Source organism: Talpa occidentalis, unplaced genomic scaffold (assembly GCF_014898055.3).
Source record: "Talpa occidentalis isolate TD23 unplaced genomic scaffold, MPIMG_talOcc4v2.1 talOcc4.11, whole genome shotgun sequence".
Classification (NCBI taxonomy): Eukaryota; Metazoa; Chordata; class Mammalia; order Eulipotyphla; family Talpidae; genus Talpa; species Talpa occidentalis.
The window spans coordinates 89,703,555-89,775,643 of NW_023601104.1; the positions used below are offsets into that span (position 1 = coordinate 89,703,555).

The 72,089-nt window shown below is 43.8% G+C and overlaps 1 pseudogene; it reads left to right on the forward strand.

Annotated features, from left to right (window-relative positions):
* The first annotated feature begins 38,209 nt into the window (after positions 1-38,209).
* Positions 38,210-38,553, forward strand: LOC119238130 (cyclin-dependent kinase 1-like; annotated as a pseudogene).
* Positions 38,554-72,089: the final 33,536 nt, after the last annotated feature.

Here is a 72,089-nt window from a genome sequence, read left to right on the forward strand (position 1 = left end):
GGGCATCTGAGTCTTTCCTGAGCACATGAGCACCTTGGAACTGTAAGGTCTTAGTTCTAGAGACATTCCCAGGAAAGAACTCTGACTCCACAGGAGCTTGAAGGGGGTGGGGGGGCTGCCTTTCATGGAACCTAAACCTTCTTGGCACGTGAAAGGACTTCAAAGGAGGCTGACTGAGAGTCTGAGGATGTAGGCAACAAAACCAAGGACTCCGATTGGCCTGGTGAGGTCATACAGACACTTTCTCTTTCACAAATCTCTTGCTATTTCTTACCTTGGAAGCTTTCCACACCAACAGAACTAGAGAAAGGGCACACAAACCCAGCTTCAGTCTCTACTTCTCAATTTGTACTGTCAAGGGGCTCACAGCTAGTACCGAGGACTGTCCCTCAGAGCTTCTAAGGACAAAAATTAAGCTACAGAAACTGTGTGTCCTCATGGCTTCCCAGGAACTCAAGAGTAACTCATACCAATAAAATAAACAGATGTACTACGTGCTTTATTTATAGAGCCCTCTGTTGTGAAAAACACCTTGTGACTTGAAGCTTTAACATCAGCAGGGCTATGCCTCTGGGACATGAGGTGGTGTGGGGGCAGGAGAGACAAGTAATCAAGACTCAACAAAATCATTTCAATATTTTTAAAATAAAATATTTCTAACATTCAAGTACAAAATACACTAATGAAATTGATTGAAACTTTTAGTCACTACTGTAGCCCAATGAGATTACAAATTAATAGGTGCATAAACTATTCATTTAGCAAATAACTATCTGGCTCCACTGGGGCTGGACAGACTTGGGATAACACTGGGGTAGGGCGGACAGGGAGTGGAAGTAGATGGTGAGACTCAAGTGGAAACGTTTGAGAAACAAAGGCACAGAGAAACCTCAGAGGACTTTTAATTTCCTGTCCATTCACCTTCAGCCAAGGGAATCCAAGCACCTCAGCCACCTAATTTGGAAGACTGAAAAGGTCTTCCACATGAGTTTGACTCTCTTGTTCAATAACTGAGGAAAGTGAGGGCAGGGAGATCAGGCAACTTACATACACTCGCAGCAAATCAGTGACTGTCTTTGAGCCCAAGTGTATGTAGAATTCCCCTCTCTAGTAGAGCTCTACAAGGTAGTCTTAATGGTCAGTCAACTCTTATCCAATAAACTCCATTGGTCTTATCTAGGGATATGATTAGGAGGGGGATAGGAGATGAGACAGGCAGGGAGAATTAGGTAAAAAGATCAGTTCAGCTTAATCAACATTTTGCCCAATGCTGATGAGTTTTACTACCTCCTAACCAGACACCAGCCCACATGAGCATCACAGCTGTTATCATCACAAATACAGCCCAAAATGGATGTGTCAATTCCCCTCCAAAGTCAAGTGTTTCTTGGGATACTAGACTGGTAAAACAAGGGAGCATATGTCCAGCATACAGGACAGTTGTCATTCCAACTTACTGCAGCTTCCTTGACTTTCTTCCCAAATTTCCCAACTTTCTAGCAATTTGAAAGTCATTTCAATTGACTCATTCCCTTACTTAAAATAGAAAACTAGGGACTTAAATCTACCAGTCAGTCATACCTGAGTATGAATTATTCTTACTTACCTGATCAAACTGCCTAATTTGTAGTTGAGAAAAGGAGAAAAGTGGAGATTTTAGAACAAAGGCACTTGGAGGAGGCCTTGGTGACCAATTCCAGCAACTCTTACATAGCTAAATGCTCCTAGCATTACACTAAGAATATCAAGCTTGAGTGGAAGATAAATTTTCTAAGTATGTTTGAAAATCCAGAAGGTATTTTTTAATTGATAAATGTAACTACAACATAAAAAAATTAAATAAAAATAAATTCTTGACAAACAAAAATTCTAGGGCCTCCCGGGTGGCGCAGCGGTTGAGCTCTGGGTTGCGAAGCTGCCCACAGCCTCTGCAGCGCCGGGTTCAATCCCCGGACACCGGGCAAGTTTCCCACATGGCGCGCAGACCTCTCCTGCTGTGCCTGCTACTCCCCTCAGCAGTGTATTTCATCAGTCTGCCTGTTCTGTTCCCTGCTTTGGCTCTGGTGAATCCTCTCACCCTCCCGCGCTTCTGACTGTACCCAGTGCTTGTATAAATAAATAAATAAATAAATAAATCTTAGGAAAAAAAAGAAAAAATTTCTAAGGGGAGTCAAAAGACAACAACAACAAAACAAAATTCCTCTCATGTCATAGACAGAGAATTTATCTTTCATATATATTGAGATATATATAGTAGCCATATGTATCAATGTATGTGCATACCCAGGCATGTATGTTTGTGTATATGTATATACACATATATTTATATATTTACATATGTGTGTATATATATATACATATATATATCAGAATCTGTAAGAAAAAGAACCACCAGAATGGTTAGAAATAAAGTTTACTGAAAAATGGACAAAGGAAATCATAGAGTTCCTAGGAAAGGAAATATAATGACTCTTAAACATATGAAAAGATACTCAATCTCCATTGTAATAAGAGAAATTTAAATTAAAATACAGTAGGATGCCATTTTTCACCCATCAGATTGGCAAAGCGCCAACAGTTTGATTATGTACTTTGTTGATGAAGCTGTAGAGAAACAGGTACTTTCTTACTTCCTGAAAGTAAGATAAACTCACACAACCCCAGGGGAGGACAACTAAAATCTATCAAAATTATAACTGAATGACCCTGACGATTCTGCAAATCCTTCTCTGGGGATTTATTCTGAAAATATGCTTCTAAACGTTAAGTGCAAAATGACATATGTACAAAGTTATACATTAACATAATATTGAAGCAAAGCAAAAGACTAGAAATGAGCCAAATCACCAGAGATAAGGGCTGGTTAAATAAATTGTGACACACTCCTACTACGGTATTCTATGAACTACCAAGGAATGACAAGTATCTCTAAGACAGATCTTAAGAAAAAAATAAGCAGATAACTAGGTGCTGTGTAATAACTTTGCTTATGAAGCAGGGTGAGAAGCAGGGCATTTGAATCTGTATTCGCATCTGTTTGTATGAAAAAATTCTAAAGGCTTTTATGTAAGAAGCTAATGAAACAGGGGTCCAGAGTGAAGTAGGAATTGGATGCCCAAGATTAGGGCAAGAGTAATAAGGTGAGTTTGAAACTATCCAAAAAAATGGTTACAAAAGATACTAAGTAAATAAAACATAGATCCTACCTCAAACAGTCCACAGTAAGCCTGTCAGTATTCCTACAGATCCATACACAAAAGGGCCTTCTGTAGATCTATTTAATGAGAACCCTTGTCTTTTTTTCTTTTTTTAAAGATTTATTCATTTATGTATACAAGAAATGGGGTACAGGCCAGAAGTGTGGAGGGTGAGAGGATTCACCAGAGACAAAGTGGAGAACAGAACAGGCAGATTAACTAACTGAAATACACTGCTGAGGGGAGCAGCGGGTAAGACAGGAGAGGTCTGCTGCGCCATGTGGGTAGTTCCCCTGCCGGGGATCGAACACATGCTGCAGTGGCTGCGGACAGCTTCATAGGTTGCATCTTAACCCCTTGCACCACCAGGAAGGCCCATGAGAACCCTTGTCTTAAGAAGAAAATGAAATAATTCCAGTGGCAGCCTCAGTCCTGCCACATATCTCCTTGCCTGTAGTTTCTGGTATTAGCACCTGTGTATCTGAACATACAAAGGCAACTTCAGGCCTCCTCCAACCTGCCCATCTTAGAAACACAGAGAGAATGTCAACATGGCTTCCACAGATATGGACCCGTGGCAACCAAGACCCTTCCCAACCAATCATTCTCTTGCCACCTATCTCACAACATACAGGTGTTTGTATTGGGGGATGGATTGGGGGCAGGACAGCATAGTGCATGTGCTGTGTTCTGAAAGTTTCCTTATCAGATTCACTTGCCTTAATTTGGATTTCCCTCCAAAGCAGAGCTGAGTATAGGAATTCAGGTATAAGTAGCTTATTGGAGAGATAAACCAGGAAGCACAGAGAGAGCATGAAGTAGAACAGTGACAGGAGGAATGTCAAGAAGAGGTGTGTCAATTAACAGGTCATCACTGTGGGAAAACTGGGGTGCAATGCCCCGGAGACCCCCTGTGGCACTGTAGAACACATAGCAAAAGTGATCCCCCAATAAGAGAGAAAACTGGAACAGTGACCCATCCCTCATTAGTTGAAGGACTTTCAAAGGTGTTATTTAGCCAGCATTTCCATCTCTCACAAGAGGGCAGTGTGCTTCTGAGGCGTGAGGATGCCTGCAGGCAGAAAACAGAAGACATCATGTCCAGAAACTACATTAAATTGACCTCAGGGTGGGCAAAGGGGGTTTGATATAAACCCTCAGCATCTACTCACTGCCCTACACAGAGTTCAAAGGTTTTAATTTAATGGATAAAAGACTCAGGGAAGGATCCAACAATATTTTCAAATATGCAGTGGTCTCACACAGGATTGGCAGAAGTATAAATTATTATGAATATGTCAAAAGGATTTAGAAATATATATTTAAATTAAAAGCTCTTAAATACATTAATTCACCCAGTAATAATTCTGTTTTTGCTGACCCTTCCTTTCTTCCTTCAATAAACACGCAAGTGTACCAGGCACAGGGATATAAATATTAAAATGTCATGCTGCTCTCTCCACTCAAGCAACCTATTGTCTAGCCTCTGCCACACCCACCATCACCAAAACCTATGTATTCTGTGTCCCATGTCTTTCAAGGGTTGTAAATTAAAATGTCTAAAGGGAACCAGCAAGTAACATAAATGAAAGAAGTGAGATAAAATAATGAAATGGGAAATGGCAACCTGCTCTAAAGATGTTCAAATGTATGTAAAGAACAATATTTATATATAATACAAATGATGTATGCATATGCATATGTATACACACACACACACACACACACACACTTTTTGCTTTTTTGGTTTCTCAGTCATTTCAGTCAAGAGGGAGAGAGAGAGAGAGAACACTTCAGAGATCTGCAAAAGGTCCTCTTCCAGTCTTCATGCAACTGAAGAAACAGAGCCTGGGGAAAGAGCCACTCAAAAGGATTAAAGGAAACAGTACCCAACATCCACTTAAGACTATGAATAATGGCTGTTCTCACAAGCCAGAGTGAAAAGACACAAAATTCAGTGGGAATTGAATAGAATATTCAAGAAGGTCTTGCCTCAGTTATGGGAATAACTTGCCCTACACTAAACACTGCTCAGATGTGTAATAATTCTTAAAAGCAAGACCTGAAGGAATGATACTACTTTCACATAACTTAGTTGAATTCCCAAACAACAATTCTATTAAATATAAATGGTCTAAATACCATTTATTAAAAATTCAGAGATTGTCAGATCAGATTTTAAAAAGACCCAAATATATGCTGCCTATATGAAATGAACTTTAAATATAAAGATGCAAATAGAATAAATACAAAAGAATTGGAAACAATATGCCAAGTTTATACTAACAAAAAGAAAGTTTGAATGACTTTATTAATATCAGACAAGACACAGCAATTTTTAGAGTAAACAATATCACCGGGAATAAGGAAGATTATCTCATAATGTTATAGGAGTCAATGTATCAGAAAGACATAATCCTAAATGTTTAAACACCTATTTCAAACCTTCAAAATTCATGAAGCAAAAAATGATAAAACTGCTAGAATATACAAAGATATATTTATTGTCAGAGATTTCAATATCCCTCTCTCAATAATTGATTGAAGAAGTAGACAGAAAATCAGTAGAAACATAGAAGATTTGAAAACATTGTCAAACAACTTGACTTTATTGGCATTTAGAGAACATTCTACCCAATAGCATATTGTACATTCTTTTCAAGTACATAAAGAGCTTTTATCAAGATAAAATATATCCTGTCCAATAAAAGAAGTTCCTCAATAAACATAAAAAGCTTCAAGTGAAACTATCTGGAAGGGCCACAAAAAGTTTGTTAAATATATTTTTAAAATTTATTTACTTTCTTACATTGTTCTTCATTTTTGTACAGTATTTGATTTCTCCCTTCAGGAGCAATTCCTGTAGATCTCCCGCAACCACAGTACCCATGATTTGTCATCATAGTTATGGTTTATGACTCTTAAGTAGGTCTCTCTTTTTCTACATCATTAATTTCTACTTTCATCTTGTTACTTTTTCTAAGCTTACATTAGAAGAACTGAATAAACATAAAATTTCAGATAGGTTTCACAAGGGAAATATTCTGGGGCAACTTTGAATCCTCAGTTGTTTTTCAGTTGTTTTTCAGTTCATGGGCTATTGAGAGACTCAGATTTCAGCTGCAGTGAAGTCTCTAGCCCACTAACAAGTTTCCTGTTATGTGAACTCGACCCTTTTATGTGAACTGCAGTGGTCATTCAGTGTGGAAGTATGCTAGGAATGCAGAGAAAGAAAATGAAGACAAGGACCATTGCCAGGTTCAAGTTTTACATTGTCTCTTGGCTGCCTAGTTGTCAAGTAGGAAAGTTCCTAAAGTCATGAAGAAAGGAGCTGAGGATAAAGGCAGAAGCTGTCCCCAGGAGTTCTAAGCCAACAAGTTGCCAGAGCAGAGTTCACTCAAAGAAACTGAGAGAATTCTAAGTAAAAAAACAAGTCTATTCATAGGAGAGGAATACAAACCTACCCCTATAAGGAGCCAGCATTAGTCTGCTTGGGGCTGTCCTAATGAAGCACTACAAATTGGGTGGCTTAAACATTTGTTTTCTTGAAATTCTGGAGAAAGTCTAAGATCAAGGTGTCAATAAGGTTGATTTTTTCTAGTCTCTCACTTACAGATAAATCATAGAGGCTATAGATGAGGTTATCAAAAACCATCTTCCCCCAGTTTTCTTAGTTTTCTCAGGAGATGTCTATGCCCCAATATTCTTTTCTTACAAGGACACCAGTCATATTGGTTTGGTGCCCAACCATGTGACTTCATTTTAACTGAATCACCTCTGTAAAAATCCCATCTCCAAATGCAATCACATTCTGAGGAGCTGGGGGTGCAGACTTCCACCTATGACTTTAGGAAGGACACAATTCAGCCCAAAACAACCCCTCACGCTCCTCTCCCTGCCACTACCCTCTCCCATGGATGTTCAGCCACTGAAAGATCCAGAATTTCTGTCTGTTCTGATCACACTCACAGATCAGGCTGGAGGGAAATAGGCTGCTCTGTCACGTACCTTTTCCTCTGGACCCAAAGCTCATGTCACCCATGGTTCACTTAGGGACTCTGAACCCTGACTCTAGAGGGTTCTGTACAAGTGGGCCCTATCCACGGGACCCTGAGCCCCAGTTTCACCTTTATTCTTCCTTCACATACCACTTAGTCACTGCTCTCATCCTCCCCTGCCCACTTCATTTCAGGATTACCATGTTTAGAGAAGAATATGACCTATTTAGACTCTGACCCACTTACAACAGAAACACCAATCATAAACACTGCCCAGAAGAAGAAGAAAAAAGATGGCTACAAATTTAACTGATTGTAAACAAAAAGGAATGATGGAGAGGAAGTCTTTATGGGTATGCCTCCTGCTGAGAGGCCGCAAGATATCCTGAAGGGAAGTGGTCATGGAAATTCACACAAAACCCAGGCAGCCCTCCCTGCCCCCCACCTTGCCATCAAAGATCTATGTAGAGTTAACCAGCCTTGTAAGCGGCCTGGAAACCACTGAAATAGGTCAGTTTACCTTGTTTTCCTCAGAGATAGTATGATTTCCTGCCAAGAGATGGGACAACTGGTAGTCAAGTGTGAAAATTGAGGAATCAAGAGGGACATCAGCTAAGTTTTCCCTATTCACTCTAGACCAAGAATGAGTGGAATTAGTCTAAAGTCTCTGGAGCAGTGATTTTTGTGTTAAGTACTAATTTTGGTGGCTGCCTATCTTCTCCCGTGGTTTATTTCCTTTTCTCTGGGAATGATCTATTTCAAACAGATATCTGTCTTCGCTATGTAACCCTTAACCTCCTCTCACAGTTTATCAGTCTCAAGAAAGACATCTGATCCATAGCTCAGCCAGAGTCTCTTGGGAATCTGAGATTTAAGGAGATATGAGGCAGGAGATTTGAGGCATCCCTCAAAATTTCCTAATAAGAAGACATCTGGGAACCCAGCCAGGCCTGGTTCCTGTTCTTCCAGAGGCCTTCCTAATCCACCCATCTGCAGATTCTGGTAGCTACCCCAATGTACTTCCTATCAACTTCCCATCTGGTTTACAGTTGCCAGGGTTGGTTTCTATTCACTGCAATCAAAAGAATCAGAAATGCTATAATTTCATTTTATTCATCTTTTAATCCCAGTACCTACCACAAGATTTAATGTGGTAGACATCAAATAACTTTGTCTTAAATTTGTGACAGCCCAATTTCCCCCTGCCAATCAACATGTGATAAGAGCAATGACAGTGTTCTATGGTGGACAGGAAAATCTTCTTTGGTGCCGACCTTCCACAACACAATAAATTGCACAAAGACTCTGCTCCTCTTTTCCCTGAAAGAGGAAGAAGTGCTAAAATTTTACAGCAGAAACAATTACCTAACACCAGATGCTCAGCAGGTCAGAGGTGGGGAGTCTTGGGTGCTAAACTCCGCTGACTGTTGCCAATACCCTCAGTGCCACCAAGAGCAGGCTGGAGGCCAAGGCACTTCTCCATCTTGATGGATCTGCTCTCCCCACATGGGGCTCCATGTGTATCTTCCCAGGGGCTCCTCACACTTACATAGTGTCTCCGTGTACTTCCACCCATTTGCACAGTCTGACCTAGGACTTGGGGTATCTACCCAGCCATTCACCCACGCGTGACTTCATCCATTCATCCATCCTCTAGCCACTCAAGCTCTACAATTCCCTGACCCCCAGCTATGCCTCTAATCTCTACATCTGGGTGACTGCTGATCTCCATGGCAGAGTGGGTAGGACAGCCCTTAGGGCCACCCCAGGCTCCTCACACAGTCCTCCTATAGCACTCTTCTAAATGATCCCTTCATCCCCAGCCTCCTTCTCCATTCACACCTCACAACACCAAGGTGCCTATTTAACCACATTACTTTTCTATTCAAAGACCTTCAATACAGCCCAAACTCTCAGTGTGGTATTCGAAACACCCACAGCCTAAACCAAATCTATTTTTTAAACTTTCATCTTTAGTCTTCCAAATTTATCTCCTGCATGAAACCTCTACTCTCACAGCACAGAAGCAGCCTGCTCGCCCGCCTCACTGCTGAACAGAAGGGTGCAAGCCTGCAGCTTCTAGAAGCCATGTTGCCAACGCAAGTCAACAAAAGCAGAACAGAGATGGAGAGAGACCCCTGATGATGTCACTACTCCTCAAGTTGAATCTATACTGGACTTCTTGGATGTGACTTTTTCTCCCTCACTACTGCAAGATAACTGATACAGCCACCTACTCCTCATGGCTACTAACCATTGTTAGGCCCTGACCCCAATTGAGAACCCTCCAGGATATGGTAAAGGCCCTCATCTCTAATGTCCTATAAGACTGGGCTTTATCACTCCTTGGAGTCTGTCCCTATAGTGAGTGATAGCTATTGCTTGGCCCTTTTACACAGGTGAGGGGCTCTCGTTATTATCTGCCCCTTCCATCCCAGTGGGCTCAAACAAACACCCAGTTCAGTGGTCAGAGGCACAGCCACAAGAACAGATCAGAGCAGACAGCTCAGTCATCCCGAGCTAATGACCCCAGCCCATTTCCAGAACCCACTTTGCTGAGCCTTGGATAGCCTTGGACAGCTTCCAGCAGCCAGTCTGATCAAGTTGTCTGCCCACAGGGCCCTGCTGGCAGAAAGAGGTGAAAGGAGGTTTCAGAGTAGGTGGGTGAAGAGAGAGAAGAGAGGTGAGGGAGGAAGAGAAAGCCACAGTCTCGCATAGGCTAGTATCTACCAGGGCAGAGCCCCCAGTGGAGGCCAAGGAAGAGGCAGACAAGGGGTGGGGGGGGTGAGCTGCAAGCCAGCTAGGAGCCAGCCCCTGAGGGTACCTGCTGCGCCCCTCTCTCCACTGAAGCCTGAACTGCTTCTGAGACAAACCTGCAAGAGAGCCCTTGGAAAACACACCTTGTAGGGAGAGAGGACAGGGAGGCAGGTTCATCTGGGGCAGCCACCAGTCACCCCTCAGCTGGCCCTTCTCCAGCAGAGTCTCACTGCCCTTAGAGACCAGGTGAGTTGATGCAGCCACCTCAGGACAGTCAAAGAGCCCAAAAAAGGACTCCTGGGAGGGAAGGAATTGCATTGCCCCATTCCCTCCCCCCACCAACCTCCCACCCCCAGCTGGGGGTTTCTCCACCACAGTTGCCACTCAGAGCCTATTCAAAGGCAGAAATGATTTTCCCTACAGGATGTGAGCTACTGGTAGCCAGGCTCCTTTACTCAGATGCTCGGCAAGGATTTACATGGTGGCTCACAAGAGCTCCAGGGCTGCAGGGAGCAGGGGGTGCGAAGGAGACAGGAGGCAGAGAGGCCACAGCTCTCCCCACCTCCACCTCAGAAGCTCCCCTGCCCAGTCTATCTTAATTTCTAAGCTTCGGGTTTATGTGTCTTGGTAGTTTTTTGAACAATTTTCGCCATTTTTTTTTGTTGTTTTTTTTAAAGATTTATTTATTTATTTATACAAGCACTGGGTACAGTCAGAAGCGCGGGAGGGTGAGAGAATTCACCAGAGCCAGAGCGGGGAGCAGAGCAGGCAGAAGGACTGAAGTACACTGCTGAGGGGAGCAGCGGGCGGCAGGAGAGGTCTGCGCGCCATGTGGGACCCTCCTCCGATGGCCGGGGAGCAGCCGGGGATCGAACCGGCACTGCAGAGGCTGCGGGCAGCTTCGCAACCCAGCGCTCAACCACTGCGCCACTGGGGAAGTCCAATTTTTGCCATGTTTTGAACCATTTTCACTCTGTTTAAGTGGATCATTCGTGGCATTAAGCACATTCACATTGTGGGGTGACCATCCCCACCTCCCACCTCAAGAATTTCTCATCCTATGACATTAAAATTCTGTCCCACTAAATAATGTCACCTTATGCTGCTTTTAATTTTTATTAAGGTAACGTGCATGATTTCAGGTGTATGTCACCACACCACGCCCACCACCCAAGCACCCATAGTCCTCCCCCACAGCCCACTGGGCCCTCTGGCTCCTCAGCCCCAGCCTCCCCCTCTGGTAGCCTCATTCCACATGCCGCCATCCCCCTACCCCCGGCAACCACCTTCTACTTTCCATCCTTCTTGGCACCTCACATACGTGCAGCCTGCGGTGTTTCTCTTTTGTGACTCACATCTCACTTAGCAAGACATCGTCAAGCTTCATCCATGTTACGGCATATTGCAAATTTCATCCCTTTTTAAGGATGAATCATCCCTTATATGCATATGCCACGTGTTGCTTACCCATTGGTCCATGGGTGGGCACTTGGGTTGCTTCTGCCTTGAGGCTACTGTGGAAACGCTGCTATGAACATGGGTATACAGATGTCCTTCTGTGGCCCTGCTTTTGGCTCTTTCTTGGCTCTACCCAGAAGTGGAGTCACTGGGTCACGGTAATTCTACTTCTAATTTTTTGAGGACTTCATTCTGTTTTCCACGGTGGCTGCAGCATTTCCTGTCAAGGGAAGGTGCACAGGATTCCAATTTCTGCAATGCTCTTATTTTCTGGTTTTTGTGATAATAGCCATCCTAATGCGTGTACTTTCAAAAGGGTGAGGTTTCGGAAACTGCTCTGCGGTGTACTCATTCTGTTATCCTCCCTAGCCCCCCAAGTTCCTGTCACCCTCCATCCGCTCTCGGACCTGGTGGAGTGAGTGAGCTATTCTTCCTCACGGCCCATCCTCCATGCCCGGGTATGCCCTGGCAGAGTCCCAGCTCCATGCCAACCTACTTGGGGTCCAGCCTGCCTATCTCATGCCCCTGAAGCCCAGCTAGCAGATCTATTAGGTACCAGACCCCAGGAGGTTCCAGAAGGTCCCAGACCTTCAAGGACATCTCCTCTTCATGGTCTGCTGCCTCCAGGCTAGTTATCCGGTCAAGAGACAATGCAGGGCCTCCCCGGTGACGCAGCGGTTGAGCGCTGGGTTGCGAAGCTGCCCGCAGCCTCTGCAGCGCCGGTTCAATTCCCGGCTGCTCCCCGGCCACCGGAGGAGGGTCCCACATGGCGCGCAGACCTCTCCTGCCGCCCGCTGCTCCCCTCAGCAGTGTACTTCGGTCCTTCTGCCTGCTCTGCTCCCCGCTCTGGCTCTGGTGAATTCTCTCACCCTCCCGCGCTTCTGACTGTACCCAGTGCATGTATAAACAAGAAAACAAACAAACAAATAAATAAATAAATAAAAACATGCCTCTATTAAAAAAAAAAAGAAAGAGACAATGCAGCAGCAATGGCACGACCAGAGAATTCAAGTCTTGCAAACGTATTCCTAGAATGCAGCTCTCGCTCAGGTGCCTCGTCTGCGCCTCTACTCTCTAGTCTTAAGTCCTTTGCTCTTTAAATGGAGTGAAATAAATTAACTACGTCGATGGGTTTCTCCCTCTCCTCTCAACCTCACCACCCCAGTCTTCAGTCGGCCACCATCAATCACCGGCAATTCAAAAAATGGTTTCTGAGAAAATGGACCCTCCCGGCTTGATGGATGTATAAATTTCCATCTCTTCCATCTATATCTTACTTTTTAGAGGGGGAAAAAAATCTTTATTGGTGTTAGCACATTTATGAGTTTAAATAAAAACAAATACATCTCTATTGACTATAGTTATTATGCTCAGTTTCATGCAACGTAAGTGCTGCAAATAAAAATAGATTGGCTGGAGTGAGCGTGCATCAGCTTCCAATAACGATGCGGACAGTTTCCCCGGCGTATGGGTGTCAGCTAATGCTCCCCAGGCGGGCAGGAGCGGCAGCACAGTGCGGCACGGAGCTTTCAGACTCCATTTTCTGTCTGAATGCTCCGAGTAGGTGTGAGTGTTTATTATTATCATGAGACGCACCTGGCAGGCAAATTCTGGACTTTCTGGAACAGACCAGAGTGTAACTGCCAAGGACGGGCCAGACTGGACAGCATGCATATCCCGCACCATCAAACACACATGTGGTGCCTTCCGCACAGCTGCTACCCGAGCAAGGGCTGCGCAGGACTGAACACTTAGACTGACATCGGCCCCTCTACCCAGTGGGTTTGTAGCTCACCAAGGAAAGCAGCGCCCTTCTCATCATCACTGAGTCTCTCAGTTCACTTAAACTCATGAGACTAAGCACCTATAAACTACCTGGATTCAGCTCCCTGCTCCATCATTTAAACAGTAAGCAAACATTTGTGGAGCACCGACTGTATACCAGAATACGTTCTCAGTGTTGAGGCTCCAGCCCGGAACCAGTCTCTGTTGCTATGAATTTTCTATTCTAGAGCAAGGGAGGTTTGACTCCAGGAGAGATTCACCTCTTGAACTCAGAGTCTTCAGTGGGAAGTTGGGGATAACAGCACCTGGTTTCTGGCATTGCTGTGAAAATGCAACGAGAAGGGCCATCGAACATATTTAACACCGGGTCTGACTCACAGTAAGTGTGTTTAAATGTCAGCCATTAGCATCATTGTTGCCAATCTGAACACCTTGAGCAGCTGAGTCAAAATCCAAGCTTTAACAAGATCTTGGGGTGATATCTGTACCCCTTAAAGTTGGAGCAGTGCTGGGCTGGACTCTTTCTTCAACTCTGTAACATGCCAACTCCAGCTAATCAGCAGAATCCCCTAGAGAACTTTTAAAAATGAAGATTACAAGGCCCTACTCCAGATGAGCTCACGTATGGTATTAAGCCCCTTGGAAGCTCTTGGGATGAGCGAGGCCTGGGACCTGCTGCCCTCTGGGGTGCAGTTCTTGTCCCTCAGCCACCCTCCTCCCAGCACTGCCACAGCATCAGGAGGCCAGAGCCAGATTCCTGGGACAAGATTCCTGGTCCCACCCCCAGAGATTCAGATGTCAGAAGTCTGGGCAGAGCCATCTTGAGACTTTTGGGAGCACCAGGTACCCCAACAATAGGGGCACCACCCCACCTTAGAAGGAACATGAGGAACCTCCTGACCCCACATTAAATCTAAATGACACATGACTCTGAAAATGTCGGTGGCTTTTAGTGGATGAGTTGAGATAGGTACCTATTTCCAGATTTTAAAAAAACGTTAATTTTGATTTTATGATTCTCTATATATTATGGCCGGTATTTTTAAATTCAGGAATCAAGGTTTTCCTGTAGGATCCTGACAAGTGAGAAGCTGCCCATCTGCACTGTACCTGGAGCACTGAACAGACTCAGTGGCGGTGAGCTGGGGTGGGCTCAGGGGTCTGCATTTCAACAAGAACCCAGGGTGAGCCTGGCGAGGTGGGCCTCGGCCTGCTGTCAGACCACTGGCCTTCAGAGACGTGAGGGTGGATCTCCAGTCGAGCCTGTGCTGGGTTAGCTGACCGGGAAAGAAAGCTGTCTGGCCTGGGGGAGGTGGGTGGGGGAGAGCTCTGCTGACTGTCAGCACCACACCATGATTCCAGAGCTGCCTCCCAACCAGGCCATCTCCCCAGTGAGGATCATCTTATCTAATGCAAAGAACATAGCATGTAGGAAAGGCTGTTGCTGCCCAGGCCACCCAGCATTGCCCAGACTGTGCCAGGAGCCACAGCTGGCAGTCCCCACACCAAGAAAAGCCAGCTGAACTTGAAAGGATAACAAGAGCACTACAAAGTGCATAAGCAGGTTAGCATGTGGACAGTGTAGGAAATGGGATTATTTCATTTGGAAAAGTAAAGGATGACCAGGACAGTCTGCAGGCAGAAGATGACTGGTCACCTGGGCTCAGGGCCGCCCTGCCTGAGCCTGGGCATCTGGGCCTGGTGGGGAGCCTAGCAGAGCAGATCTCTAGAGCCTGCTTGTGTGATCTGAGGACATTTCTGGGGAACCTCACAATCCACAGCAGCCAGGTAAGGAGGGAGCGGTGAATCTAGGCAGGCTCTCAGACCTATTTCCAGCCAGTCCTTGCAGGGACCAGGGCCAAAGTCTGGAGGATAAGGAGATGCTGGAAATAAAAAGTGAAAAGATATATTTTAAGAGGGAAATCTGATGAGAAACTGCTTTAGGAGAGTGCTGAATGGTTGCACCAGAGTACAAACTCAGAAGTACATGCAAAGGAATTCTCTGCCCTCTTCAGACTCCCACGCATCCATGCTCCAGCGCAGAGTCAGGGACAGCCTTGGTGGCTCAAGGGCCCCAGAGTGAGGATGTACAGGGCTAGAGAAAGATCATGGGAAGAGGGGTGTTAACACAGGCAAACTGGGGAGCTTGGATTGGGGAGGTGGGAGAGACCAGTGGGCTCACAGGAACCCAGAACAACAGATGCAGAGCCCCAAGGCTGCAGAACAGCTGACACAATCACCGAGACCTTGGCACCCCTGGACACTCCCAAATGTGCCAAGGATAGAGGGACTTTGCTGGAGTGAGGTCCCGGGTAAACAGGGAAATCCCAGCGCCCAGGAAACTTGCCGTGGTTGTCCACGTGGCCCATTAACACGCACTTCCCCATCAGCCTGGGAAATAGGTTGGTGGTGACAGCGGGAGTGGTGGTAACCAGATGGCCATCACAGGATCAACCAAGCAGCTTAAAGGCACTGACCTTGATCTTCCCTGACTAGCAGATGCCTTGGGTACCTCACACAGCACCATCACAGAGTCTACAAGTGTGAACACAACCGAGAGAGAAAGGAAGCAACCTCAGCATCAGACCCAGGCTGGGCGCTACTGTACATTAGTGCAAATAATCCTTTCCACACCTCCAGAGACAGGCATCAGTGACCTCATGTCCAGGTAAGGAAACAGACACAGAGAGGTTTCATCTCTTGCTCAGAGCTGCACAGTCAGTACACATAAGAGCTTATATTTGAAGCCCCTTTGGGCTGACTCTGGTGCACACGTTCTTAACCCCTGTGCCCAGGCAGCTCTGGTGGCAGAACTAACGAAAAGATGGACACAAGTCCTGCTGGGAATGCCTGGGCTCTGGGGCTATGAAGAATTGCAGCTGTAAGAGCCCCACAACAGGGTAGCAAGAGAAACTGTCCTCCCTACACTGCCAATGCCGAGCGGCACAGCAGCCAGAAGACAAGCATGTGCTATGCACGATTCCCCACCTACAACCTGCTGAGCCCCTGGGGAGACATTGCCCACCTCCTGCCAGACCCATCCCCAGAGATCCAGGAGAGCCAATGTCCAATAGTTTGGCTGTGCCAGCTGCCCAGAGAGGAATAGGCATTGCGTGCCACCCACCATGACCCAGACCCCTGCCTTCCACCAGACCCACTCGACTCGTCCCTCTCCAGGCTCCCCTAACATGCACGCACAACACCAGTGACCCCGTGTTTGGCTTTGTCAGTCACCGTGGCTCAGGACTGCAGGGCCCCCCATCCATGGAAGCAAATGTTCCCCTCACACACGGCTGGCCTTGGCTCTCGGCAGCGATGGACAAGCATCATTGACCAGGGTGGATGGGCAGCTGCAGAGGATGAGAAAGCACCAGTTCCACCCCCTCCTGTCTCCATTTGCAGAACAGTGGCTGCCTCCCTTCCAAGGCAAGGTTGGGGAAGGACACCTTAGACAGCTGTGCATAAGCACCCCGGGCTCATCACTACTCCAAGCCCCCAGGCCAGGACACCCAAAAATCCATGGAACTCTCCACCCAGCACCTTACACACCCTAGTAGTTTCACTCTCCCTCTCCCATCACCAAACATCTCTCAGTGATCACTCTGCGGTGACAGAATGAGCTTCTGTGACTGCATGGTCGTTGCTGTCAGATGGATTCATCATTCTGGTTCAAGAAGACACCAGGGATGTTACAGAAACAGAGAACGACACCCTGGAATGCAAGGTGAGCCCTGAAAGGAAGGACTGCCCCTGATTTTTATTTTCTGTCTTTGTGTCAGCACTTTGTCCTCCTCATATTGCTCGTATGCTTTTTGTTTATTTGAACCCGAAGGGCGTGTCACGACCATAGTCCCTCTTTGAATGTTGAGAGTGAGGTCCTCCCTAACATGCACACACAACACCAGTGACGCCATGTTTGGCTTTGGCAGTCACCGTGGCTCCAGGACTGGAGGGCCCTGCAGTCGTGGGAGCAAATGTTCCTCTCACGCACAGCTGGCCTTGGCTCGTCGGCCGCTCGTGACAAACCCCACTTGCCGTGGATTACCTGCGGGCGGTGGTAACCTCAGGTCTGAAGCAGGACTTCTTTAGAAGGGAGCATGTGGAATTGGAGAGATGGACACCCATGGAGTCAAGTTGGCCAAGTAGGATCAGAAATCTGTATGTGACAAGCATGGTTATGCGTCTTGCATTGCGTGCATTTTTCTCCTTGGCTTCGTCTGAATGCTCTAAAAAATACTGAACTTCTGCCCCTTTCCACTGCACTAAGCAGCAGGAAGAAAAGGGTTTGCCTGCAATTGGCCTGAGTGTTACAGGGGGGTGTATCAGTGACCCCGGGGCCCTTCCTACTAGACAACAGAAACTCAGGGGGAAAAAGAACAAATCCTGAGTGATGTCATCCTGCTCTACCTGCAAGGCTCTCCTGGCAATGCTGAAGTGTTTGTTTTGGTTTTAATAAGGATTATTAAACCAGGATGGTTTTCATAAGGAGGATGATTCATCTATGTGGGTTCACACGTACACACAAGAGCTTCCTTCAGCCAGCTGATCTCTTCCTCCCTCCCCTGCCCTCTCTCGGGAATCCTCCTCAGTCACTGAAAAGCAGGGTTCCCTCATTATACCCCTCCAGGGGCACCCCTCCTATTGGTTGTCTCTGTGAAAGTCACCCCTTTGCCATAGACCTGAGGTCAGCAATCTATTGCCTGCCTTATGGTTTTGTAAGTAAAGTTTTATTGGAACAGAGCTTGTCCATTCATTTCTGTGTTGTTTGGCTGCTTGCCTGCTGCAATAGCAGAATCGAGTAGTTGCAAGAGAGCCTGTATGGCCCGTCAAGTCAAACACAGTATCTGGCTCCAGCACTTTATAAATTTGCCATCTGCTGTTATAGACCAAGATGTGAGTGATGTGAACCTGCAGCTGTGCAAGCAGCAGCCCCAGAGACATGGGAAGCAGGGGCCTCCAGGACACAAGACAGGCTTGCCAGGAACAAACAGCTCAGAGGGGGCTTTCAATGCAAAGCTTCCCCCAGCACATCTACCTCCCTCACCCCCAGCCCAGAACCCTTCTCCATGGCTTCCAGACGCAGTGATCTTGGCAGAGAACTTAGGACTGTGAAGTGTCGAGTCAGGTCAACATGGGAATCATAAAGGAAGGTATCTGTTCTATTTCTTTTTCTGCAAAATGGCATTAAGAATGGAGTCTCAGGGCCTCCCTGGTGGCACAAGGGGTTAAGCACCGCACTGTGAAGCTATCTGCAGCCTCTGCAGCTCGAGTTCGTTTCCCCAGCCAGCCAGGGAGAGGCCCACAAGGCACAGCAGACCTCTCCTATCTCGCCCGCTGCTCCTCTCAAGCAATATATTTTGGTCAGTCTGCCTGTTCTGTTCCCCATTCTGTCTCTGGTGAATCCTCTCACCTCCCCACATCTCTGGCCTGTACCCCAGCTCTTGTATACATGAATAAATAAACCTTCAAAAAAAAAAAAAAAAAAGAATGGAGTCTCTCTAATGGGAATGTTGTGAGAATCAGATCAGGTCTTGCAAACTACATGTTTGTACCATACCTGCCAAATAGTAAACATCCTACAGATGTGAGCCCAGGGGCAGCTGTGGTGGCAGCATCAGCGTAGCATCAGCATAGCACTGTTATCATCAGCCTCACTCTGCTGAAAGAAGCCATCCATCCCTACCCAACAACAAGGAAGTCATGAAGGCAGGAGTCAAGAAGGATTTTGCTCACAGCCCAGCACCTGAAAAACAGGTGAGCTCAGAAACTTCCTTTGGCTGCTAGAGGGGGCCTATAGCAAGGTGTTAATTCTCTGGAATGATTTCAATGAGAGGGTTTCTCTGGCATATCAGGTCCAGGTCCCCTAAATGCACAACACACAATCATGCACACATGAGTACAAAACTAAGTAGAGACTTAGGACACCTTGCAAATTCTTAAGCTGTAGTTCTGAATGGGTAGGCCAGAGTTAACACCACATTTTGCTATTTCCTATTATTTTCCAGATCATTGAAGTAGGCTGCATTTTTTTTTTAATTGAGTGCATTTTGTGGCCTGATCTTATAGTCAAGATCCAATTTATCCAATCACAAATAAGCAAACAGCCTCATCCTACAGGCTCTACTAGGGTCCCCAGGGTGATAACCCCAGAGGAGGAGAGATTGTGCTATGGAATAGACGGGCAGGAAAGTAGCATGGGCCACAATATGTCCAGATCAAAGAACTTCCTACTTTTCCCTTCCAAGAAATTACACAGTTGCCTACTTTTCTGCTAATCTTCCCCTTTCTTCAGTGGGCCTTCATTTTGCTCAATTAGCTGCTAATAAACTCTTAATACCTGCTAATCTCTCTTTTTTTAAAAGAGGTTATTGGGCAAATCTGCAAATCAATGCAGTCTCAGTTGAGGGCTGGGAAACTAGAACTCTGTGATACCACATTTTCTCAGGGCTGAGAATCTTTTAGTTGGAAAATTCATCATTGACTTAATAACAACTCTTAAGGGAAGGGCAACACCTCATGCCTCAAATGCACCTGTTAGCTTTAAGACATAACATGATTCCAGATACATTAGAAGGGGGGAGGAGGAACCTCAGAATAGAGAATAAGAAAAATTACAACATCAACAATGGTTATCATTTAATGAGCAATTACTATGCCCCAAGGACTCTGCTCAATAAATTTCCTAGGTTTCTCATTGAACCCCTACCCGCCAGCAAAATTGATACAATTACCCCATTCTACACCAAAAGAAGCTACAGCTCAGGAACCCTCAATGCCTCAAAAACTGAGCCTCAAGGTAACCAAACTCAGGGTGGCAAAGCGACACACTTTTTTATCTCTCACCAAGCAAGAATTGGGTGTGAGTTTTCTCCGGAAACTGAGGACCTGGAAAGAGACAATCCCACTCCATTCTGCAAGGGAAGAAGCCGCGAAATGCACAAGCCAGCCTATGCTTGAGATATCGCTGCCGCTAAGCTCCAAAGTCTCCCTGTTCAATAAAATATTTAAGAAAAATGCACTCACATGATGATTATTAAAGCCAGCCTAGAAGGGGATTGGAAGAAGCAGGTAAGAGCAAGACATGCAGTAAACCTGTGAGGAAGGCAGCCATAGCTCCCTCCCCGACAGACCAAGACAGCAGGCTGTACCCCATCCACAACCCTACCCCCAGACTGGCTTGCTCTGCCACTGCCATGCCCATCAGTCCCCACCCCTCCTCTGCCAGCTCTTGCTAGTCCCGTGGCTCCCTCCTAACATTACCTCCCCCACAGTCCTCAGGAGTTAGGGCACATCAGCTGGAAATTAGCTTCAGTTGGTCTCCTAATTGCAGATATCAAGCAGGAGTTGGATCAATGCAGCCACAAGCAGGCAGAGAAGGGATCGATTCCAGGCCTGCCAATGTCCCCAGCTTTTCATCTGCATGACCCACAGACCGTCCGAGGAACCTATCGCAGGCAGGTAAGCCAGGCCCTGAAAGAGGCATAGAGCAGCCCTCTGAGGAATTGAGACAGACACTCCTGGGACTCACCTATCCCCTCCCCTGACAGCTGCAAGAAGGGGAGGTTCGGCAGGGGTGGAGCTGATCCCACTGGCCCTAAGCCATATACTGTCCTTGGGTTATCACCTGGTTTCCCAGACAAGGAGAAAGTTACCTGCCCCAGCTCCACAGGAAGTGACAGAACCAGGTGCCGCTCCAGGTCTGGCCAAGTCCTAGCTCTTCCAGCCTCATGGAAACATCTCTATTAAGTGCCCACTGTGTACCTGCTATGCACTAAGGCCTGGACAGAGCCAGGGAACAGGGACATGAATCAAATATGGTATCGTTCACTTATTCCCACACCTGTTAGCACATTTTAATAAGGAGTCTTGGCCCCTACTCAAAAGATTCTATTCCTGTAGATTTAGGGAGGTACCCAGAAAATCTGTACTCTTAAGGACTTTCCAGGATGGAAATAGATAAGGCAAGAGGGGGGAATTCTCTTATTTCTTTTTTTTTTAAAAGATTTATTTATTTTTATACAAGAGCTAGGGTACAGGCCAGAGACGTGGGAGGGTGAGAGGATCCACCAAAGATGGAGTGGAGGGAAGAACAGGCTGACACACCAAAAGCACTGCTGAGGGGAGCAGTGGGTGAGACAGGAGAGGTTTGCTGCACCATGTGGGAATCTCCCTGGCTGGCCGGGGATCGAACCTGCGCTGCGCTCAACCCGCTCCGCCACAAATAATGAAATTGTATGAGTGACTTTTACCTTGAATGGGATGGGGGGGCGGAGGTAAGAGTTAAATTTAAATTTTTCTAATTAAATAAAAGGCTCCCCTGTTGATTCCACAAGTGCAGCAAGATTTGGGAACTCGACACTCCAGGCTGCAATTCCTTGGAATTGATGCTCACTTTGATAAGGGGTGGCAGGGGAGAGGGAGCCATGGAGCTGACAAGTTCATTCACACTGAGATTTTAGAGGCTTAATAATACACCACTTTCCCAAGGCACCGCCATTTTAAAATAGAACCTCATGGAGAAAGCACTGCTTACCCCCAAAGAACAAATCCCTAATGATAAAATATAGGCCACAGTAGAGCTGTTTTGAGGCAGAAGAGTCTCCAGACAACTTCAAATAGCACAGCAGCTGTACACAGAAAGAACCAGAGCCTAAAAGAGATTCATGAGGCTTTGTCCAGAGCTGGGGGAGGGGTCCGGTGCTTCATCACTGACACAGATGCTGTTTTTGCTTCAGTTTTATCGAGTTGTGAGGACGGTAAGGCCTAGTCTTTTATGGGCCAACCACCTGGTGGCAGCTAGGTTGCCAGTGTGGCTGGACAGCCCAAAGCCGCCTCTACCAAAATGAACACTCATCCTCAAATGGACCAGCCAAGCCCAGAGCACCACCACCCCCCCCCACCACAGGAGAAGGCACCACACTGGGAACAGCCAGGGGCCCTGGGGAGTCCTAAGGGCTTTTTGGTCCATACAGCAGTTTTGTAACTTGGTCAATGAATATCTATCCTGCACCCTGCTCAAGGTTGGACCAAGGGATTGTAGAAAGTCAACCACCCCTAATCTCATGGACCCTGTGATCTGGCTGGAGAAAGTCAAACCAAGCTGAATATGAAACAAGACAGAGGAGAGCAACCAGGCTGTGTGACTCCTGGAAACCACACATTACCAGGGGAAATGGAATAATCTAGCAAAAGTTAACCTAGGGGACAGCTAAGATCTATGTAGGTACCATGTGCCAGACACTGTTTCTAAGCACCTCGTGTGCAATAATCTAATCATCAACCCAGCCCTACATGGACATGCTCTGTACAGATACAAAAACCAATGCACAGAGGTGTTAAGTAACTTGCCCAAGTCACAGCTAGCAAATACTGGAGCTGAGATTAAAAGGAAGCAGTGTGACTCCTTATCAGGTGAGCTGGTAAGTGCCTACCACCTGGCTTTCTAGAAGGTGGGGACCCATCATATTTGCCAGTTTCTATGATGTAAATACACCACAGTCAATTTCTAGCTACCAGGTGACATCACAGAACACAGTTGTCACAAGACAACCACACACCATCAAACACTAGTTTCACCATCCAGATCTGACAGACAGGACTAGGAGAGAACAGATAATAGTGAAATAGAGTAGAATAACTAGGAAGGGATGCATTTTGAGTGCTTATTATCTTTGTTTTTAATATAATTTATGTGTAAGTCATAGAATTTCAGTTTTAATAATGACTCTCATCATTCCTAAAAATTTGAAAATTGGTTCTCAAGCTGGTGCACACCCACTCAAGCACACTGCTGATTCAGAGAGACTAATTCAGTCAAGACTGAGGGATGAAGAGGGCACAGCTGCCATTCAGAAGGGTTTAACTCAGAAGAAGGCAATGGTCTTGTGGGAAAGACTAGATCTTTATGAGAACTTTTCAACTGACAACACTGTCCAAAGACAGAGCTGACTTCCAGGTAGGTACTGAGTTCCCCAACAACAGAGAAACCCAAGCAGATCAGACAACCCCGGGACCCCTGGGAAGCATAGCTCAGGTTACTCTTAGAGTAGAAGAGAGTTTTCCAAACTGCATTCTGGAAATGTCTTCATATTGAAATCTGGAGTCATAAAATCAATTTAGTGAGTCGCGGGTCAGCATTTTAAATGAAATCGCATAGAAAATATAGACATACTAAGGAGAAGAATTGCTTTGTAAAACTTGTTATACATTTTTAAATTTATTTATTATGGACATATGAATAATGTATATACTTGCCTACCAGGTCATGAAGTAAAATAAATTTACTATTAGCCATATCAAAGAAGTTTGAAAAGCCCTGGAATGAATAAGTTCCCTTCTAAACTTGAGAATCTGTGATTCCACATCTCATTAGTTATCATTGGAGAGGTCTTTCCTGTCTCCCAGAAAGACAGGTACAGGGATGGAGACTGATCACCATACCCACCTGCCTCTTTATCTGACCTAGGACCAAATGTTCTTAAAGGCACATTCAGCAGAGGGAGCATGAAGGGATGTCATAAGAGTTGCTTTCCTCCAGTGGTGGGAACTCAGTTGCACACATTTCACCCAGGAAGAATTAAGCCTGAAATTATGCCTTTCCCACACCATCTCACCCCAGGATGGTTTTTCAGGTGGCAGGAAGTACCCTGAAGAGCCCATCCTGACCGAGGAGTGCCCCACCAGAACCTATGGATGGGGACAGGGGCAGCAGATCAGCAAGGGCCCAAGTGGAACATGTGTCTGCACACCTCAGAAAGGAGGAGGTGTGACAGGGTAAACACATGCCCAGTGCTGAGAGCAGCTGGCGGGCAAGCCGAGAAGAGGAAGGCGGGAGAAGAGAGGCGGAGGCATGACAAGTGCCGTTTCGACATGAAAAGCCACATAGTAACAATGACAGCGGGGTCTAGGACTTGCACCCAGTGACTCTTCATTTGTGTCTGTTTCTCCTTCAAATGCTAAATTCCATGAGTACTGAGACTCATTGACTGTTCTCTCCCTGGCATCTACTCAGAAAACAATAAATATTTGTTCACTGAGCAGACAGATGAGCTCATTTCAGTGGGAGCTATTATAACAGGGAGTCCCGCCGGATACCCTAAGCCAGAACTCTTATATTGAAAAGCACTAACAGATTATAGCCCCCAATAACACTTGTGCCAGGGCAAGGACTTTAGAGTCCATCAGTCAACTAATGATGAAGATTTTTGAGATTTAAGTATGTCCTATTGTTTTTCCAGGTGGCCAAGCATTAGCCAAGCCAAGGTCTTGGTGGGATGGCCATGGGCTACCTATATGGACAAAAGTGAAACCAACAGGCCAATCTCCCCAAAGGCTCTTCTCCCAAGTGCATTAAAGAATCAGTCATAGAAATTGAAGGGCAAGAGGGAGTCTGCTCCACATTTCCCATACCCAGCTCTCCACCCTGTACCTAGCAAAGTGCTGAGTAAGGCAGAAAACTCTGGCAATAAGGGCTAAAGCTCAGTTGAGGATACTTTGCAAAAAGGTGATACAAGGCAGACTTAGGAGACACACACACTCTGCCCTAAGAGAATTTGCAGAGGTGGGAGGCACCGTTGCAGAGGAGTAGATCAGGCACAAGAAGCAGACCTCTCCAACCAACCCTGAGAGCCATGGGCCTCAGCGGGAGAAGGCAGGCAACCTAGTCTGATGAACTATTTCTAGGAGTTAATTCAAAAGTTTGGACCTCCTAAGACCTAAGAATATAGCCCCCAAGTTTATGTTCCTGAATCAATTAGGATTACTTCAGCTCTAAGATGTGAAACTATGGCCAAAGGCAACTTAAAATACAGAGACATTATTACTTATTAGACAATAAGTAGAGTTAGGCTCTCACAGGTAAGTATAGCAGCTCAGTCACATCTTTGGGACATAACTCCATGAATCCTCCACCATTCTCCTCATAGTCACAATGTGGCTGCCATGTTCCAAGCATCACATCAATATCCAAATCAGTACCAAAAAATAGAGCACAAAGTGACTTTCTCCTTTTCTACTTCTCACTGATCAGGAAGGAAACATCTTTCTCCAACTATGTTATTCTTACAGCTCATTGGCCAAAACTCAATCACCACAGCCAATCAAAAAGGGGGAAAGAATTGGAATTAGCTGGTTCTGATGCCATTTTAAGCCCCTTTCCAGATCCACTTGACCCGGCTTGCTCAAGGGGAGGGCCTGAGCAGCACTGCCTTCAACTCATCTGCTGGACAAGCAGACCAACTCAGCCTCCCTGCAGGGGAAGGCAGGGCTTCAACATGGCCCCCACCACACCCACCAGCAGCTCTGCTCCCAGACCTGGCCTGATGGGACTACACAGCCTGTGGCTCCCACCACTATTTCGTAGTACTAAAGCATTTGATATCATCATTTCTTATGATGGACCATGGGCAAAAAAGTTTGACAGCACCCACACCTCTTCAAACTCTCACCAAAACTATGAGCTTTGGAGACAAAAATTGAGAAAGATTTCAAACCACCCGTAGGTAACAAGCAGTGAAAGAAACAACTAGCAGTCCCTCCCTGCACGCACAAGTTCACATAATTACACACTTCCTTTACAGAGCAGTAAGTTCACTAAGAAAAATTGATCCCTGTTCATGTTTCTTGCCTGTTTTTAAACCCTTTTGACCTTTCTCCGCAGGAGGCCCTGGCCCTGCCAGCCTCCGTAGAGAAATGTGAAGGGTGTGCAGCCTGGCAGGAGACTGAGATCAGGCCCTGCTTACAAATCACACACTGGCCACCCTTCAGCCAAACATCCACCTGGCACTCAGAGCTGAAACCTTTAGATTAATCCTGAATCTGTCAGTTTCCATCACGTTCACGTGGGAAACATGGGGTGGGGGGCAGGAGGTGACAGGTGCCTTGAACTGTGTTGACTCTTAGCTCCACCTCGACCCTCTCCTGCCCGAGGTCCCCATTCTGCCCTTTCTCAGCCAAGCTTCCACACGCACCCCTCCAACACTCCTCTTCCTGCCTCTTCTTCCCTGGCCTCTCTAGCATCTCTGTCCTCTGCTGTTCCCAACTGGGTGAGCTCAAGCATTTGCAATCACTCAGCTCTGCTTCAAGCCCAGGCCCAGCACCACTGGCGGAGGTGCCAGGGCAAGCTGGCTGAGCCCACTGTGACTTGGTTTCCTTACCTGCTCAACAATACCGCCTCTCTCTAGGTTGCTGTGAGGAGTAAATAAAACAGGAAGAGGTAATGGATCCAAGAGCTTGCAGAGGACCAGTCACTGTTCTAGATTTGCAGATGATCCGACAGATGCAGAAAAGAATTAAAACAGGGTCTGGAATTTCTCAGTGCACAGCGCATGCTAGCTGTGGTTACATCATCAGCATTTAGAGGTCCTTTTTCCCTGGTCCTCTGGCCCAGTGGTCATCTGGTGCTGGCTACACTTGGGGTGGCCCCAACCCCACTCTGGGAGGTGCTGCACCCCTTGGTACCTCAGACTCGCCTGGATTCCCCTCCCTTGCTGGGCTGACTAATGACTATTAAAACTTAATCAAAATTAAAGGATGTTGACGGAGCTCTGTCATTACTCAGCATGACAATATTTTGATAACTGCAGCTCCAAACAAGAACCAGCACAGGGTACTCTGGCAATAAATCCTGCTGGGGGTACCCCAAGCCTGTGGGTGGCACAGCATGGGGTTTCTTCACCCCATCCACATCCCATCCCCACATGTCAGCTCTTCACATGCCACATAGAGGGAAGAAATGAAATGCAAGGACAGAGCTGTCCTGGACAGGTCAACCCCACAGGCTGGGAGAAAGGGCACACTTGCCTCTTCCCTGGGGCTGCACTGAGCCCCTACAGGTCTCTGTTTGCTCATCTCTAAAATGGGTGCAGCAATGCCCCCTCCCCACCTGCAACATCAAGAAGATAGAGAGAAATATTAGGTAAAGAAGGGCTTGAAATACCCAGGTGTGTCCTTGGAAGGACCGAGCATTTTCCCTGTTGCTTTCTCAATTCAGAGTGGGGGAGTCAAGGTTAGAGGTCATAAACCATGGCCCCATCCAGTCTGCAGCTGTGTTGTGTTTGGCCTATGCTGTGTGGTATGGCTTTTAATGTGGATTTGTTGTCAGCATTTAAAAACCAGGAAATTTCACATAAAAACCCAGACTTCTGGCTTGTCCTGAAAAATCAAAAATCCAGCAACAATTAAGTCACAGCTTAATAGTATCTGCGCCTTCAGCCACAGCAAGACAGTGCTGTCAGGAGCAGACACCCCCAACCCAAACGCATGCTCACACACCCCTCCTCCCCCTGGCTTTGAAACTCCTGGTCCATGTGTGAGGCCTTGAACTCAGACCATCAGCCCTGAAGGCTAGTTTCAGTCCTGCCACTTACTCCCCATGAGACCCTGGGAATTCACCTTTCAGCTCTCAGCCTCAGTTTCCTATTCTGATAAATAAGCATTCATTTATTCTACAAATATTTATCAAACACCCATTCTAGGCCAAGCATTCAGCAAACAAGATAGACAAAGCAGACACTAAATAAACAAGTGAAAAATAAACAAAAAATAAACTAGAAAATTTTCCCATGATGATCTGTGCACTGGAAGTAAAGCATGCTGAGGTGCTGGGGTGGCTGGTGGGGGAGGCTGGGTTGCAAGGGGCCCTTGCACTGAGGTGATCAGGGCTGGTGAAGACTGGGGTTCAAAACTGTGCCCACCACCCAGAGCTATGACATACTTAACACCTGATGACAACACTGCTGGTGGGCTTACTCCCCTCTCTCTGGGTTTCTTAGGAGGCCTAGGGAGGAGGGGGTGGAGTTGAGGCAGCTCCAGGAGCAGGTGGGTCCAGGGGCCTCCCCACCCCCGCCCACCAGTCCTTGCTTCCAGCGGGCTGCTTTCAAAGCCTCCGCAATTATCCCATCTATAAATACAGCCAGCCAGCAGAGGGGCAGAGACACAGGCAGTGGAGTTAACCCTTGAGGGGGCCTCCCCCATCTCTCAGCCCTAGGCAGCTCTCCCCACTTCCTCCCCACTCCCTGCCTTTGGCCCCTCCCCTCCACCCCTTCCCACCAGCAGCTGAATCAATGTTTGAGTGGTACAAGCATCAGCCCCTCTGCATGTGGGAAGGGATGTGTGAAGGCGGTGGTAACAATCTCCCCCCAGTGGTATTTATTCTCCACGTCTGTCTGTCGCACTCAGAGTTGGCTCTCCCACCAACCCTCCCGCAGGCAGCCTGCAGGGGCCTGCTAGCCTCTGCCTTTAAAGGCACAACTGTCTCCTGTCTCACTCTCCCTGGGAGGGGAGCCACTTACTGCAGGCCTAGGATTGGTTTCACCAGAGGGAAAGAAAGTCTTTGTTTAAATAAAAGCCATGGTTAGATGTTCGATTTGCCCCCACATTAATGAGCAGCTCCCAGAGGACTCTTCTCCCCACCTTATAGCTTCTGCCAGCTTCAGGCCACTTCTGTTCACAGGTCTGGGAAAGCAGCCCCCTGTGGCCTGCAGGCATTTCACCTTCCAGATCAAGGAAGCCCTCCCTGGCACCCCAAACCATTGTAAACCCCCTCACACAGCCTGGCAAGCGTGGCTGGTGTGAATTTTCAACTGTCCCCTCCTCCTAAGTGCAGTCTTGAGTTACCTGTCAAACTCAAGCAGTGCCTGAAATCAGTCAGTTCAGTAAACACTGGTGAATGGGTAAACAGCGAATGAGCGAGTAAAGGAACACATGCCGAGTCGTGTGTTAACACTTTAAGGCCATAAACCCTCCTGAGCATCGGAGGCTGGAGATAGCACTGAACAGGGCGACAGCGTGGGCTCTAGCCATCCAAGAACAGTGTCCAATAGAGAACAGTCGCTGTCTGTGGGTTCTTCACCCACATGCACTATGGCAAGACCACTCAGGCTCAGGGAACAGCAATGGGACTTATTTAACTCATTTTTGGCTTGTGACTGTCCTCCCTCAGCCAAACAAGTTTCTTAGTCAAAACCTTCATTTAAGATTTGTGTCCTCTGTCATCACTGCTCAGGAGAAGCAGAGAGAAGAGTAATTAGCAAAGCCAGCAGCTGGTAACCCTTCCACAGGGAAGGGTCATCATTTGTTCGCTTAAGTAAATCTCTGCTCCTTGACTAGCCACCTGATGTAGGCCAAGATATGGCAATGGGTTCCCTCCCTGGGCTTGGCGCTGTGCAGAAGACCTGTGAGGCAAGCAAAAGTCAAAATCTTTTTTTTCTTTTAAAAAAATAAGGATTCTCCCCAAGGAGATGGAATAAAGCTTCCTATTCCTTCTAAAGAACACAGTCCAAAAGGAGGCAAGAATAATAGCAAGTTTACTTGAGAGAGGCCTCGCAGGCTCTGTCTCAGCCGGCGGTCAAAGCCAGCCATGTCAATGATAAGTCATGTTGATAGGACGAGAGGAAGAGAAGGTACTTCACCTCTGTGGGGTTCCTCCCGCAACCTCAATCCCCCACCTACTCATGAGAAACACATCTGACAAGCTGCCACCGAAGGGACAGTTGGCAAAACGCCTACCCAGGATTCCTCAAAGCTGTCAAGGTCACCCCGAATAAGTAAGGCCTGAGGAATTGACATGTCAAAGAGGAAACCAAGTGCAATGTATCCTGGGTGGGATCTTGGAGGAGAAAAAGGGCAACAGGTGAAAACTAAGGAAATCTGAAGAGCGTATGGGCTTCCGTTAACAAGACTGTCCATGTTGGTTTGCTAATTGCAGAAAGTGTAAGGTGCTGATGTAAATGTTAATACTAGGGCACACTGGATCAGGGTATATAGGAATTCTCTGTAATATTAATGTAATTTTTCTGTAAATCTAAACTTCTCCTAAAATAAAATGATATTTTTTTAAAAATTGAAGACAAGTGTTTTCGGGGCATCCAGCCCAGCGCAGCCCGGGGTGCTGCTAGCACTCCCAGCGGCAGGACGTGTCCATGCTCCCGCCTCTGAAACGACTTTTCTCACTGAGCAGCCAACTGGCCTCTTCTCTTCCTGCCCCGCTGTTCTGAGGTCTGTCCTCTGAAACCCGCAGAAAAGTCTGCAGTCTAGTCTTGTCTGCAGCCCCAGATTTTAGGGTTATTCTGCATCAACTCAATAGAGACCCGAAAACATGTCTCTATTCCCAACCTTCATCTCAGAGACAAGGAAATCCTGACCCAGGAAGGGGAGAGGCAGGAAACTAACCCAAAGTCACACAGATACTGAGTCCCAGGCCAAAGTCCTCTTCATTTATCATGCAGTTCTTGAGAAGGCTAACGTGTGTTCCTGGTCCGTTCTCACTGTACGCCTCGCCATTCCTTCACATTTGTTACAATATGTGACATCTAGATGCCAGAGTACCCTCCCTCAAAGACACTCCTCAGCTGGTAGATGTCTCCCCTAGCCTCCCCAGAGTCTTTTTGAGAAGTTGTCATGATTAGGGATGTTAAAGAAACCAAGATTCCCTCCCCCCCAACAGTTGATGTTCCAAATTGAATGGAATGTTCCAGATGAGAACTAACTGATGTAACTCCATGACGCGGAGTTCCAAATAGATAAGCAGGCCTTCCTTAAACAGACTGCAGATACACACAGTCACATGCATGAAGGGTGAGTTCTCGTTGCAATCTTCAGACAACAGAAATGACAAAATCATTTTGATATGGTCCCACTCCACCTCTTTCAGAAAGTTTTTACCCACTGTAGATGGGTAAGAGAACCAACCAGCCTAAAGCTAATATTCATTGAGACTGTAAGGTGCATTATAAACATTACTCATTGATTCATTCGATAAGCACTTATTGAACACCATGATAGACTAGGAATTGGGGAAAGAACTGAGAATACAAACACTATAAGAGCCAAAAATGTCCCCAGATATTGTCAAATGTCCCCTAAGGGACAAAATCACCGAGTTTTTTTTTTTTTTTAATTTTTTTTAAAGTTTTGTTTATTTGTGCATATAAGAACTGGGGTGTAGGCCAGAGGTGCAGGGGATGGGAGGATTCACCAGAGAGTGGGGAGCAGAGCAGGCAGATCCACTGAAACACACTGCTGAGAAAAACAACGGGCAAAGCAGGAGAGGTCTGCTGCACCATGTGGGTTGCTCCCTGGCCTGCTGGGGAATCAAACTCATGCTGCAGCAGCTGGCAATAACTTGATAGTGCTGTCTTTAACCCCTGCGCCACCAGGGTGGCCCCACCCTGAGTTTTAAACCATCGCCCTAAATATTCTTTGGTTTCCATCACCATCCATGCTACCAGAAACTCCAAATAAGCGATTGGCCTACAAAACAAAGACATCATTCTCCTGAAAATTATCTCCTGGGCCTCAAGCTGCTTTCCAACAGGACCCTATTACTTACTATCAAATAATGCAGCTTCTAATTCCTGAGGACTCCATCCCAAATCTCACCATCTCCTTCCAGGAAGTCTACCTGTCTACCTGCCAGCTGAGTCACCTATGACACAGCTCTTCCTGCTCTGTCTGACCTTGCTTGGTACAATATTGTACGGGAGTGGGACAGGGTTGACTTCAGTAGAACATCTACGTATATTTGATCTTGTATTGTCTTGTAATTCATTTTGAGTGAGCAAAGACTGATGAATGGGTGTGATATATCAGACATCGTGCTGGTGCAGTGGGCCACAGAGATGCAGGATGTGATCTTTACCTTTAATTAGTTCACATCTTCAGGGGAGAAGGTACACCCAAGAGTTGCAGTCCTGCACAGTCCTGCACAGTTGCTTTCTACCTCTCCTCTGCCTGATCCCTACCAGCAAAGGCAGTTTAATTCTTCTTTTGTGACTCTCCAGTGCTGAGCGCAGAGTAGGTGCCCAGGTAGAATCAGAGGGGACAGAGTTTCCACGGGAACACATCTTCACAAAGACAATGGCCATCCTTCTAGGATGTCCACTGGGCAACTTCCTCTAGAAGTGATGATAAAAACAAACACTAGTTGTCTTTTTCATTTTTTTTTTAATGATAGCAACCCTATGTAAATTGCTCTGCTTTTTTTTTTTAACTTTTGCTCCATGAAATCCCAAAATCCATGATCCACTGCTTGAATAGAAGAAAGTACAGCAAAGAGGGAGGGGGCCAAGGAACACATTTAAACAATCGGGAAATAAGGAAGACTTTGCAAAAATAACTACCGACAACAAATAGGCTAGGGAATACTTAGAAAATGTGAACACATACAAAATCTGCACATCGCGGGAGTCTGCATCCTGAGTCTTGGGGGAAATATGCCAACACTCTAACATTTTTGAAAAGTGATAGAGAACAGAGGAACAAAAGAAGTGTGGCAAGACAGCTGGAGGCAATCACCTTCCTAAGTCAGAAAAAGCAGGAGCACAGTAAACGGTCAAGCTTTAAGAAGGCCAGTTTTAGCATTTCAAAGCAATAATGGAATCAAGTTTAAAATGTTTTAACAACAAAGATGAATAGAGGTGGTGTGAACCGCAAGCTAAACAGCAAAGACACAGACTCCAGCTTGAGTCAGCAGGTAGAAGCCACAGAGAAGTTCAATAAATGGCAGCAGGGATTGTTGGTGTTATTATTGTCACATTCAAAGTACCGCAGGCCCCTGGCCTTTTTCCTTCCTCTCCTTTGACTTGAGTTAACATCATGGTCTCTATAGACAAGACTTATGTAGAAGAAAGGTACAGCTCTCACTCACCCCATCCAGAAGGATCCTGGAGTACAACTTCCAGGGCTCCAAACTGGGGGCTACATTGAAATGTTGAATTTGGAAATGTCTCTACCAGGCTAGTAACAAATCCATTTGCAAGTGAACAACTCAAATGATTGGTTACAGGTCCTTTTCAAGTGAAATGGCTTCCATATACTCGAAGGTGGACCTAATGAAGCTGTCAGCTGATAGATCATTAAAAATAGCTTTTGATGATCGAACACTACGTGAGTTTTAATACAAGACTTGGAAGTTCAAATATTTAAGTGAAACCCCATTCCTTACATTTCCATTAACTTACAGGGATAACTTTTTCAGCACTTGTGTCTTAATAAACAAAAAATAGGATTGTTATTGATACCAAATTTGGTCATTCCGAGACAAATAATATTCATCCACAGATACATGAAATATTTTTTTAATTCCATCCATCTCATAGCAGATGCATTTCCAATGCGTGTCACTTCTGTGTTGAATAATTATATATCAAAATATGTAATATATTTGTGTTTTCTCTCAATTGAATAGTAATAATTTTAATGGTTCAGAAAAATGCTTCAATACTTAAAGTCTCTTAGTCACATGAAATGTTTTAAAATGCTATTTAAATGTATATGTATGTTCTTGCAGAGAAGTATGATACAGAAATCAATAAAAAAAACTTTCAAGCATAAAAATGCATTACATTAAGATAAATTCTCAGGAATAATGGAACAAAAATATAAGTTCAAGGAGAAAAAGGAATGATGTAAAAATGTCTGACTCCTAAGAAAAGCTTATTTTGTACTTTTAAACGAGATGGTAGTATCAAATCAACATATTTGGATTTCATTGGAACTTTAAAAAGAGCAAAGTAAAGGTTTATTTTAAAATGTCAATATTTACAATATACCAAAAATTACATTCTTTGCAACTATGTAAAATTGTAATGAAAAACTGCAGATATCAGGTTAAAAATGTGCAGTGGTTTACAACACTGTAAATGAGGACTCTAGGTTCACACCCCCTCAGATGGATATTATCATACCACAGCCACTACCAAATCACCCATAATCCTCCACCAGTCCATTTTGCCTTATTTGCCTTTTACTCCTCATCTTCACATGCCTCCTCGGGTAGCCTCATTCTACATTTAGATTTCTTTTAATTGCGATAACATTGGTTGACAATACTGTCCAGACTTCAGGTGTACAGTTGCTCACCTCAGCAACATTGTCCCTATTTTCAAAGTCTCACCACCTAGTTGAACCAACCAGAAAAATATATAAAGCAGTTGAGGTACTTGGCAGACAGTGGCCTTGCCTACATGGGCACGTTCTCCTACGACCTTACTAAGTAAATCCAGATTGTGTTTAGGACAACAATATGCCCAGGTAAGTATTCATTTCTCAGCTGCCTTCCCTCGTGGGGGGCTCATAGGACAAAATTCTAGCTGATGAGACAAAAGGTACACCTGGGGTTTTCTGATAAGGTTTTTCCCCTAATAAAAGTGTAGATGAGATTGGCTCTGCCTATCCTTTCTTCTTCTAACTTGAATGCCGATGCAATGCCTGGAGCTGCAGCGTTTATGTTGAAACCATGAGGCCACAAGCATAAAGACAAAAGTCAACTAAAGATGGGAACGTGGACACAAGGAATAATTCCAGGACCCTGAAGACATTATTCAGCAATGACCTAATGCTGACAAAAGCCTCCTCTAGCTCTCTCACTTTGTTATTTAAGTTACTTTTAATTTAATTTCAATTACTTAACTATTTGGTTTTATAATTAAAATTACTTAAATACATATTTAAATTAATATTTACATATTTGATGTAGTGAGATATACTGCTATAAACTACTGCTAGCTGAATATTTCCGTGACTTTTTACTATGTAACAAGTTACTACAAAACTTAGTGGAATTAAAATGTCATTGAATTAAGCCACAGAATGTGTGTCAGGAGTTCAGAGTGGGTCCTACTAGAATGACTTGTCTCTACACTGTGATGTCTGCTGAGGAGACTCAAACAGCTGAGTGACATAGGAACTAGAACAGCTGGGCCTGGGGAATTCACTTCCAAGATAGTTTCTTCACTCATGTGTCTCACACCTGGGCCAGGATGAACAGATTGGACTCATATGGGACTATTGGCCAGGTGCCCACACATGTGGCCTCCCCATCCGGCTCAGGCTTTTCATAGCATGATGGCTAGGTTCCCAGGGCAAGCATTCAGAGAGACCTAGGCAACTGAAGTTGCATGGCTTTTTATGACCTAACCTTTGCAGGAGTTGTGCATATCATTTCTGCAGAATCAGTTGATCTAAGCAGTCACCAGATTCAGGGAGAATAGACACAGATCCAAGTCTCAATGGGAAGAATATCAAAGAACTTGCAGCCATTTTTTTTTTAAACAACCACAATTGTTAAGTTTCTTTTCCTTGCAAATTGACCCCTTTCTCACTGATACAATGAATTCTGCAAGAGAACATAAAGTAGAAGTGAAGTTAAATAGTAGGATTACATTGTTACATTCAAAGGAGGAGGAGGGCCTCCTTGGTGGCACAAGTGGTTAAGTTACAGCACTATCAGCACTATGAAGCTGTCTGTAGCCACTGCAGCATGAGTTCAATCCCCGCCCAAAGAGCTACCCACATGGCGCAGCAGACCTCTTCTGACTCGCCCACTGCTCCCCTCAGCAGTGTATTTCAGTTGATCTGCCTGTTCTGTTACCCAATTTGTCTCTGGTGAATCATCTCACCCCCCCCCACACCTCTGGCCTGTACCCCAGTTCTTGTATGCATAAATAAATCTTTTTTTAAAAAAAAGGAAGATGAGATAAGAGAAAAGTAGTCAAGAAAGTCTTCATCATAAACAAGTGTTGATGGAAGGCCTGTCAGTGCATAGGCAAAATAAAATGCCAACAGGCTGGCAGAAATGCTGCAAAACTTTCTGTCTATCCCAGTGCTAACTAAGAGTTCAAATCTCAAACTTCTATTCACAACCAACATGAGTTTGGAAAATTCTAGAGTAGCCTCAGTTTGTATAAGAGCAAAATGGAAAGCACATGCCAGAGTAAAGGCTATTTTGTGCTAAATAAAATAACACAAGAAGAGCTTAGCATGGTGCATGCCTTTTGGTATATGCTCAATAAATGCTGTTCATGTGTTTATTCCTTCAAAGAATTCACATATGTGAGGAAATTGAATAGTTGTCAACCATAAAATTGACAAGAATTCATAGTGCCCAAACATAAATTGAAGCCCTAAGCCTCCCTTATTGGCTAATCAATATTTACTGAAACTTAGGCATTGCAAAGTTAAAATGACTTAGACCCATTTTTCTGCAGGAAAATTAGAACAAACTTTAAAAGATCTTCTGATGTTCAGGCTTAGTTCAGCCTTTTGCCTACAAAACCCATCCCCACCCATTGCTGTCAATTTGAAAAAATCTATAGCATTTCTTATGAAGGCCAACCATCCAAACCTGGGCTACATTTTCTAAATATTAGATTTGAATTGATTTATTTTGTGTCTAAATGCTTTGGGCCACAATCTTCCTGAATGGATTAAGTCAGGCCTTCTATTTATAGCAGCTGGCTCATTCAGTCCATTTCCTTACTATAAATACCTGAGTGCACTTGTTTTAAAGTAGAACTCTGTCATCTGATTGTCCCAGTGTAGATTAGAGGGGAATAGAGGAGAGAGAATGAAAAATATAAAAGAAAGAGAAAGAAACACTGCATTACTTTACTCTGCTCAACAGTTATTTTCACAGCTCCAAGATCCACAGCTAACTGGATATAGGAGAAAGACAAGAGGTTCTAGCTCTTCTTAGTATATTAACCTTGAGAAGTTGACAGTTGTTTGTGACTTGGTGCCACCAGGTTGTTTCTTAACATCTCATCCACTGAAAGTTTTCTCTTCTGAGTCCCAGCTCTCAATCTCTCTCCTCACGAACATATGGACTCACAAACAAGGCAGGGCAAGAGAGAGTTCTCCTGGCCTCAATGCTCTTGATTAAAAATAAATTTTCGGGCCTCCCCTGGTGGTGCAGGCAGTTGAGCGCAGTGCTGTGAAGCTGTCTGCAGCCTCTGCAGCATCGGTTCAATCCCAGCCAGCCGACGAGAATCCCACATGGTACGGCAGACCTCTCCTGTCATGCCTGCTGCTCCCCTCAGCAGTGTATTTTCTCAGTCTGCCTGTTCTTATTCCCCACTCTGTCTCTGGTGAATCCTGTCACCCTCCCACACATCTGGCCTATACCCCGGTTATTGTATAAATAAACAAATCTTTCAAAAAATAAAATAAATTTTCATAACATCTCATATCAGCCTCTTTACAGTGTCAAAGATGGGACACTGAGCTTCCCACAAATAGGGATCAAATCCCTACTGAGCTCAAAGTACTATGAAAATATACTCCAGAGTCGGAGCAAGGAGCGGATCTGCCTGGCAGGTGCACCAATACAATAGAGAAGATCTGTTCAAACATCACTGATGTGTTCGTACATCACTGGAAAGTTAAGAAGACAGAGGGAGAAATGTCGTTTCAAAACATCTCTCAGGCAAAGTAGAATGTGTGGTTGAGGGAATACTGTAAAAGGCTCCTGGAGATGTGGCTAACATCCCTAAGGGCCATGCTTTCAATAGTGTGTATTTGTCATTTAGGGTAGTTGGGTTTTAAATATCTTTCTTATTTTGAGGTTTCTACCAGCAGCCCTACTCCAATCTTCCACTCACTGTTTAGTTTGCAGCTTCTCCTCCAAATTAAAGTTGGACAAATATTTGCTTTGAGTAAATATATTGATTCAAGGGTACAAGAAATTATCAACAGTCTACCAGGGTTTCCACATGTCTGTCTGGACAATTTCCCCAAGGATCTTTTTACAGGGTTATAACCCACTTGTGCAAATTTCAGGTACCAAGGGACCCCTCTGACATGAAGCAGCAGCCAATAAAAAGCAGGATCTCCTGACCTCTCCAGATGCATGAAATGAAAATATACTTCAAATAAGAGAAAAGTATTCATTAAATAATTTCAAAAATAATTTATGCATGATGTCTAAGTGGGGTTGATCTCAGGAATGCAAGGCTGGTTTAACATTCTAATATCAATCAATGTAATTAACCACTTTAACAAAACAAATAACTTAAAAAACATTATTTCAGTAAACTAAGAAATATAATTAGAATATTAATAGAATATTTGGAAATATTTTTTATCATATTATATAATATGTTTTCAAGACTCTTGAAAGTTGAAAAAAAAGGTGTTGCAAACATAGTTGATGCTGCTACCTCCATTACTCCACGAACCCCACAACCACTATCATCACAGAATAAGTAAGTCAGGATCTACCAGACCTATTAAGTAACTATGGAAGATTATACCAAAATGAAGAAACTTGGAGAAGATACCTATGGAGCTATATATAGGGGTAGACATAAAAGTACAGGTCAAGTAGTGGTCATGAAGAAAATCAGACTAGAACATGAAAGGAAAAGGAGTTCTAGTATTGCAATTTGGAAATTTCTTTATGAGAAAACTTTGCTATTCAAATATAATCAGTTTTGAAGATGTACTTATGAAAGATTCCAGGGTCTAGCTCATCTTTTAACTCACTGGGTCTCAAGAAATACTTGGATCCTATCCCTCACAGTCAGAACATGGATTCACTTGTTAGGAGTTATTTGTACAGGACATGCATTTTGTCAGCATAAAAAGAGCTCTTAGCAAACATTTAAAAACTCAAAACCTACTGATAACAGAGGAATAATTAAACTGACTGCTTTGAATTTACCAAAGCTTTTGGAATACCTATGAGTATATCTATGAGTTTCACTCCATTATAGTTATTCGGAAATTTTACTGGGGAGAGAGCTTACTACTAACTCCAATTGACATCTGGCATACAGACACCATAATTGCAGAACCAGCAAAAGACAAAGAAGTAAAATTGTCTTTATTACAGATGACATGATTGTTGATGTAAAAAATCCTAAGATATCTGTAGAATTGCTGATTTTAGCAAGGACATGGGATAGCAAGGTCTGTGGAAAAAAATAGAAAGACTCAAAGTGTTGGAAATTGAAATAAAATAGATACCATTGATTTTAAAAATACTATATTAGTTCTCAATAGCTACAAAACAAATTACCAAATTAGCAATTAAAAACAGCTAACATTTATTACCTCACACAGTCACTGAGAGTCAGGAATCTGGGAGTAACTCCTCTACATAGTCTGGCTCAGGGTCTCTCAGGAGGCTGCAGTCAAGATGTCAGCCAGTGCCGCTGGCCAGACATCTGACAGCTTGACTGGGCCTAGAGGATCCACTTCCAAGATCATTCATTCACATCTAGTTGGCAGAGATCTCAGTTCCTCTTAAATGGAATTTCAGTTCTTGGACCTTCCAACAGAACTGTTCCCATGTCTTCCAGAACAAACAATGCAAGAGAAAGCAAAGAAGATATGATGCCTTTTATTACCTAGTCTCAAAAGTGGCGTTCCATTACTTCTGCCATATTCTGTTGGTCACACAGACCAATCCTGATACATTGAAGAGTTAGTGGTTGGGGGGAGGAACTATACAAAGTCATGAATACCAGGAAGGAAGGACCACAGGAGGCCGGTCTGGAGGCTGGCTATCACATATACCATTTACAATAGCATAAAAAGACATAAAATAAATGTAGATCAATATAACAAATGTATGCTAGCCCTCTGTAACAAAAATGACAAAATAATCACTGAAAAAATTAAAGACATAAGTTCTTCCATGTCATTTTTGGGAACAGCTCAAGGTACTAAGGTGATGGTACATGGGTGAATTGGTGGTGGAAATTCTAAGGGGACTATACCTGATGTAAAATGTATACAAATAAAGAAATCAATTAATAAACAATAAATAAAAAATAACAAAGACTAACCACAAATCAGTATATAAAATAACTTCAATCTTAAATTATAAACCTGCTATACTCAACAAATGTAGAGCTAACAAAAGGTTCCTGTACAGTTACTAGCACTACTAAGAGTGGCATTTATAATAGCAACTATTGTAAAGAACAACAGTTGCAAAATAATCAGAATCTTATGTACAATACCCAGTGGCAAGTAGCAGGCATATCATAAAGTTGTCCTTTTAACATAAAAAAAATTGAAGACATAAATGAGTGAAACTATACACAATGTTTATGAATTGAAAGACTCAATATTGTTAAGATGTCATTACTTCTCAGTGTATTAGAATTCAATGTAATATCAACTATAATACCACCAGGCTTTTTCTTAATATAAGTTGAGAAACTGATAATTATATTTACAGGTAAATGTTAAGAACACAGAATAACAAAAAAACAACTGAAAACTAAAGCGCCAAGTTGGAAGACTTGAGACTGCCTCCTACAACTCACCTTCAAATACTGTAAGAACTACACTATTTTAAGATTTACCACCAGAAAGCTACAATGGTAAAGGCAGTGTGCTATTAACATAGGCGACAGGTTAATAAAACAGGAGAGAGTTCAAAAATAGTCCCACTCATATACAGTCAACTGAATTTCAACATAAATGCTGCAGTAATCTAATAGGAAAGGCGACACATCAAACATTGCTAAGACAACTGAATGTCCCAGGCAGAAATTAAACCTTGAACATTGTGTTACTCTATAAGTGAAAAATTAACTTAAAATTTATTATAGATCTAAATGTAAATGCTGAACTAAAAACTTCCAGAAGAAAAGGTAAGAGAAAAATACATGACCTTAATATAGGCAAAGAATTCTTTGATAGTACACAGAAGCACATCCCAGTGTATGGTATTAAGAGGTGGGGCCTTTCAGAGATGATTAGACCCTGAGGGTGGAGCCCTCATGAACGGGGTTAGTGCTCTTTTTAAAGGAATCCAAAGAGTTCCCTCATCCAGCTAACATATAAGGATGCGGCAGGGAGACACCCACAGCTATGAGACAGGAAGCAGTGCCTCACCTGACACCAAATCTGCCAACTCCTTGATCTTAGATTCCCAGCTTCCAGAACTATAAATTTTTGTTTATAAGACACCCACTCTGTATTTTTGTTACAGCTGCCTGTTTGGACTAAGACAATACTAACACTATACTAACACTATATACTAATGGGTCCCTTTTTTAAAAAAAGAAACTATTCTGATTTCTGTTGCCATATTTAGGGATTTTCAAAGCTTTGCTTTTATAAATAAAAAGCCAGTGAATATTTCTATGTAGTCACCTCTGTCAGGATCACTGAATAGGTCCTAACTAGATGTGAGACAATCAGGACTATTTTTGGAGGGAGGGAAACCTAGACAATTGCACAAGATACAAGTGAACCTCAAGTTCATCCAAAAAACATTGACTATCAAGAAGATGTGGTACATGTACACAGTGAATACTACTCAGCTATCAAAAAAGATAAGCTCTTGCCAGCTGCAGCAACATGGATGGAGCTGGAAGGGTTATGCTAAGGGAAATAAGTAAGAAGGAGAAAGATAAATACTGCATGGTGTTACTTTATGTGGAATAGAGAGAAACCAAACAAAGTAGCAGACAAAGATAAACTTTAAAACCAACGCTTGAGGGCCTCCCTGGTGGTGCAGGCAGTTGAGCACCCCCCTGTGAAGCTGTTGGCAGCCTCTGTAGCACGGGTTCGATCCCAGCCGGCCAGTAAGAATCCCACATGGTGCAGCAGACCTCTCCTGTCTTGCCTGCTGCTCCCCTCAGCAGTGTATTTCTTCAGTCTGCCTCTTCTCTTCCCCGCTCTGTCTCTGGTGAATCCTCTCACCCTCCCGCACATCTGGCCTGTACCCCGGTTCTTGTATAAAAATAAAAAAATTTTAAAAAACCCTTGAAAGTCGACCATTGAAATGAGGCATCCAGAGGGAGGGGGAACAGGAGGAGTAAGAACAGGGGGATGTGGGCCTCCCCTGGTGGCACAGTAGTTGAGCGCTGGGCTGCGAAACTACCCGCAGCCTCTGCAGTGCCGGTTCGATCCCTGGTCACTGCGGCGAGGGTCCCACATGGCGCGACAGACATCTCTTGCTGTGCCTGCTGCTCCCCTCAGCAGTGTATTTCAGTCAGTCTGCCTGTTCTGTTCCCTGCTCTGGCTCTGGTGAATTCTCTCACCCTCCCGCACTTCTGACTGTACCAGTGCTTGTATAAATAAATAAATAAATCTTTAAAAAAAAAAAAAAAAAAAAAAAAGAACAGAGGGATGTGTGGGAGAATGCACAATGCACTATGGTGAAGTCTTCGCAAGGTGCTTTGTGGTGGGAGAGCTAAGGTGACCATGCCTGAGGGGGGAAATCCTATATTGTCAAAATATTAACAAAGATGTAAAACAACAATACTTCATTAAAATAAATTTTTAAATATATAATTAATTTTTTTAATTTATTTATTTATACAAGAACCGGGGTACAGGCCAGATGCGCGGGAGGATGAGACGATCCACCAGAGACAGAGCGGGGAACAGAACAGGCAGACTGACAAAATACACTGCTGAGCAGTGGGCGGGCAAGACAGGAGAGGTCTGCTTCACCATGTCGGATTCTCGCCGGCCGGCATCGAACCCATGCTGCAGAGGCTGCAGACAGCTTCGCAGGGTGGCACTCAACCGCCTCCGCCACCAGGGTGGCCCTAAATATTTTTTTTAAAGGCATTTTCTGAGCTTCTATATGCTAGGCAATATCCAGTCACACTTGGCTATGACCTCCTGGTACCTACCCAAATGGGTGCAGGTGTGTCTTGTTTGACACAATGGGTGTGTTTGTAATGTAAATCGAATTCTTATGAAATAGGTGAAAAAAGAGAAGAGCTGAGGTTTCACTTACTATGTCTCAGCCAACTAAAAACCAGGAAGCAAGAAAAGAACCTCTTCAGAGAAGTGAAAGGAGAGGCTAGAACCGTCTGGAATACAAAGGACCCCAAACTGAGCATGGAGAATCCAGTTTCCTCCCATCATCAGAACATGAGAGTCCAGCCACCTGGGTGCAGCTTCACCATAATTTATTCAACTCGTCAACTATTTACTGAGCATCAATTACAGCCAATAATAACTCAGCTGTCACTCACGGAGGCAGAACAGAGCTGGGGTTAGCGGTGCCGGCTCTGCCTTCACAAGATTGAGGTCAATCTATATGGAACAATCTCTAGGATAATAAATGACACAAGGAAAGTGTGACATAGTGTGGAGCAAAGGGTACCACGAGTTAAAGAAGTGGGGGGTGTGTGCCAGTTTAGTATGCAGAGCTTACCTCTGGAGGATTCGTAACACAGGTGAGAGTAGCACTTCTGGCCATAATGGAGTAACAGGGACCAGACTTGCCCTCCTTCCTTAAGTGGCTTAAAAACAAAAACTGGCAAGATGAAGCCAGGGTTGCCTGACGCTGGGCAGCACACAGCAGCAGGGCTAGGAGGAGGGGTCGCTGATGGCTGAGAGGAGGCAAGTCCTACCCACGACTGCCCCAGGTTACTGCCAGGAGGTGATGTCCACACCACCATGATGGGGAGACCCTGGATGAGCCCCATGGCCTTCCTAAGTCAAGGATATGAAAGATGACATTTGGGGCAGCCGAGGCAGCAAGAGGCTGGCAGGCCTGGCTACCAGGGAAGAGGGAGCTCCAGCCATCTGCAGAGGGTGATTTCTGGTCTTTGTCTGAGCTCTAGGAAGCTTCCCAGAGGTTGGGAAAGAATCACTACAAGCCAGTAAGCCCAATAGTGTCCCAGCTTCCCACAGGGCAGGAAACAGGTCATGGTCCCACTGCCCCAGTGAAAGACCTTAACTACACGGGGCGGGGGGTAAATCCTCAGATGTAGGAACAGTTAGCCCCAGACTGAAAACCATTCTGGGCCAGCGTAATAAAGTTTAAAAGTGGGGGGAGGGCGGGGGTGACAGAGGGCAGGAAGAGGGAGGTTGGCGCTTGGTAGGGTCTTGGGGTACACTACCCGTTCACTCTACACCTCTTAAAACTGTTTGGAATTTTTACTGTGTATTTCTTTCTAAAGACATTTTTATGGGGGGAAACCCCAGAGTCAGACTGTCAGGGTGAGCCTCAGACCCCACCTCTGTGAGCTGTGTAAACTCAGGCAAGGAGCCCACCGCTCTGCCCCAGTGTTCTCATCCACAGAATTGCGGAGAAGATTCACTGAAACGCGTATGTGAGAACCAGCAGAGCGCGGCACTTGCATGAAAATGAAGTTTTTGCTTCCCTCTGGCCCACGTTTCTGGCAAAACCACTCCACTTTTCTTGTGGAGAAACTCCCCTACCGACGGGTCCCACGTTTGGGGTGACCGCTACCCCGTACCCCACTCCTGGGCTGGGCATGCTGCTGGGACTGACCAAGCCCCACATCCTGTGCCAGAGGCCCAGTCGGTAAATTGGTGGAGAGGGGCACTGAGATTTTTGCTGAAAATGTTGGGAGAGAGATACCCTTGTTTCAGCGGGGCTGCCGAGAGGGTGGAAGCTGCCTGGGGTCGTCTTCAGGGAGCCAGACTGAAAAGGAACAGAGATGAGGAAAGCAAAGCACAGCGACAGGGAGACATGGTCCTGAGGGTGTCGCTGGAGCCCTGAGATCCAGCCCTGCCTAGGGCAGGTTCTGCATTTGCCACCAGGAAAAGCCTGACAAAATCAGTCATGATTATCATCATTGAATTCATTCAGCAAGAGCTGAGCCCCGATGAGGTCCAGAAACTGTGACCAGAACTAAGCACTCAAATATGAGGTCCCTCCCTTCAAGAAGTTTACAGTCCCGCAGAGGAGACAGATAGCTGTTCTGGTCGAGAGATATTCCCAGAGTCCCCCAGGCGAAGCACCTGGGCCATCCAGGGAAGAGTAGACGAGATGTTCTGAAAGGCTCTGTGAGCCCACCCTGAGGCTCAGTGGATACTGAGGAAGTGGCCACGAGATTAGGGGGAATGAGGGCCTCCGATGGAGGTGAGAGGAAGCAGGTGTGCTCAGGAAGATGGTAGGTGTGAGATGGGGCTAGCGTAAGCAAGGGAAAATCAGGAAGTACTTGGCGTGTCATGCCCAAGGGTCTGCACTTTGTGTCCTGATCATTGTGGAGTGCTGGGCAAAGACTTAAATGAGGGGCCTCCCTGGTGGCGCAAGGGGTTAAGCAACACACTATGAAGCAATCCACAGCCTCTGCAGCACGAGTTCAATCCCCTGCCGGCCAGGGAGCTACTCACATGGCGCAGCAGACCTCTCCTGTCTCACCCGCTGCTCCCCTCAGCAGTGTACTTTGGTCAATCTGCCTGTTCTGTTCCCCACTCTGTCTCTGGTGAATCTTCTCATCCCCCGCATCTCTGGCCTGTACCCCGGCTCTTGTATGCATAAATAAATAAATCTTTAAAAAAAAAAACAAAGACTTAAATGAGGAGTGAGTTCTGGCCAGATTTTGGTGCAAAGAGTAGATTGGAAGGTTAGACAGGTAGAGGACACCCTTTAGGAGAACACTTGAAGGTATTAAGGACTGAATTTAGAAGTGAGACAGTGGGGTGAAGGAACAATTGGAGACATTTTAAGGAAAAGGTATGGACCAGTCCTGATGTTGAAGGATAATGGATTTCAGTTTGGAGCATTAAAATAGGAATAATAGTGTTTATAGCACTTACACCCCCACCAAGTCCTATTCTCAATGCTTTACTAACTCCAGCCCCTTCCGTAGATATCATTGGGATTTTGCATTTCACAGACATGGAACTGGACCACTGTGAGGTGAGCTGAGGTCAGATTCTAGCAAGAGATAGAACTGCAACACCAATGGTAGCTGCCAGGACCTGAGCCCGTGCCACTGACCTTGACTGCTACAGTCTGCTGCCACGGCTCGCACATCCTCGTTTAAAAGGCAAACAAACAAGAAGAGGAGCCCAGGAAAATAAAATCAATTGGCTAGGGAGGCAGACAGTAGCATGGGAAGGCATGTGACAAAAACAAGGAGGGAGACGCCTCTTGGCTACCTCAGTGGTTATCAAACACCCACCATGTCATTGGGGGATGGCAGGGGGACTTAGCTAAGATGTCAGTGGCGGTACTGCCACACTCAGTATCTCCATTATCCCTGGTTCTGTAAATAGGTGAGTTTACAGCCCCAATTTTAAAAGGCAGAAAGTGAGGTTCAGAAAGTTCAGGGGACCCCTGAGGTCACAGAGCTGATGAGTGCCCGGCCAGCCCTCAGACCTCAGATCTGCAATCTGTGCTCGGGGATGTAGGGGTATAGTGCTGTAGAGGTGCTCAGAGCAGGGAGACCACATAAGGATGGTGAACTGTCCCCTTGGGTGTGTAAGCTTGTCTCTCAAATCAGGATACAACAAATGAAAGCACAATAATCGAGCTCAGGCAGCACAGGGGTGAGCACCTGGGGAAGTGATTCTGACTCTGGAGGTGAGGCTCCATCACAGAGCTGGCGGACATGAGTTGGGTGTACCAGGAGAGGTCAAGTATAAAAATGAGGGGATAAGGGACATTTCCAGGGACCAGAATCTCACATGGGTACTCTGAGCCTGCAGGGGGCACCTGCAATTTCCACATGCAACATCTCTGCTCTTCTCCCCCATTTTCCTTTGAGGTACCACTCCTCCCACACTGGGGACCCATGTGTTTGGACAGGGCTGACCCCACTCGTTCCCTCAGATTCCAGGGATGGGCACTAGATGCCACTCTGCCTAATCACTGCTTTCATCTCCTCCACCCCAGTGACTGACTTGGAACCCACCCCAGCCAAGGAGACTCAGCCTCAGGTGTCTGCAGGAGCTTGCGAAGGAGGACTTCTCCCTCTGGAATGGCTGGCTCGATGATGCCACCTGGAGAACATTGGGGAGAGGCCTACCCAGGAGTGAACCCCACACTGAGGAAAGGTGATAGGAAGGAGAACAATTGGCTGCTGATATTTGCACTCCTGGATCCAGCCATGCCTGATTGCAAACATCCCCAGACTTTTTAGTTACTCCAATGAATAAATTCCTTTCATTGTTAGACCTGTTTGAGTTGGGGTTTCTGTTACTGGCAGGTGAAAAGGGACTGAGTGGACACAGAGCCCCAAAGGTATCCAAAGTTGGGGCCTTCCTGTCTGCCCCAAAGGATAGGAGTTGGGGGGTGGTGATGTTAAGTGAGGTAAGGACCCTAAGAGACAAGGGCTAAGGGCTTCTGTGCAGGGTGAGATCATAGCATTTTGTCGAAGTGGCTTTAGTTTCAAATTTATCTCAAAGGGGGGATAACATTTTTGCCAGGCAGCAGCTGGGAAAGTGCAACCCAGGAGAAGAAGCTAAAGACAGAGAAAAGGAAAACCACGGGGCATGTTCGGGGCACAGCACACAGACCCCGCTGGGGAGGAGGTGCAGTGAGGCAAGAGACACAGGATTGCCAAGGTGCGTTGGAGACCCTCAAGTGCCCGGCTGGGTACATTTGGGGAAGCACATGGCAGGGCCAAGGAGCCACCTCCTCCAAGGTCTCTAGAAGTGTTTGGATCCCAGGGAAACCAGAACAGGAGCTCAGGAGGGCAGAAGGAGGTAAAGAGCTAAGCGTCCAGGTAAGAAAGGAAAGAGGTGACTTTGTTCTCTGGCCCCACACGATGGGGCAGGAGACGGCGGTGTCCTCTGGGCCTAGACACTCTCCTCCCTGCTCCAGCAGAGCCCGGGTTGGGGGATGAGATGGGTCCTCCACCAGCACCTGCTCTGGGAGGGGCTTCCCAGCCAGGGCCCCCAGAAGGATGCCCAGGCCCTGGCGAGGGGGAGCTGTCTGAGTTTCCCGGCTGGTTCCTGCTCCCCTCTGCCTCCCCTGCAGAGCTGCTTCTCAGCACCTCCAGCCACGACGAGGGGATGTGTCCCTGCTGCTTGAGTTAATTACAGTAATTATACCTGCTCCCTCTTAGGCTCGGCTCCCTTTGTTCCCAGTTTCCTGCCCGCTCATTTGCAAATCTAATCGCTCTGTGGATTGATTTAAAAAAAAAAAAAAAAAAAGCAACCGGGCTAGAGAGACAAAGATAGGGAGCAGAAAATGTGGGAGAGAAAAAGTGGGGGTGGGGCTGGGCCGGGGCGGGGTGTGGAGAGGAGATAGCCCATGAGAACATCAGGGACTGGAAAGAACTTTGGAGCGGACTGGAGCTCGCTCGTCTCCTCTGGGGACCCGCAGAGTCACCGACAAGGGCCTGGAAGCCACAACTATAAAGACCACCCTCGTCATAGCCTGCAGCTCTTACGGCAGTGACCCCAGCTTCTCCCCAGACCAGGCTTATCTTGTACAAATGACAGGAAGCTGGGAAGAGCCCCAAATTGAAACAATTAAGGAGCAATGCCTGCTCCTTGAATCCTGCTCTCCCGGGACCTGGGCCTCATCCACACCCGCCCTGGCCCTGCCCATACTTCAGTGCCTTGACTGAGTGGGGCTGTGGGGGGAGCTCAGGCAGGGGCCTGGAAGGAAGCAGAAATACTCTGAAGAGGGAAATCTGAGAGATGGGTGGTGGGTGGTTCCTCTCTCACCCCAACCCCATCCCAGAGCCACCCTTGGAAACACCCTGGCCCAGGGATTTTCCAGCTGGCTCTGCAGAGCTCTCAGACTTCATGGAGAATCCCCAGGGAGCAGGAGGGCTAAGTGGGCCTTTAATGACACCCCTTTAATGACTTTTATCCAGTTCACATGTTGGGTCCCACCTTAACTTTTGTTTCAAAATAACACAAATTAAAAAGGAGAAGAATCACCTGCTGTAAAGAATGAGACAACAACTGAACTGATCCAAACTTCTCAGGAATCTGAGAGGAAAAGGAGGCTCGAGTTCATCGAGTGGCCTGAACATCACAGAGCAAGCAGGTCACAGGCCTCTCAGCAACCAGTCAAGAGAGATGTCTCCCTCCATGTGTGCTGCTTATCGGAGTGTCGGGGTTGGGGGGCCTGCCAAAGCTCCTGCCTCTGGAATGAGGGCAACATGACTGATAGCATCATCCTGCCAGAAGTCCCTGATGAACCCAGGAATCCTGGCTCATCGGTCCTCTGGGTGAACCTGATAGGCAAAGGGACTTCTCCAAAACTGGCTACAACTGTATTTCCAATCCCACATGCTTTTCTCAAAACCACACCACCAGCACCCCATGCCAAATATGGCAACAGTGATGTTGCATGACTTCCCAAGTGGGGTTAAGACCACAGCAATACAATGTACCTCCCTGGTGGCTTGCGGGTTTAAATCTCAGCACTATCACTGCCACAGCCTAAGTTCTATCCCTGGCCAGTGAGCTACCCACATGGCGCAGCAGACCTCTCCTGTCTCACCCACTGCTCCCCTCAGCAGTGTATGTCAGTAGATCCACCTGTCCTGCTCCCCACCCTGTCTCTGGTGAATCCTCTCAACCCCACACCTCTGGTCTAGACCCCCGTTCTTCTATGCAAACAAACAAACAAAAAAAGACCACACAGATTTCTCTGCTTCTCTCTTTTGGGAAGGGCACCTCTGGAATGCAAGCACCATACTACGCAGGAGCCCAAGCCGCAAGGAGACAGCATGTGTAGGAGCTACACAGCTAAGTTTGCAGCCAACAGCCAGCCTCTCCATTAGACATGAGAGTGAGGAAACTGCAGATAATTCCACACCCAGATGGAGAGAGTCCCACAGTTTTTCAGCCTCCCATGGAGGCCCCTGCATTGTGGCACAGAAACAGGCCATCCGCATCCTGCCCTGTCCAAATCTGTGACCAGCAGCCTCTGAACATAGAAACAGCTACTTCCGCCACTAAGTTTTGGGTTAGTTTGGCAATGAAAAAACAAAACAGGTGGCATCCAGAGACCAGGACAGATATTCCCTATATGAAGTCAGGTTCAACTAAGCTTACAGCCGATGGCCAGGGACCCAAGAATAGAGCTGAACTCAAGTCCTCAGCTATTATTTGGACTCAGCCTGATTGCCCCAATTATTTCATAAGAGAAGGTCACAGTTCAGGTCAGTTTGTAGGCAGAAGAGAGCCTGGGGGTGGGAGTCAGTTCCCCACACTGGATTCAGCCAGTGTTTACTAAGTACCTACCATGAGTCAGACACGGAACAGAGTTCCCGCCCTAGCGGAGCATGGTATAATTGGGGAGGCAGACACATGCACACTCAAAAGTAATTATAATGCAATAAGTTAACTTGCTATTAAAAGTAAAAGTACTTTGGAAAACTTCGAGAACAGGCGTGTCAGCGTCAAATATTCTGTACCCTGGGATGGTTCCCATGCATTCAGAGGTAAAAATGTTATCACCTCCTGGTTCTCAGTACTGGCAATCCAAATTCCTTAGTCCAATTCTGGAAGAGAAGGCCTCAGGGCATGCTTGCTTAGAAAAAGTCAAGGACTTGCTAAACGTCTTTTCACATATTATATAACCCTATGGAAGCGAATGTCAGTGGCTCCAAAAAAATTCCACTCTCCCATTCTCCAGAATAACAGGGCCGTGAATATTTTTGCTAGATTTCATGTCACCCAGAGTAAGGATTGGTTCTCAGTCTCCCCCTCCTTTAAGTTATATGTGACTATGTGGCCAGTGGGGTGCCTAGCAGCTGATAGATGAAATTTGTGAGTTAATCCCTAAAGAAAGGGAGCCATGCCCTCCTTGGCAGCTTTGCCATCTCCTTCCTAAATGCAATAAGGACGTGTGCCCTGGAGCCATTCTGGTAAGATGGAGAAACACCTTAGAAATGGCAGAACCTGGGTCTTTTGCACCTTGGAACCCCTTTCTAGCACTGGTCTGCCTAGCAGACCCTAGCAAAAAAAACCCTAGTCTTTACTGTATCAATCTAGCTCTAAAAGCTCCATTAACTTAAACTACCCATTCTTTAGTCCCATGTACATACTTTCCTCACTGTGCTTCCTCTCCCCACCCCCACCACACACACACACACACACACACACACACACATGCACACACATGCACAGGTGCACACACACCGGGATGCCATTCAGCTGTCCTCACAGTGGTGCACATGAAGTATCATTATTCCCATTTTCAGATGGGAAGACTGAGGCTCAGAGCAGCCAAAGGATTTTCCCAGCTTCTCAGAGCTGGGAAGCAGATTCATTCCTCTGCCCCCAAACCAATGGCATCACCTCACTCAAGTGTCACTTTCTCTCGTCTCTGTCTTGGTGTGACTCTGATGTGTTTGTCTCCTTCTGTTTCCTTCCCTGGTGTGCATTTCTCCTGTCCCTTTCCTCTTCTTCATTCAGACCTGAGATTCCCCACTATCCTCCCGGAACCAAAGAATAGGGCACATAGTAGCCCAGGTCACAAGCTGGCTGGGGGCTGAGATCTGAGTTCAGAAACACAGGACAACTTCGCTTCTCCAGGAATAAGAGCAGAGGCTGCTCACAACAAACAGCCCTGGGTCCTCCTGTGCCATTTCCACTTGCATGCTTCATTACAGTCCTCTGTGTTGATCGTTCTCCCAGGCCCTCTGCTCGTTCTAAGGAGAGAGAATACCAAAGAAATAGAGGTGGCAGTGGCACCTTTAAAGGGAAGAGAGAAGGAGGGGTTGGGGGGAAAAATAAATAAAAGGAAAGGAAAGAGATAAGCAGTCAAGCCCCAGGCAAAGAAGTGGCTCTAGCAGTGAAAGAAGACAGCCCTCACGGTTTCCTTCATCTTGGAAGAGGGGAACATGGCCGGGTGTCGCAGAGCCTCTGAAGTGGCCGTCCAGGCTGAGGAAGCTGGCCTTTTTCCCGCCCCACAGTAATGACCAGCCACGACCAACCGGGCAGAGAAAGGGCGCCACCTCCTGGCTAGACATGAGCGTAGGCCCAGCACGCGCAGTTTACCCAAGTCACACCTCCCAAACATCAGTGTTAGCACCATCTCCAGAGCCTTAGCCTGCAGTCACCCAGGTCCTCATCTGGACTTTGGAAATTAGCAGACTGCATTGAGCAGTAGTAAAATGAGACCCGCCTCCGCCCACCAGTGAGGGTCAGCAAGATCACTACCCTGTGGTAGGACCCTGTGTAGACGAGCAACTGCATAGATTATATTGAATTTGCCAGGTCTTATTTTTAAACTGGGAATAAGAAGGGGGTGTGATGATTCTAGTGAGAAGGCAAAGTCCTCACAAACTTAGGACAACGGCCATAAAGCTGAGTCCTTAGTCTTGACTCGCCACCTAGCATCCTCCAGGTAGCCTAGTGCATGTTCAACCACGAGGGGAAAAGTGAAATGAAAGACTCGCTGAAGTGCTAGAAATAGAGCAATAAAGGTTTTGTCTAAAAGGCAAGATGAAATTAGGGATTTTATAATTCGATCAGAATACCCGTGGTAACACAAATATTCCCTTGTTTGGTCTCCAGACATAATGCCTCCGTGTGTTTTCAAAAGTATAATATAACAAAAACAAAGATGTTGGCATCCTCCAAACCCAGGACACAGACCGTGTGGCACATGTTTATCCCCTGCTTCTCCAATGTGGTCAAATCTGACACCAGCAACACAGCATGGCCAGAAAGGAGCAAAAGGAGCATGATGTATTGAGATAATGTGGAGCCCTTGCCTTCCTGTTTGGAAACTATGATTCTAGGACAGCTGGACAGTTAGTGCATCTGTAAAATGGGATGATAGCAGCATCTATTCAAGCAAAGCAAGAAAATAGGAAAGAAAACTGTGTTTATCAAATGTCTGTGTGCTGGCAATGGGCTAATCACTTTATATTCCTGGTCTCATTTAATCCCACAAGGAATATGTTATTACCTGCAGTTGATAAATAAGGATGCTTGTTGAGGTTAATTAAATTTTTCAAAGGCCCCACAGATCATACATCGTAGGTAGAATTCAAATATAATGCATCTGACTTTCCAATGCAATATTTTATATACTATGAAATACTATATCAAGGTAAGGACCATTTTTATCTAGGACATTCATGGACAAGGAATGAGAAGGTAGAGCTCTTCAGTATGTGAAATGTCTGGTCCCCTCTTCCAACTTCCCTTGCTCTTTGCCTCTGACCTCAGATTCTCTTTATACCCAACTCCCAAGACCTGCCTTCTGGAAAGTTCTGTTATGAATCATCTATTTGTCTTTGCAGCTTGAAGTAGAAGAGGCAACTCCTTTCTCATGGAAGTTGCTGCCATTCTAGCTTCTCCCTAGTTGCCAAGTGAATATCATCTCTTCTAAAGAAATTTTCAAAATCAGGGAGCCAGTGGAGAAACCTATGGGGCCAAATATGTCCTCATTGTCACTTAGTCACATAGTCCTGAAGCCACATCACTCAAGACATCATGTACAACGGGCCTTCCTGGATATTATGGACCACCAAAAACATTCTTCTCTCAATGTCCATCTTGGGATTAAGGATAGAATCCCAGATTGGACAGACTGGTAATAAGTCCCAAGGTGGAATTCTGCATATTCTATTGCATATTGCTGCCAACTCTTAGAGGCCCTGAATCCTATGCCAGGACTATAGCTGCCCTTCTCTATCTCTATCTGCTGGTCCCAAGGTTTCTCAAACCCAGCCCATCTAAGCAACCAATTATCCCCAGCCCTCCTTATCTCAACACCAAGTGTCAGTCAATAATATAATCTTCCACACAGATGTCAACATTAAATCCAGAGTCTGGCATATAGTAGGGACTCAATGAACATTGGCAGAACTCATGCATCAAACAAACACTGATTATAATCAATGTGTCAAATACTCTTCTTGAAGTTGGGGTTGTCTGGTGAGTGAGATAGATGAAAGAAAAAGATAGACAAAGGACAAGCATGTAATGCTGCCTTATTTAATAATGAACTAATAAGAAGCTAAGCCATAGATACTGATAACAGAATTGTGGTCACCAGAGAAGAAGGAGGCAAGAGGGAATAGGTAGAAGGGCCAGCTGGTTGGTGATGGGTGATGACTGGACATTTGGGGCCAGTGTGGTATAATGCATACCATTGCTGAGGTGAGAAACTATACCTGGCACGCATGCAGTGCTGTAAACTAATGTTAGTGCAATAAAAAGAAAGTTAAGTAGGACAAGGGATAGTACGAGTGACAAAGGGGAGGGATGAAGTTTGCTTTTAACAGAGTGGTCAAGAGAGGTGTCTCTGGGGAAATGATATTTGAGCCCAGATCAAACTAAGAGGAGGGCAGGCAGAGATCTAGAAAGAAAATAATCCAAGAAAAGGCCCTGAGACAGGACCACACAGGCATTGAGTGCAAGCAAAAGAAGACCAAGGTCACCAGAGTAAAATGAGCTGGGTAAAGGTATCAAAAGATGATGTTGGAAATATAAAAGCCACGTAAGGTCCTGTGGGGCTTGAAGGTTATGGGAGGAGTCTAAGATGGGATGTGTTTGAAGGCTTTTTGATCAGGGAATGAAATTATCTGATTTATATTTTGGAATATAACATATATTCTTATGTAACGTACATGAATACATTTATATATTTGCCCTGTATGTGAATAAATGCATATATCCTTGTGTACATGTCAAATATTAAATAGTTTAAAAAAATTTACTTTAAATTTAATTGTGTTCCAAATACACATAAAACAATTAGCCATGAAGCACATTCTGTGTCAGTCTCTGTAAGACAGGGAAAATAACTTAGATGTAAATGGGAACTAAAGAGCTATAGTGTGTCCTGAATATAAAAGAGTCTGCACATAGAATAACAGTCTGAAAGTCAGCATACTTCCATAACCGCTCCCCCAAAAAAACCAACATTTTATTTCATTATTCCTGAATTCATTTTTTTTTTCCTGTGCTGTTCATTTGGTCAAAGTGAAATTTCGGGATCATATGAAAATTGTATATTAATTTCATTCTCACCAACAGCGCACAAGCTTTCTAATTTCTCTTCCTCCTTGCCAACACTTGTTACCTTGGTGTTTTGACAGTTGCCCTCCTCATGGGTATGAAGTGGTATCTCATTGTGGGTTTGATTTGCATTTCCTTAGTGATCAGTGACGCTGAGCCTATTCTCATGTGCTCTTTGGCCCTTTAAATAGTTCCTTTGGAGAAACACCTGTGCAATTTCCATTACTGAATTAGGTTGTTTAATTTATTTTGTTGAATTTTAGGAGTTCCACATACATGTGGATGACAACTCCTGATCATATATATATATATAACTTGTTAATATTTTCTTTTTTCTTAAAGTTGCCTTTTACTCTGTTGATAGTGTCCAGTCATAAATAAAAGGTTTTAAACTCAACGTAGTTCAGTTTATCTATTTTTTTTCTCTTGTCTGCACTTACGGTATCATATCTTAGGAATATTTTTTTTTTAATTATCCCAGCTGCCTTTTTAAGACTTGACTATAATGAATCAAGGATGAAAACAGGGAGAGCAGGTAGAAGGTGACTATCATGATAGGGGAGAGAAAATACAGGGACAGGGACTGATGTGGTTGGTAGTGGGAATGGAGAGGAACGGATGCCTTTAGATGTGTTTTGAAGATAAAATAGATACAACCTGATCATCTGCATGAGAGATGCAAATAAAATTAAGGAATAAAGAATGATTTTATGTCATCTCTTGTTATTCAGAAAAGATGTTCATCATCTCTTATGATTCAGAAAAATGCAAATCAAAACAACGAGCTATCAGCTCCTCTCGGAGAATGGCTGCTAGCCAAAAGAAAAGAAGCCACAAGTGCTGGCGAGGATGTGGAGTGAAGGGAACCCTTGCGCGCCTCTGGTGGGAATGTAAGTAGATGGAGCCATTCTAGAAAGTAGTGTGAAGGTTCCGCAAACAAAAATACAAACCCCATGCAATCCAGTTATCCCACATCTGGGTACTCACCTGAAAAGTACAAAAACACTAATTCAAAGAGAGACATATACCCCCATGTTTATTGCAGCATTATTTACAATGGTCAAGAGCTAGAAACAACCAAATTCCCACTGACAAAGAATAAATAAATGTGGACCTGCCTGACCATCCCTAATATCATTATCATTTCTTTATGTACTTTTTTTTTTTTTTTTTAGGTAACATTGGTTTACCACACTGTATATGATTTAGGGGACTAGGTTTACATGTCTTCAGATGTAAGTTGCCATACCACACCCACCACCAAAGCACCCAGAGTCCTCCACTATAGCCCATTGGGCTCCCTTCCCACTATCCCTCACCCCTGTACTTCACCCTCTATAGCCTCAATTCTGTATTTATATTCCTAGGATTTGTTTTGGTTTAGTTTTCTCTGTTCCTTTGTTTTATCTCTTTATAATTCCACAAACAAGAGCAATCAGCCAATATTTGTCTTTCTCCTTCTGACTTATTTCACTTAACATAATCCCCTCCAATTCCATTCATGTTGTCACAAATGGCAAGATTTCATCTCTTTTTATGGCTGTCTCCTACCACTATCTTAATAAAAATCTTTATCTTTCACAGAGACCACTGCAATTGCTTTTGACCCATCTCACTAACTCCAAAATCCATTCACTCATTCTCCATATACTCATCAGGTGGATCTTTGTAAAACAAACCTGTTTTTGCCACTCCCACTTAAAAACCTTAATAGAAACCCTATAATGAATGGCTTAGTTGGACATCACCTGGACCCTCACTTACCAAGAAAGAAGTAATGCATACACCACCACCGATGATGCTGTCTTCCAAAAGAAAGCCTGAATCCCATCAAGCCTCTCGCCTTCATTACAAGTTCACAGGAAACATGGGGGCTAGAAGGGCTTGTGAAAGAGCACACCAGGGTGTGATCATCCAAATCCAAACTTAAGGAGCCTGGATTTCTTTAAGTTGGAAGCTGGTGGAGAACTATTATAGATTAAGAAAGACTTAAGGGACAAATCATTAGTATACTACTGTTTATGGAGTGTTTGGATTCTGTATTAAGAAATCAAGAGTAAAAAAAAAAAAAAAGATGTTTTTGAGAAAATTGGGGGAAATTGAACATAGATGGATTTTAGGTGATAGTAAGGAAATTTTATTTTTGGTTTGTGAAAATGGTATTATATATTTAAAACAAAATTATCTACTCTATTTTGTAGTTACATTTTTTAAAGGAGATTATTCTGAAACACCTATCTACAGGTAGTGAATTTGCTTCATGATACCCCAGCAATTAAAAAAAAAAGTCAAAGGAATTAGTGAAAAAAAATAGGAGGAAATTCATCATAATTAAAGTAGGGTTATGGGTATGTAAGGCTTCACTTACTAGTCTCTCATTGATTGTGTGTTTGAAATGTTTCCATCTTTAAAAAGTGTTTTTTTAAAAAAAAAATCTTACCTTCACTGCATCCTTCTCTCTCTCTCTCACCTTCATGACATGTTATGTTCCAGATACTCCAAAACCCACGGTTATCTGATAAAATACAGTCACAGCTGTTAACTGACTTTACCAAGATGTTGGCTAATATTTATTTTGATTTCCTTAAAGACACAGAGAGAGAAAATGTCCATGAACAACACCAGTATACCGCTGAAAACAATCTACAACAGACGAGCATTTATTTTGTGTTGCCAATGCAAACATTTTACTGGAACTCTATACACTCCATTTCCCAACCACCTACCCAATTCTCTCTCATTCCTCCAAACATTTCCTTGTATTGTTTCCTTTTTTCCAGGTCATCTTCCCCACTCCACCAGCTGGCAGACTCCTCCAGAGTTTATCAGATGCCAGCTTTAAGAACCCTTCCCTGGCCCTCCCTGCATCTTCCGCCTTTAACTCCACCTCCCATTTAAGCAAAGTCAGTTGCTCCCTTCTCTGCCCTCCTGATCCTTGCACACATCTATGGTCACATTCCGTTGGTGCTGCTTCCCTGCTAAATGGAGCACTCTAATATGTTTTCTCCACATGAATATCACCCAACTCTAGCACATGGTAAGTGCTCAATAAACTCTTGAATTAAAAATGAAGAGAGGGAAGAGACAAGAAGGTCAAAGCAGACACTTCCTTCTTCTAATTGCAGAGAGATTGTCAAAAAAGTATCTGTGTCTCCAATGGGCCTAGAGCATTTTATGGATAGAGCTTTGCAAGAAACCCACTGCCCCCTCTTCATGCCCCACCAGGGTCAACAGTCTCAAAGATGGTTTAAACTTCCTTCATGGATCTCCCATTTCTCTGCCTCTTCCAATCCTGAAATCAACAATAACAAAATGGACAGAATTCAACCTCCCAGGTTCTAAAGAGCTTTGCCTTCTAGGCCCAGACCACAAAGGAGGATAGACATAGCCCAAAGCTTGCTACATAATCTAGATTCTACTTAGCAAGGTCCTATAGCAAGATGATTTGGGGTCTTACAGGATCCAAGGCCCTGAAAAAAAAGCAAGAAATGTGATTCTGGCCACTCTCTCCAGCCAATTACTGGTTTGTTCACTCTAATAGCATTTCTGTTTCTCCATCATGATGAGGACAGAAACAGTGGCCACAAGCGAACACCAACTCCTGCAGTTCATGGTCTGCAGAGAAGAAGCACTTATTGGGCCACTTGTCATGGTTCGGTGACATCTCCATCATCCCTTTGAGATGCACTCTGCGAGGGCAGGGTCAGTATTTTATTTCATTCACTAATCCAACTAACAAGATCCTACACTTAGCAAATATACCAGCAAAGTCGAGTATGCCCTTTGTTGTGATGGAGAAGACTAGGAAGGAAAATGTTCGGGGAGAAAATCAAGAGACCAGCTTTATTTTAACAGATGGCCAATTAATATATGTGATCATGACATAATTCTACTCAGCAAATGATACTGACCTGTGTTGGTAGTGTTCCTCAAATGCTGCTAAAATAAGGAAGATCAGCTCCTTGTCACCAAGATGCTCACAGTTTGGGAGGAAAGGTAAATATGATACAGTGTATAAAGTGCCACATTTAGCCTGTGAGCAAGTACTATATGTTGAAGAGAAAAAGGAGTGATTAATTGTGTCCAGAAAGACAGAGGGGCTTCTCAGAGGGCACAGGAATGTTTGCACTGATCACATATATGGAAAAATGCATTTCTGTGCAATGACAAGGACATAAAGGGAATTCAGAGAAATAAATTGAATATAGTTTTAACTTCCTTGTATTCTTTCTGTCTTGAGGTCATAATAAAGCAAGTATTTCTTTAATTTAGGGCAACAGAAAGGACTTAGATCAAGGAGTGAAGAAGGAGTGAGTCAGTTTGGAGGGTTCCATGTTGTCTTTGCCCATTTTTTAAAAATAAAACAAAGCATGAGTTCGTGTGGAGAAAACTGAGTCACAGTTATGAGTGGAGGATCTAGAGATAAATATTTGACTTTAGCCAAGTTACTTAACCTCTCTAAGCTTCAGTATCCTCACTGTAAATTAGAGTTAATGTTTTTTTAAAGGATTAAATTAAATAGTGTTGTAATATTCCTCAAATGAGAATCTACAAATGTATTTTCTTAGTCTTAGAAATTTTGTAAAACTACATTTTTAATGTAAGGTTTTTCAATGGATAATAGACTTAAGATTCCAATATTAATATATTCCAGATCATCTGGTTGACTATCTCATAATTAGGTCCTTCTAGGAGATTTTATTAAAGATTTATTTATTTATGCATAGAAGAACTGGGGTGTAGGCCAGATGTGTGGGGGGGGGGCGGTAAGAGGATTCCCAGAGACAGAGTGGGGAGCAGAAAAGGCAGATCTACTGATATACACTGCTAAGGAGAGCAACAGGTGAGACAAGAGAGATCTGCTGTGCCCGTGTAGTTTAGCTCCCTGGCCGGGATCTAACTCAGCTCTCAGCTTGATAGCACTGAAACTTAACCCCTGTGCCACCAGGGAGCCCCTAGGAGATTTAGGTATCAAAGATTTTTATGACATTTGAGCAAGTGTTAGCACCAAAGAGTATACTATTTTAATGAATTTAGACTGGAAAAAACTGTGGGGGGTGGGGGAGAAATAGAGGTTCTTAATCTGCAAATCCTGCTGTAAGTTAAAGATAGTTCAAATGATGTCACAGCACACTATACAAATGGAGGCTTCAGGGTGGTGCAGTGGTTAAATACAGAAATTTGTGGGAGAATTGAGTCATCACTCAGCAAGAGGGAAGAGTGATTTGACAAAAGAACTTTCACCACAATCATCCACTACAATTCACAGTATGAACAGCTATTTAGTCTCAACAAACATCATCATCTGTCACTTTAAATAAATGATGTTGATTTGAATTGTTTGATGGTGTACTTTTGTTTTCATTTAACTCATAAATTTCATTTTGTTTTATAGTTGCTTAAACACTATAAGCATAAGAAACTGAGACCTAGTTGTTTGTCATTACATATTTAAGAAACAAAATGGTAAAAATAACTCCAGAGTCCATGCAAGAATACTTTTCCTTTAAAAAAAGTCTATATACTAGTAAAATTGTTAAAATAGAAGATAAGTCACATAAAATGTTTAGCATGGTGTGTAGAAAATGCTAATTATTAATGAATCTGAAATAGAATACTGGGGATCCAACTCCAGGTAAGATGGAATAGGCATACTTCACCCTGTTTCTCCCACTGAATGCAATTGCAAGTCAGCAGAATGCATGGAGCAGCTATTTCTGTACTCTCAAAATTAAATAGCAAGATTATCAATTTTTCCACCTGGTATCCCACAGTCTGAAGTCAATGCAGCTCACAACCTGGAAAGAGGCACAGAGAGTGAGTTGCAGAAGAAGCCTCTGGCTCTGGTTTAGGGATCAAAAAAGGGAATTCCTAATACCCAGAGAGAGTACAGAAATCCCCCGATTTTTTTCATTTTTCCTCTGTCTTTCTCACACTCCAGTTCCCAGTGGTAGTAACAGAATCCCCCAGGAACCAAAACTCAGAGAGAAGGTAATCTTCCTGTGTAAATGACAGAGCTGTGACCCCAAGAGAATGATGTGAATATCCAGAGTTTTCCTCTTCTTGAACCAAAGGCATACTGGTCCAAAAGGGGTCAAAATTAGGGCAAATAGAGCCCCAGATTTCTGACTAGATGACAGAAAAGGAGACCCAGGGGCCCAAAAATTAATAGGGAGCTCATGTGTGAATCTAAGCAGACCAACAGATTACTAAAAGAAAAATATCAGCATTTCCCACTAGGTTTTTAAAAGACCCAGAGTCTCATAACAAAATATTTAAAACATACAACATACAATCCAGAATTATCTGACATGTGAAGACCCAGAAAATTTTCCACTCACTTGGGAAAAAATAATCAACAAATATGAATACCTAGATGACACAAATGTTGGAATTATTCATAAAGACTTTAAAGCAACTATCATAAAATGTTCCAACAAATAATCAACACTGTGGAAGTTAAGATAAAAATAGAAAATCTCAGCACCTTAAGAGCCAAATAGAAAGTTTAGAACTAAAAAATACAGTATGAGCTAAATAGCAGATGATAAGGGAAAGTGTCAATGAATTGAAATATAGAGGAATAAAATGATCCAAAATAAACAAGAGATAAATAAAATGAAAAAAAAAAAACCCACATAGTCTTAATATCCTGTGGGACACTAATTGAAGGCATAACATTTGCATTATTTAAATCCAAAACAGAGAGGAGAAGTAGTATGCTGCTGAATTATTTTTTTTTTAAGATTTGTTTTTATTTATTTATACAAGCACTGGGTATAGTCAGAAGTGCGGGAGGGTGAGAGAATCCACCAGAGCCAGAGCAGGGAGCAGAGCAGGCAGAAGGACCAAAGTACACTGCTGAGGGGAGCAGCGGGTGGCAGGAGAGGTCTGCGCGCCATGTGGGACCCTCCTCCTGTGGCCGGGGAGCAGCCGGGGATTGAACCGGCGCTGCAGAGGCTGCGAGCAGCTTTGCAACCGAGCGCTCAACTGCTGCGCCACCAGGGAGGCCCTGAATTTTTTTTTTTTAAGAAATAATAGCTGGAGGGCCTCCCCAGTGGCGCAGAGCGTTGAGCACAGCGCTTTGAATCTGTCCACAGCCTCTGCAGCACAGATTTGATTTCCGGCCGGCCAGGGAGATACCCACATGGCACAGCAGACCTCTCCTGCCTCACACGCTGCTCCCCTCAGCAGTGCTTTCAGTCCATCTGCCTGTTCTGCTCCCCACTCTGTCTCTGGTGAATCCCCTCACCCTCCTGCGCCTCTGGCCTGTACCCCAGCTCTTGTATAAATAAAGAATAAATCTTTAAAAAAAAAAAAAAGAAAGAAAGAATAGCTAGATACTTTCCTAATCTGGAGGAGAAATAAACTTATAAGAAGCTTAGTGAATCCAAAACAGGATAAACCCAAAATAACCCATGACTAAACATACCACAATCAAATAGCTGATGCTAAATACAAAATAAAAATCTTGAAAGCAACCAAAGAAAACAGTATAATATCTACATGTGAACAATCATTCAAATGACTGTGGATTTGTGATAAGAGATTATGGAGACCAACAGGAATTAGGACATCATTTTTTAAAGTGCTAAATGTAAACAGCTATTAACCAGAATTTCAGACTCATCAAAAAATATCCTTCAGGGTCTTGATATCTAAAATATATAGAAAACTTAAACAAATCAAAACAAAAGAAAACAAACTACCCAGCAAAAACATTGGGTAGATGAGTTGAGTAGATAATTCTCTGAAAAAGAAATACAAATGGCCAACAGGCACATGAAAAAATGCTCAAATTCACTTATTACTAGGGAAATGCAAATTAGAACTACAATGAGCCATCACCTCACACCTGTGAGAATGACCTATCTACCCCACAAATGGAAACAATGGGTCTGGCAAGGTGTTGTAAAAAAAAATGGAACTCTCACTCACTGTTGGCAGGAATAAAAATTGGTGCAGCCCCTAAGTAAAATGGTTTGTAGACTAGGAACTAAAAATAGAAGTATTATGTGATACAGCAATACCTCTCTTAAGTATTTATCCAAAGAATATGAAAACGCTAATTTGAAAATACTTATGTACCCCTATCTTCATAGCAGCATTATTCACAACAGCTAAAATATGGGAACAACCTAAATGTCCATTGATAGATGCCTGGATAGAGTTGTGGTGTGTATACCCAATGGAATACTACTTACCTATTTAAGAAGGTGAAATCTTGCCTTCTGTGACAACATGGATAGAACATGAGATGATGACGGTAAATGAAATAAGTCAGAAAGTATAAAACAATATTGAACATTTTTTAATGTATGAAATAAATAATTAAAGCAAATGAACTAACAAATCATAACAAAAACAACTGTTACTCTTTGGAAAATTGAGTGGTCTCCAGAGGGGGAGAACGGGGTGAGAGGGAAGGGGAGTGGGTATCAACTTGATACTGGGGAGGACTCTAGAACTTTGGTAATGGGTGAGGTAAGTCTTATAGTCACACGAGGTAGAGATGTACCCCCAACATTTAAATCATTTCTAAATCAATTTTTAAAACATCTTTTGGAAATTAAGGTAAAGAAAAGATCTTCACAAATGAAGCAAAATTAAGAGAATCATTTGCCAGCAGACCTGCTCAAAAAAGAACTGTTAATGCAAGTTCCTCAGACAAGAGGGAAATAATGCAAGAAGAAAATTTGGAACATCAGAATAAAGGAAGAGCAACAGAAAAGTTAAATATGATAAACTATTATTCATCTATTAAATTCTTTAAAATATATCTAATAATCAAAAACAGAATTATAACCTTATCTGCCAAAGTTTTCAATGTACATATATGTACTATAGAAGATAATTATGACATAAAGGGAGGAATAGAGGAATTGATGTGGCAAGATTTCTACATCGGTAGAACATTAACTCTAAGTAGTTTGTGAAAAGTTAATATATACATTGTAACCCCTAAGGTAAGAAAAAGGGTAAAAAATGTAGAAAGAGATATATTCAGGAAATTTTAAAATAAAAAAAACTTTAATTGATAGTAATAAAATTGTTTGTTAAAATATTTAATTAAAAAACTAAAATGAGATACTGTAAGTTGTTTAAGTAGTTAAAGTCAACAAAGGGGAATCAGAATGTAGAAAATAATAAAATGGTAGCCCTAAATAAAAACTTACCAGTAATTACATAAAGTTAAAATGGTCTAAATACACCTATTAAAAGACAGATATTGTTAGCATAGATCTTTAAAAAACTGTGATCCAACTACATGCTCACTTCAAACATAATAGTATAGATAGGTTAAAAATAAACCGAGGGCATCCCCGGTGGCGCAGCGGTTGAGCGCTGGGTTAAGAAGCTGCCAGAAGCCTCTGCAGCACTGGTTCGATCCCCGGCCAAAAGCGAGGGTCCCACATGGCGCGCAGACCTCTCCTGCCGCCCACTGCTCCCCTCAGCAGTATATTTCGTCAGTCTGCCTGTTCTGCTCTCTCCTCTGTCTCTGGTGAATTCTCTCAACCTCCCACACTTCTGACTGTACCCTGTGCTTGTATAAATAAATAAAATAAAATAAAAAATAAATCTTAAAAAAAAGACTTTAAAAAATGAATAAATAAATAAACAAGATGAAAAGGTATACCATGCAAACACTAAGCAAAAACAAAAAAAAAAAACTGAAAATGGTTATATTATCAGGCAAAAAATATTTCAAAAGTTACCAGCAGTCAATTTGCCAAGAAGAAATAACAATTATAAACGTGTTCCTAGCCACAAAGCTATAAAACACATGAAGCAAAAACTGATCAGAGCTGAAAAGAGAAGTAGGCAAGTCTATAATTACAAATATAATTATAAGACTTCAACACACTTAATGATAAATACAACTAGTAAACAGATTATCAGCAAGAATATAGAAAAATAAATAACACTATGAACTAACTGAATCTAATTTACACTTATAGAGCGTTTTGCTCAACAACAGAAGAACACACATTCTTCTGAATACCATGCTCTACCCAAGAATTGCTGAAAGTACATGCTTGGAACATTTACAAATATAGACCATGTTATGAGTCATAAAATAAGTTTTAACAACTTTAAAAGAATTCAAACCATACAAAGAATGTCTCTGATCATAATGGAAGTAAACTACGCTGGTAACAGAAAAACAACAAGAAAATCTCCAAACACATTTCAAATAACCCCTGGGTCTAAGAGGCATCTCAAGGAAATATTTTTAAATAAATAAAAATGAAAATACTGCATATTAAAACTTGTGTGATATAGCTCAGACTGTACTTCTAGAGAAATACATAGCATTAAATGATTATATTTAGAAAATAAACAAGGCTTCAATTCAATAATCTAAGTTTCCAAATTAAGAAACTAGAAAAAGAACAAAATAAAGGGAAAACAGATATAAAGATAGCAGGATTCAATGAAATTGGAAATGGAGAAAAAGGAAATTAATAAGACCAAAAGCTGGTAAATGAAAAGATTAATAAAATTAAAAGCCTTCCAGAAAGACTGACAAAGCAAAAAAAAAAAAAAAAAAAAAGAAAGAAACGCAAATTACCAATATCAGAATGTGAAGAGGTATTATCATTATAAACCCTACAGACACTAAAAAGACAGTAAAGGAACACTATGAAGAATTCCACACTTGTAAATTTTACAACTTAGATTAAATGAATCAAATCTTCAAAAATGACAAACTAAGATGAAATGTTCTAAAATTTGAATTTAAAATTTAAATTTTGCACTCAAAAAGTAATCCGTGGAATTAGATAATTTCACTGGCAAATTCTACCAAACATTTAAGGAAAAAATAAGCCAATTTAAAAAAAAATGCTTAGACAATCTCATCCAGAAAATAAGAAACGAGGGGGTCTTGATTTGTGAAGAGGAGGGAGGAGGGGGAAGGGAGAGGAGGAAGAAGAGGAAGAGGAAGAAGAGGAAGAATAGGAGGAAGAGGAGGAGGAAGAAGAGGAAGAAGAAGAGGAAGAAGAAAAGGAAGAAGAGGAAGAAGAGAAAGAGGAAGGAGAGGAAGAGGTGGACGAAGAGGAAGAGGAAGTGGAAGAAGAGGAGGAAGAGGAAGAAGAAGAGGAGGAAGAGGAAGAAGAAGAGGAGGAAGAGGAAGAAGAAAAGGAGGAAGAGGAAGAAGAAAAGGAGGAAGAGGAAGAGGAGGAGGAAGAAAAAAGGAGAAGAAAGAAAGGAAGGAAGGAAGGAAGGAAGGAAGGAAGGAAGGAAGGAAGGAAGGAAGGAAGGAAGGAAGGAAGGAAGGAAGGAAGGAAGGAAGGAGAAAACTAGAGACCAACATCCCTCAGGCACACAGACACAAAATCTCTCCTAAAATATTACCAGAGTAAATGCAAGAAACTATTAAAAAGGATAATATACCACAAACAAGTGGAGTTTATTCTAGAATGCAAGGATAGTTCAATATTTAAAAAAAAATCAATCCATGCAACCTGCCAGATCCACAGTCTAAAAAAGAAAAACCCTGTGATCATATCAATTAATACTAAAAAGGATTTTCAACATACTTTTAATTCCAGCAAATATTGGACTATAAGGTAATGTCCTCAACCTGGTAAAGGGCATCTACAAAAGCCTCCAGCTAATATTATACTTAATGGGGAGAGACTAAGCATTCTTTCCCCCTACAATTAGGAAGAAGATATATTCTAACCATTCAGTTCAACATCATACTAGAAATAATAGTTAGCATAACACAACAAGAAAAAGAAATAAAATAATACAGATTGAAAAGGAAGAAATAAAACTGCCTTTATTCATAAGCAACATAATTTTCTATGGAGATAATCCTGAGAAATTAGCAAAGCTCCTGAAAACAGCCAATGTGTATAGCAAGAATACAGGCTGCCAGATCAACACCAAAAAATCAACATATTTTCAGATACTAGCAACAATATCTATCATTTAAAATAACTCAAAAAATAAAATACTTGGCGTGCAGACCTCTCCTGCTGCCCGCAGCTCCCCTCAGCAGTGTACTTCGGTCCTTCTGCCTGCTCTGCTCCCCGCTCTGGCTCTCGTGAATTCTCTCACCCTCCCACGCTTCTGACTGTACCCAGTGCTTGTATAAACAAAAAACAAACAAACAAACAAATAAATAAATAAAACATGCCTCTATAAAAAAAATAAATAAAATACTTAGGGACAAGTATTTTATAACTACAAAATGCTGATGAAAGAATTAAGTTTGACTTAAATAGATGGCAAGACATTCCATGCTCAAGGACTAGGAAACTCAATACAGTGAAGGGAGACAGGTTCAGTATAATTTCAATCAAAATTCCAACAGGACTTTGTTTCATATCAGTGAAACATAAAAGAGTTCAAAAATAGACCTGCACAAATATAACCAAGTGTCATTTGACATAAATACAAAAGCTATTCAATGAAGAAAGGAAAATCTTATCAGCAAATAATGTTGGAACAACTGTACATCCTTGTAATAAAAATAAAAATGAAAACTCAAATCCCACACCATGTATAAAAGTTAACAAAAGAAATGGATCACTGCTCTAATACAAAATGTAAAACTATAAAACTTTAGAAGACATGGGTGAAAATCTTTGAGACTTGAAGTTAGGTAAAACATTGTTAGATATGGTAGCAAAAGCATATTGGAAAAAATAAAAATCAAACTTCTTCAAAATTAAAGATTTTGGACTCTAAATAACACTGTTAAGAGGATGAAGAGACAAACCACAGATTGAGAGAAAATATTTTTGAAACACATAAGCCACAAAGGACTTGTATCCAGAATATATAAAGAATTCTCAAACATCAGAATTAGAAAAACAAGTAAAACAATTTAAAAAAGGTCAAAGTACCAAAATAAACACTTTACCTAAGAGGATATATGGATGTCAAAAAAGCATATTCAATATTATTAATCATTAGAAAAATGCAAATTAAAATCATTATGACTTACCACCACATATCTAATAAATGACTAAAAAAATAATTAAGTACCAAAAATACCAAATGCTGATGATAATGTAGAGTAAACAGAACCATCCCACCTTGCTGGTAGAAATAACTGGTGTAACCACTCCAGAAATCAGTTTGGCAATTTCATATAAAGATAAACATGCTTTTACTATATGACCTAGCAATTCCACTTCTAGTTATTTACCCTAAAGAAATGAAAACTTATGTTCACACAAAAACCTGGAAAATGATGCTTATAGTGACTTTATTCATAATTCCCCAAAACTGGAGACAATCTAAATGTCCTTCAGCAGGTATTTGGATAAACCACAATAACAGCCAAATAATAGGATACCACTTAACAATAAAAGGGAACAGAGTTTAGTACAAGAACTTGTATGACTCTCTAAGGCATTATGCCAAGTGAAAAAAAAGCCAGTCTTAAAAGGTTACACGTTATATGATTCCATTTACAGGACTGTCTCAAAACCACAGAACCACAGTGATGGAAAACAGATGAGTGGTAAGAGAACAATATGACTAACCCGTGCTAGCACAAAGGAGCACAGCTCTGGTGGTGGTAACATAAATCCGTGCATGTGTTGAGATTAATGGACCGGGACACACAAAACATCACTTACACTACATAATAACTTTTCTAATAAGATTTTCAAAAGGAGTATTATCCTATGAGACAGATAAACTATCGTACCTCAAACCAAGGACACATCACCTCATGGTTCCTCTGCTTATCTTTGCAAATAGCTTGCAAGATCCTCACAGGTTGGGGTCCCCCATGACACATCAAGCTTCAGGGTACAGAAGCCACTCAGGGACAGATCTCTACCCCTATTTGAAAACCCAACTATTAGGTTCACAAGAATTTTAGCAAATAAATGAAGTGGACAGTATTCTTGGCTTTAAAAAAATGATTCTCCACATAAAAAAATGTTCCTTTGCAAAAGGTACTATCTAGTCGCCTTGAGTCTGTACTGGTTGCCTAATGGAAAAAAAAAATCCTTGAGTCTGTGCAGATTGAAGACCTAATGGAAAAGAAATCAAAGACTAAAATAATGGGACCCACTTCTTACTGAACTCATCCTAAAGCGATGCCCTACATAATCCTAAAAATTGGTGGTCAGTGTGGTATGATACACACAGTTGCTGAGGTGAGAAATCGTACACTTGAAACCTACACAGTGTTATAAACTAATGTGACTGCAACAATAAATATGCATGTGATAAAATTAGCAGGTAAAGAAATGAGGCTCTAGTGGATGAAATTTGCCAACATTTGAGGTACATACAAATTTTTAAATCCAGCCGTCATCTGGAAGATGTCGTCAGCAAGTGCTTCACCCAGCAGGCACTCATGCTTGGTCACTGGAGAATCATCCCACTAAGACCTGAAATGCCTCCTCCCCAAACGGAAGGAGGAAAGTGGAGTGATCCTTTTTCCCAGCCTCACTATTTCATCATTATTCCCAAGGAGCAAATGACACAAACCTGCTGTTGTCAAAATTTTGTGGAGAGACTGGAGAAACTTTCAGGTTTCTGTCAGGAAGTCCCTCTGACTATGTCACTTAATTCTCTCATGGAGCCATGAGGTGGGTATTTGTATTGTTTAGGGATGATTTTGGCTTCAAGGAACAGGGTAACCAATTCACAGCAGCATGAACAAACCAGGGTTCATTTCTCACATGAAACATGGCATTTGTGGCTTTGTCTTGGCTGCCCCATGATGGCAAGCACCTGGAGAGGTGTTTCTAGATTCTCTTGGTGAAAAAATAGTGCTAGGGTTATAGCATTCCCACAAAATTTGCACTGTAAGAAGCCATGGCAGTCTGAGCTGGGGGTTGCTTTCCACCTGTGGACTTCTCACCAAGGTGTCAGAGCAGAGTAAGGTTGCTCATCTGTTTTCTTAATCACGGAGGAAAAGATCTTTCCCAAAAATGTTCCCCTTGTATCTCATTGGCCAGAACAGATCACACGTTCCTGGATCAGGAACTGGAGCCACCTCCCCAGAGATCATGGGAGGTGATACCTGAGCAAAATTGATTTTCTGTTGGCAAGAATAAAAGGAAGGTAATTGTCTACCCTTATTATTTTCTTCACTTTATAGATGAGAAAACTGTGATAAAGAGACTTATCCAATGTCACCCAGTTGATAAGTACTAAAGCCAGGTTTCAAACCCAAAAATGTCTGCATGCCCAGCCTGTGATCTGAATGTCTGTGTTAATGCCTTTGGGGATGTAGGGTGAGCAATTCCTTCTCTTCCCGGAGTGGCAAGCAGGAGGGTTAGTAGAGACTGCACTGCTAATGACAACCTTAGAAATTCTAGAAGAGAGAACAGAGCAAGATCCCACTGTAGACCAGCACCTGGCCATCCTGCACCTGCCACCTAATGGCAGGTGGTGGTAGGTCTGTGATAGCTCTGTCTTCCTATGAGTGTCCCTCCCCTCACCTCCCCCAGTGGCATTTTCCATCTTGAACAGGGCTTTAGAGCTGATCAAACACAGCTCGGTGGGGTGAGGAAGCTGGGCTGAATCTTGTACCTCTGGTCGACTCCCTGCCCAGCCAGTCTGGGCCTTCTCTTTGACTCTGTCTTGTCTGCTCATCTTCTTGAGAGTTTCTCTGGGGACCCTGACACCGACTCAAAGCCACCATGTACGAGACTCTACTATAAACACATCCTCCCCTAAAGTGAGGACCACAGATTGTATTTCAATGAGAAAATAAATTAGCAGGTAATAAATTTTCCCTTCTTTCTCTGTATTCCTAGTGGGCCTTAAAATTAGCAAGAACCAAATGTCACATTAATTTCACTGTCAGGGGCCGGCACTGAGGGTGACATCATGGCATCCCCTGGGACTAGGATTCATTAGCCTGGGTTGGAGGTGACCACGCCTGAGCCCTAAAGGGGATCAGCGAGAGAAAAGGAAATAGACACTCTAAGAGCAGGCCCTGTGCAAAGTCCTCGGGTGTATGTGTCTGTGTATGTGTGTGTGTGTATGTTTGTGTGTGCGCGTGTTTTGTGAGCTAGTCTCTGAAAGGATCGAGCTGGGTCTCTAAAAAGTTAAAGGTACTGGGTTTGGGGTTGGTTTCTAGGCATGGACAGATTTTCCAGTGCTTCACTCATGTGCACCACACGCTGCTTGGCCCCCCGTCTGTCTCTCAGGAGGCCTAGTGGGGAAATATCATCTTGTTGTGTCTAAGTGATGGTCTCCCTATTCCAAAAGAATTTCTGCAACATTATTGAGTGGGACAAGGAAGGATTAACAAGTCCTCAGATTACTCGAGCAATAAATATATACTGCCACGGGCCTTTTCATTTGGAATTCAGTCTTGGTCAATATCAACATCTCAGGGCCGGTCGATAAATCCCAGTATCCAGCGCAGTGGAAGAAGTGTCAATGGCCGCTGCCGGCCACTTAGTTTATGGTGAATCGAGACCTCGAACAACGCTTTAAATTTGCTGATGCTTTTTTCTGTGGGGTTTGTCGCGGCTCACCCAGCCAGATCGATTCTCTGCGTCGTGCTGGGGCAGAGGAAAAGGTTTGTGGCTCTCGGAGTATTAGCAAGTTCATTTCACGCTGATGCTGCGACAGAGGCCAGGGGGGTGGTTTACAGAAGCGACATTCATCACGCCGGCTGGTCGCCCATGACATCCCTCAGGCTGGGAGCAGAGAGGCAGGCGAGAGGGGGTCTGGCGGCTGGCAATTGATAGGGAGAATTATGGCTTTCTTTGGCAGGGGTTAGCGAAGACAAAGGTCTGGAGGTGCTGATGGTGCCCACAGCCTGAAGAGCCAGATATGGGCAGGGGCCCTGTTCACTTCAGCCTTCGGGCACTATTTGGGACAAAGGGCATTTTTCTCTTCCCAGAGAGTTGGTGGCAGGCTGACTGCAAAAATAGCCCTAATTCTCCATTCTTCCCACACCATCTGCAATATGGCCTGCTGGTTCTTTCCATCAAGGGGCTGTCTGTTCCCCTGTTTTTTGGACCCAGAATGCCTTGTCTCAGGCCAATAAAATGCAGCCACAGGGTAGCAGAACATGTCAGTTCCAAGCCTAGGCCTCAACAGATTTTGCCCACTTCCTCTCCCCCTACCCCAGCCCCTCACTCTCCCTCTCACTCTCTCTCTTTTCCTCCCTCAATCCCTCCATCAATAGAACAACACTATGTAGACTTCTGGACAGATGACAGATGATAACGCAAGTGGGAAGACCTGAGTCACCCCAGCTGAGCCCACCCTGCGCCAACCATTCTCAGGCCAACCTGCCAAGTGACCACAGATGCATGAGAGCAAACCCAGCTAAGTCCAGCCCAGATCAGCAGAGCTCACCCGCTGATCCACAAACCTGTGAGCAATGATAGATGGTTATTGTTTTAAGTCAGTGAGGTTGGGGGTCAGGGTTTAGATAGCATGTATTATGTCAGTAGACCCTTGATCTAGGGTCCATCCAATTGTTTTAGTGACCAGGCAGTACCCAGGTGAAATGACCCCAGGCCCAGAACTTTGGGATTCCTGA